A 72,089-nucleotide genomic window follows, 5' to 3' on the forward strand; every position below is an offset into this window, starting at 1 on the left:
TAATTTCTAACCAAAATGGGGCTTGAAACAATACTTTAAGTTCCGCTAAAATGAAAAATGAACCATCAAATAATTAAAATTGCAAATCTAGAGCTAAGCCTTTAAAATCAAAAATAACCGACTTTAAAATTTTATAAAAAGTTTAAATCTCAATTAAATGCAAACTTTTACAGGAGGAGCAAAAATTACAGCAATAATTTCAACAATTGAGAAATATTTTCGCAAATTCTGCATATTTTATGATCTACGTTATGATAATTCCCCCGAGCAATAAAGAAACTCCAGACAGATTTTGAGATGAGTCTTAGCAATTTTCTTAATTGTCGATAAATTTGAGAAAGCCAAAGATCAGGAGCTAATGTACGTTGGCCTTGCTGATAAATGGGAAAACAGATGATTATTGCCCAAAATTGGCGATCGCGCCAAGTCCCCAGTTATCAAAATATCTTCATAACTTCTAACAAAAAGAAACCGCAAACCAGTGCACCGTAACAGCTGGGATAAAAAAGGAAATCATATATTTGTAATATACGCTTTTACATTTATAACTGTCTAAATTAGAACATAACCTTTGATTTAACTTTTGAAAAAGTAATGATATCCCAACAAAACATATATGTGAAAAAGAAGCCAAGTTCGGTTGAAATGAGGTGCGGGAAAGACGGTGTCACCGACAAAAAAAGTTCAGATCTAAACAGTTACCAAGTTCCATAGCAGTTTGTCATAGAAGTTGGATTTTCCCATGTTCTTCAATTTATTTAGAAAACAATTTTTTACTTTCTTTGATATTGGATTTAAAACTTGGCAAGTTTGGAAAAAAGAAAAAAAAATAGTGATGACTAAAACTTGCCGCAAGTTTAAAATCCATTATCAAAGCAAGTAAAAAATTGTTTTCTAAATGAATTGAAGAACATGGGAAAATCCAACTTCTATGAGAAACTGCTATGGAACTTGGTAACTGTTTAGATCTGAACTTTTTTTGTCGGTGACACCGTCTTTCCCGCACCTCATTTCAACCGAACTTGGCTTCTTTTTCACATATATGTTTTGTTGGGATCCATCTTTCTCGATTTAATTTCTTGAAAGTATTTTAATATCTGTCGTCATTGTTTGGGAGGGAAATTTTGCATGATGGTTTTTTTACTTATTTATATAAGCTTGATTGTTGAATATACATCACGTGACATAATTTTTATTTTCAAGGTGGACCGGTCAAAGTCGGGCAACGAGGCTAGTATGCTAGTAAATTTCTTTTCGTGGTGAAAATTAAAGTTTTGTTGAAATGCACTTTGTGGGTAATTTATCAAAAAAAAAAAAAAATCCAGTCTTATAAGCGGCGTACCAAAGTATACAATTTAATTTCAGTTTCAAAATGGTTTAACACAAACGAACTCCTAGACCAGCATTTTTCAACCTTTTTTGATCCACGGACCGGCGAGTGCTTTTTGAAAAATTTCGCAGAGCGGTCAGGTTTTTAACTTTTTTTTTTTTTTTTTTTTTTTTTTGCACAAAAGAAAAAAAAAATACACTCGGGGACTGTCAAAAACTTGTGAAATATTTATTTTCGAGCCAATGAGGGTTTTCCCTTTCTTTTTTACAAAATAATACTAATAGTCATTATAAATAAACAAAACATGGTATTAAAGAACTTTCATAAAATATTTGAATGAAAAACTAAGTAAATATTGCAATAATTACAGATAAATAAACACGTGGGAAATCAGAAACTTTCGGAAATAAATCAGAGTTCCCTTAAAAAATGGAAATGTACGAGATCTAATTATTATTATGGTTCTTTAGTAAGGTTTTTTTTTTCAACGTAAACTACCAAAACTCTATGAAGATCGGTAAAATTTTTCTACGGACCAGTGCCGATCCGCCGGTCCACCGGTTGAGAATCGCTGTCCGAGATCGTTCATACTTTTCCCGAAAATGATAACAAAATGTGCATTGAACTCAGCTGAAGAGAATTTGTATTGAACGAAAATTTAACATACCCCATTTGATACAAAACTGCATTGAAGAAGGGGAAAAAAAAAAGAAGAAAAACTGAAAGAGTGAAAGTTGATGTCGTTGCAGTATAAAACCACACAGAATGGGGTCGTTTCCAAAATTTTAACAGTATTTTTTTCTGAAAGTACCTGCTTAAAAACATACGATCTATGTATTTTTAACATAATTTGTTTAAGTTTAATATTTTTAAAAAATTACTTAAATCGGTGCGCTTTTATTGTTTACATTTCTTGCCGATGACATCACAAATGATGAAATGCCATTCTGTGTTGCCATTCACAGAGCAAAATATTTAATTCGCATCTTTACTCACGTGTATTGGCAACGATATGGTTGATAGCAAGCATAAAGCGCAATTTTAATTCGCTTCTTGATTATCATAACGTGGAAACGCTGTACAAAGATGCGCCAAAGAGCATCAGTTGTGACGTCATCAAGACCACGCATTGTTTGAAATAAGGCCCCTATCTATACGAGCCGGCGCATCAGCTTAAGATCAGCCATTTTGGATCGGAGCGCGTGTTTGAGTGGCTGTCTTTACCGGCCAGTTATTGGTGATTGTTCACTGCGAGCGATTATTAGCTGCACACACACACACGTGAATTGTTTATTAAATAAAATATTATTTATTGCAAATTTGGCGAAACACGAAACTCTGCTGCGGTAACCCTAGCTCCGCAACAATGAAAAATCTGATCCAAAATGGCTAAACTTAAGCTGATGCGTCGGCCTATCTATATAGCTGCTCTAGTTTGAAAAATCGGACAGTGTAAAAAATTGATTAAAAACTAATTGTTGGGAAAATAAAAGAATTTTCTGGGTTCATGGTTTTTTTTTATTGTTATTATTATTATTATTATTCTATCAATTTCAGTGACTAAAAGTACTACTTTTGACTGAAGGAAATAACCCCATTGCTGTAGAAGATAAACTTCTTCACTTTTAAAGAAATGTCTAATGAGAGAAATTAATATCACCATTGTAGGCAAATCACTCTGATTCTTATATTCATGCAATAAAAATTTTTATAGTGAAATAAGGTCTGGAATATGCAACAAATGGGTGTTTATATGATGCATGTACATTGTTTCAGCTAGCAATATTTTTAAACTAGTATGTTGTGGCCATCACGAAACTTTCTTCTATATTTTTCTTTTTTTTTTTTTTTTTTTTTTCTGATCCCTCCCCATGCTTGACGAGGAAGCAATATTCCCAACAAAAACAAAATTACACATGCAAAAACTTGACTACCATCCCAATGTCTGAATTATTGCAAAAGCAAAGCAAAGAGCGAAAATTGAAAGTTATTTTAAAAGCCTTGCTTGAATTAATTACAAATATTTTATTTGTTAACAAACATAAGATGGCAACAGTTAAAAATTTTAAATCATTGAGATAATATTTCCGATCATTTCCATTAAATTAAAATCACGAGAAATACGCAGACGACAATCTATTACGATTTATCTTTTTACTTTCTTCTATCCTTATATATTATTTCTGTAGCCTGTTTTTGGTTTCTACGCCAAATTTCCCTCAATTCTTGATCGATTTCTTTTATTTACGGCTAATTTTATAGCTTATGGTGCTGGCTACTGACGAAAAATAGACCCAAGGTCTAAAAATTTTCTTTTAGCCGAAAAACCTGTTTTAAAGAACCAGAATAAGGTTTTCGTCAAACTTATAACTTTAATTTGCGCTAGGACCGCCAGAGCTGAGTAGCTTGATCGGCAGAGCGTTCTCTTCGTAACCAGGAGATTACGTGTTCGGGCCCACGTCCGGACAATCTGCAACAAAAAAATTAGAGAAATATCGCGCATTACATGAACACTGAATTAAATGAATAACATCTATGAGGGAATGGAATAAATGAGAAGGAAATGCTCCTTGCTGATATGAAAACATTCCGTGATTTTGTGCTAAATTACTTCGGAATTGTACGTTTTTTTTTTTCTTTTTTAAAGCTTTGGCTCTGGTAAGAAAATTAAAGCATAATGTAAGCGAAAATATAAGTAACAGGTTTAAGATTTCAGACTACAATATAGAATTATTTTTTGTTCAGAAAAAAATAATAAATCGTATATTGAAATATATATTCTTCTAATGAGTTTTTGACTCTTTGTACAAATAAAAAAATTACTACCTCAATTTGAAGGGTAAAAAATATTTTTTTTCTTCTTTTTGCAAAAAAAAAAAAAGAATAGCTTATCACATTTTTACTACATTCGAAAAGCTACGCTTAAAATAGAGCATACTTCAATTTATTTTGTATTTTAACCGTGCTGTTAAATGATGAACGCGTGCTGCCATCTAAGTTATAACGGTTCAAGCAGCCTGCGGTAACGAATTGTAAAAATTTTCAAAAATAAAAACATTTCTCTTCAATATCTTATCTTATAAATTATTCCCTTCTCATTTTAAAACTTATCAGGCTGACTAATGACGAAAAATAGACTTACGGTCGAAAAATCAAGTTTTCGAAAACGCACCTTGCTGTTTGAAAACCTTGATGCAGCCTGTGGTTCTTATGCATTTTTTTTTTTTTTTTTTTTTTTTTTTTTGCAAAGTTCTAATGCAGTTTTCCAATTTTTTACGTCGCTTTCGGCAAAAAAAAAAATAGCCTGTGTGTGTGTGTGTGTTCATATTTTAATCTTTATATATTATTTCTGTAGCCTGTTTTTGGTTTCTACGCCAGATTTTCCTCAATTCTTGATCGATTTCTTTCATTTACAGCTTATTTTAAAGCTTATGGCGCTGGCTACTGACGATAAATAGACCCACGTTCTAAAAATTGTTTTTTTTTTCATCCGAAAAACCTGTTTTAAAGAACCAGAATGAGGTTTTCGGTTAAACTTATAACCTTAACTTGCACTATAACCGACAGAGCTGAATAGCTTGATCGGCAGAGCGTTTTCCTCGTAACCTGGAGAATGAGTGTTCAGGCCAACGTCCGGACAATCTGCATCAAAAAATTGGAGAATTATCGCGCATTGCATGAACACGTAAGTCAATAACAAGTATGAGGGAATAGAATAAATGAGAAGGAAACGCTCCTTGCTGTTATGAAAACTTGATGTGACTTTGTGCCAAATTACTTCGGAATTGTACGTTTTTTTTTTTCTTTTTTAAAGCTTTGGCTCTGGTAAGAAAATTAAAGCATAATGTAAGCGAAAATATAAGTAACAGGTTTAAGATTTCAGACTACAATATAGAATTATTTTTTGTTCAGAAAAAAATAATAAATCGTATATTGAAATATATATTCTTCTAATGAGTTTTTGACTCTTTGTACAAATAAAAAAAATACTACCTCAATTTGAAGGGTAAAATATATATTTTTTCTTCTTTTTGCAAAAAAAAAAAAAAATAGCTTATCACATTTTTACTACATTCGAAAAGCTACGCTTAAAATAGAGCATACTTCAATTTATTTTGTATTTTAACCGTGCTGTTAAATGATGAACGCGTGCTGCCATCTAAGTTATAACGGTTCAAGCAGCCTGCGGTAACGAATTGTAAAAATTTTCAAAAATAAAAACATTTCTCTTCAATATCTTATCTTATAAATTATTCCCTTCTCATTTTAAAACTTATCAGGCTGACTAATGACGAAAAATAGACTTACTGTCGAAAAATCAAGTTTTCGAAAACGCACCTTGCTGTTTGAAAACCTTGATGCAGCCTGTAGTTCTTATGCATTTTTTTTTTTTTTTTTTTTTTTTTTTTTTGTTTGTTTGCAAAGTTCTAATGCAGTTTTCCAATTTTTTACGTCGCTTTCGGCAAAAAAAGCCTGTGTGTGTGTGTTCATATTTTAATAAAGCTTAAAAGCACTGGAATTAGTTGTTTGGGTAAATTGATAAGTTTTTTTCGGTAGAGCGTTCGACTATAAACTATCTGAACTTCGGGCAAGCTTGGGCTGTCCAAAATAATATCAAATGTATATTAGTATTACGCATTACATGTACTCATAACATGCAAACGTAATAAAATAAATGCAGTGGGAATGCTACTTGGTGTTTCTACACCTTTATGCAAGCTACAGTTATTATTCAGATAAGTTGACTGTTAATCGAAGGGTGATCTTCCCTTTTTTTAAGCTCTGACTACATCCAGATCACTCAGCATAATATAAGCATAAAAAGTATTAGATTTACCTATAGGAAATCCTTTTTGTGCAGAAAAACATTTTCATTGTATGCTGAAATGTAGATGTTTCTAATAGCAGTGTTCAACCTTTTGTACAAATGAAAAAATACTGCGCCAAATTAAAACTACGAGTTTCACCCAGTAAACCTTTAATTTTTTATTCGCGCAAATACGATATAAAGCATGAAAATTATTATCAACTTCATTAGCAAGAAATCATTTTCTACTCCTCTGCTTTCTGCTGAAAAAAAAAAAAAACATTTTGTCTACGTTCGAAAAATTACACTTAAAAAACGGACTCAGTTCAACTGCGCTTACTTTTTTTTCGTTTCTTCTTCATAATGTTCTTCCTTTGAAATTTTTAAAAAGCGAAATGCCTAATGGAACGATTCGAAGCATAGTGCGGAGTTCCGCACGGGTCTACTAGTATCTAATATATAGAAGAAAGTATTGGATTCGTGCAAATTTTCGAATTTCGAATTTTGACGGATTCGAACGTTTTGAGGTGTGCTGAGTCCATTTCGACCATTTTTGGAAAATGTCTGTCTGTCTGTGTGTGTGTGTGTATGTATGTATGTGTGTATGTATGTGTGTCACGTCTGTGTGTGACCAGTTTTTTGTGGCCGCTCTACAACAAAAACTACCGCATGAAATCGAACGAAATTTAGTACACATATGTGCCCCTATGTGAACTTGTGCCCATTAGTTTTTGGCGCGAATTCCTCCAAGGGGGGTGGAGCAATGGGACGTTTTTCGAGTTACGCGTGCTTGCTATTCCTCAGGAAGTTACTGGCGGAATCAAACAAAATTTGGTCCATATGTTGGTATTAACAGGAACAGGTGCTGATTCAATTTTGGTGTCAATAACTCAAACGGGGGTTGAGCTGTAGAACGTTTTTTGTCGTCAATTGTGACTGCTGTATCTCAAGAAATAATGAACGGAATGAAAGAAACATTTATCGGCAAGTAGCCCTTAGTGGGTATAAGAACTGATTTTATTTTTGTGTCAACAGCTAAAAGGGGGGTAGCGCAATCACCCGTTCTTTTTTTCCATTTTGAGTGCCCTATCTCAAGAAGTAATGCTACGTTCTGGTTGAAATTTGGAATATATGTGAATCCATATGTAAACAGGCTTTGGTTCTATTTTGACGCCGATCGCTCCAAGAGGTGTTGATTTTTTTTTTTTTTTTTTGCTAATAAAAATAGTTTTATTAATGCAACAATAAGAAAGATAAATCGTAATAGATTGTCGTCTGCGTATTTCTCGTGATTTTAATTGTATGGAAATGATAGGAAATATTATCTATGATTTAAAATTTTGAACTGTTGCCATCTTATGTTTGTTAACAAATAAAATATTTGTAATTCATTCAAGCAAGGCTTTTAAAATAACTTTCAATTTTCGCTCTTTGTTTTGTTTTTACAATAATTCAGACATTGGGATGGTCGTCAAGTTTTTGCATGTGTCATTTTGTTTTTGTTGGGAATATTGCTTCCTCGTCAAGCATGGGGAGGGATCAGAAAAAAAAAAAAGAAAAATATAGAAGAAAGTTTCGTGATGGCCACAACATACCAGTTTATTGTTGCATTAATAAAGCTATTTTTATTCAAAAAAAAAAAAATCAACACCTCTTGGAGCGATTGGCGTCAAAATTGAACCAAAGCCGGTTTACATATGGATTCACATATATTCCAAATTTCAACCAGAACGTAGCATTACTTCTTGAGATAGGGCACTCACAATGGAAAAAAAGAACGGGCGATTGCGCTACCCCCTTTTTAGCTGTTGACACCAAAATAAAATCAGCTCTTATACCCACTAAGGACTACTTGCCGATAAATTTTTCTTTCATTCTGTTCATTATTTCTTGAGATACAGCAGTCACAATTGACGACAAAAACCGTTCTATAGCTCAACCCCCGTTTGAGTTATTGACACCAAAATTGAATCAGCACCTGTTCCTGTTAATGGCAACATATGGACCAAATTTTGTTTGATTCCGCCAATTACTTCCTGAGGAATAGCAAGCACGCGTAACTCAAAAAACGTCCCATTGCTCCACCCCCCCTGGAGGAATTCGCGCCAAAAATCAATGGGCACAAGTTCACATAGGGGCACATATGTGTACCAAATTTCGTTCGATTTCATGCGGTAGTTTTTGCTGTAGAGCGGCTAGAAAAAACTGGTCACACACAGACGTGACACACACACACACATACATACACACACACAGACAGACAGACATTTTCCAAAAAATGTCGAAATGGACTCAACACACCTCAAAACGTTCGAATCCGTCAAAATTCGAAATTCAAAAATTTGCACGAATCCAATACTTTCTTCTATATATTAGATATAGAAGAAAGTAAAAATGAAATGAAAATAAATAACAAAGAAACTTAGAATACCTAAACTTAGGTAAATGAAAAACACTAACAAAAGTAAAGAAGTAAAGTACATCGAAAAGAGAAAAAGTTTGGGTTTTTATCAGTATTGGGAAGATTATACAGTGCTGGCCAAATTATTAAACTAAGACTGCTTTAAAAGCAAATTCTTTATTGATTACATAACTATAGACACATTAACGAACAGTGAAATAATTATCTAATATTTAGTGTGCATTCCCTTGTCCTTGATGAGCATTTTAAGTCTTTTTAGCATACTTTTCACAAGGGTTTACACCATTTCTTAAGTTTTTAAAAAAGGAGGTAAAAAATTGTTTATACTCACTATTATATATACTCACATACACATGCTCACTAATTACCTAAAACTAACTTTAAATTTAACATAACACACTAATAAAAAGAACTAGTGAACTGTTTAAGCTGATTGAGGTTATGATCCTGGTAGGTAGATGAATAAAGAACATAAACAAAGCAGACACTGCTGCCACCTGCAAACATTAAATTATGCTAAAGTAACGTAATAATCAGTGTACAGTATGTACTGTACTTTAACAGTAAAATAAATAGCGTTTTAGTATAAATAGTGTACAAAAAAAACCTCTTTAGTCTAATAATTTGGTCAGCACTGTACATTTAGATATAAAGTATAGAAAAATAACGGTGATGTACTGCAAGTCTTTATATGAGTTTTGATTCACTTATTTTTGTTCATTTTCGGTTGTGAAAATTGATGCACTCCCGTTAATTCGCTCGTTTTGTGATAAAATTGCAAAGCAATTTCGTCAGATTATAAAGTTATGAAATAATGTTTTCTTTTTTCTTCTTCTTCTTCTTTTGCTGTGCATCTACAGAAAAGTATTATATAAGTAAAATCAACGGCATTGAATTGTGTCGGAAATTGTCGATTTTGTTGCCCTCAAGAGCCGCAGAAAGCGTTTCTACCTCTTCCCCTCAATTGAATTTACTCTTTCTTTTTTTAAGAAATGGGCCAATTTCCAATGGGGGTTTCCAATTTAATTTAGAAATATGTTTTATCTCTTACGTGTGTGTTTGGGTCTTTTCAAATGTTCTAAGTTCTTATTTTTGTACAGCTATTTGCTTAAGTTAAAATGTTCTGTTTTCTGAATTTTCTGTCTTACTTTTGTTTGTAATCAAAAGGTATTAAAATCATTTTTCGATATATTTTGTCAATATTTTCTAACTTTTATTTGTAAACAAAATTCGCAAGACTTTTATGAAGATGCTAGCTGCTTCGCCCGGCTTTGCACGGTGCACCTCGAAAGTAACAGTTGTCTAGTGACGCGTGTTCAACAATCAGGCTTGAACAAAAAAAATCAGTAAAATTTTGCGGCAGACGGCGGGAAAATAACCAAAAAAGTAAACATTTTAAATCCCCCGATTGCAGGAAAAGCCTCAAAACAAAAACCAAAAGTTTATTTGTTTATATTCGAGAAAAAAAATGGCAACAGATCTTTCATTTAACGATTTTCTTCACGCTACAACTACAAATTTTAATAAAAGCATTGTTACGGAAAGTTGAGATGCACTGAATAATAATTTGAATGGAGGAAAGTCTTCGAAAAATAGGGATTTTATTTTGAAATCTAAGAGTCATAATTAATAGTTTTTAATTGATATCTCCGCTAATTATTATCGGAGGATTATGTTAAATAGCCAAACATGAAGACAGGAAGATTACGAATCCATCGATACCTGGCTCGATGGTCAGTTCATTGGCGTTCGGGAGAAGTTACTTGGACATACATACTGTAACGGATTCGGTGCGACTTCCAATTTTCTTGAAAAGACGACACAGTTCTTGATTAAACACACAGGAAATTTATTTACACTATGTACAGGAAAGATCGTCAACAACTGCTAAATTAATCATCAGCAATTAAGCAAATATCACACAACACCGTAAACTCAAGGGTTACACACGTATTTACTTCCAAATACGAAAAACAACACAGCGAAATGCCTCGCAATAAACAGAGCTAATACACTCTCAGTACAAATTCTCAATCGAAACTAGATTTTTATCCTGCGTAACGGCTTATATACACACCGAAAAGAGAGCTCTCAAATATTCCACAAGATTCGAAATGCTTCTCGAAAATCGTAGACCGTTATTTTATTTCTCTTCCTTCGCAAATTTTATCAATGAAAAATATGGGATCGTATACTTCAGCCGAATATATAGGGGCTGTATATTCATTACGGGAAACTATTTACAGGTTATGTTACTACAATAATTACTATTTACAGAATTTGTAACAATACATAGATACATACGCTCAGTTTTTAATTATATAAGATTTTTCCTCTAACCGCCCTTCCAAATCAAATAATTTAAGCTGTGTAACATGATCTAGGAACTGCAGGGGGAGAAAGATTTACATTCAACAACGTTATATATATTTTTTAATTATTACCTAACATTACCTATTTCAAAAAACTCTAAAAATCACTCAGTAGACAGATTCCACATTAACATGTGATCGGCACTTAACAGTTATAAATGTAATATTCAGAAATATAGAAAACCCAAAAGGCTTAGGTATTAAAAATTGCCAATGCAATAAATAAAGGAATTTAAAATTTAAAAAAAAGAGTTTAAATTTAGGTATCTCCTCAACTAATACTTGGCACAGTGCTACAAGATCTAGGAATTTCAAGAGAGCAGAGTATAATTAACACCGTTGCGTAATTTCTTAAATTATATCATCTAAAATTACCTATTACAAAAAAAATCCAAAAACTCTCAACAGACAGCTACCTCATCGACTCATGTTCTGAAATACATTGTTTTTAAAGTGTTGTCAAAGAATATTTAAATCGAGAACGCTGATGACTAAACTATTAAAGCCTGGCACGGTAATTAATTTAATGAAAAAAAAAATATTCTATCGAGAAAGCTAATTATGCATATCACAAGAAATTAGCCGCCATTGAATTCCGCAGGATTAAGAAATTCAAAAGGACTTTAAAAGTTTAATTAGCAACAGAAATAGTTATGTCATGAATGTCCTTTGAACTCAAAGTAACGAAGCTTATTATTAGGACGTCCTCATTAAATTATTATACTCGGCAAACTTCACGGTATTCACGAACAGTGATAGTTAGTTTTCGGTAATTGAAGTTGAATAATATGTTACATTTGAGGTTCACACTCAACTTTTGTTGCTGATGAAAAGTATGTTTTTGAAGCCTTGTTTTTAATAATATAAAAACAATACATTTTTGTTATTCTGATGCGTCCTCTGGTATTTAGGAATGCTAAAATTAAAAGAATAGTAAAATTCAAATAAATACCAATGTTTCTCCCCCCCCCCGAGCATTTGTAGTTTTATTTTTCAGTTCTATTTAAAATTTTCGCTAGCATCTTTACTAATAATGAAGCTGAATGGCCGGATGTCTGGACATCTGTGACGCGCATAGCGCTTAGACCGTTCGGTCGATTTTCATGAAATTTGGCACAAAATTAATTAGTAGCATGGGGATGTGCACCTCGAAGCGATTTTTTGAAAATTCAATTTTGTTCTTTTTCTATTCCAATTTTAAGAAAATTTTACCGAGCAAATTATCATAACATGGACGAACAAATTACCACAACGTGGAATAATAAATTACGAAATCATCATAACGCGGAACCGTACCGTGGGTGAGCAAATTAACATAGCAGATTTACGAGAAACTCATCATCCATTATTTGTATATGTACTGGCCAACCGAGTGACTTTTTGATTTTTTACTACGGACAAAGCCGTGCGGGTACCGCTAGTAAAAAATAAAAGCATGCTACTAATCAAATCAATTCAAACTTTCTGAATAAGTTAATGAATTATGTATAATATATTTAACATAGGTTACAATTTGAAATAATAGTATTTATAAATGTCTAAACTTTTAAATACCACTAAAAATGAGATAAATAAATTGAAAAGTTAATTCTAATAATGTCCAAAGATTTTTAATCATTTATTTTTAAGTAATTATGATACTGTTGCATCTCAACTATAGAAGAGATGCGCATGTGGCGCCATCGCAGTTGTTAAAAGGCTCGCACATTTTGCTTCAGCAGTCGCTACCTGAAGAGCCGGTGCAGGTGCACCGATATTTGTTTACACATTATGTTTTATTTACTTAATAAAAGTGTTCTACCCAAGTTTTATTAATTTAGCTTTTTAGACATACAGTCCACTATGAATTAACCAAGTGAACCTTACATGAAATACACCGCCAACTCAGTCATTTCCAGCCGAGGACTGCAGTTTCGTGCTAATTAGCACTCATCAGCTCAGCATAGGAAAGTGACTGAGCTGGAGATGGAAAACCTCTTGAGGAAGCCAAGAGAGCCATAGGAAAGTGAATATACCGTGCCTTGCCATCAATTTTCGAGTTGAACCGAACCATTGGTTCGGTCACTCGGCTGGTCTGTGCTAATTCTACAGTAGCTACCAGTTTGTTTGGCCCTTTTGGCTTCCTCAAGAGGTTTTCCATCTCCAGCTCAGTCACTTTCCTATGCTGGGCTGATGAGTGCTAATTAGCACGAAACTGCAGTCCTTGGCTCGAAATGACTGAGTTGCGGTGTATTTCCTGTATTTCTGCTTTAGCCCTGGCTAATGGGCGGTAAGTTACTGAAAACAAGTGAACCTTACCAGATACTTACAAAAAAAATTGAAAAATACTATTAGTTCTAAGTTATGAGAAAGTAACATATAGCTGTAATGTATAGTAAATATCATAAAAATGAACTTTGGATCCAGATAATAATTTATTGGGATATTTACTTTTGCTTTTTGCTTGAAAGTTGTTGAATATTTTGATGAAACTTTGTAAAAGAAGTTTTAATTGATTCTCTGACTGAGCAACCGTAACTTGGGTCCTCAAACAAGTTTTTTTTTCATGAAAAAAACTTTAACAGGAATAAATGCTTAAAAGCATTTTTCCAGCTGTCGACGAATTCTTTTTTTAGTGTCAAAATGGATTTGAATGCAGGTTTTACACCTTAAGTGGAAATTATTATGATGTAATTTTAAATTCCTTTTTTTTTCCTTTAATGACCAGTTTTGATTTTATTGCTGATGATATTTTAAAACTTAATGAGATTATGTTCAAAATTCTAAAGAATGTTTCAACATAGTTAAAAAATATGAACCATTTAACTATTAGATTATTAACCAGTCTCTTCCAAGTAATTTACCATTTTTCTTTTTTCAGAATGAAAAGATTTTTACATACAATGCTGGCTTTACCTCAATAATTTCTCACAGAACTTCTTAAACCTGCTTTCTATATTTTATGACAATGTTCCTTGCTCAAAATATTGTTCCATTTCAATAGAAGTTCGATTTCAATAGAATAGAAGTTACTTTGTCTATCAATGGACCTCTATCCAAAAGTAACTTTATTTTAGAGGCAAGGAATAAATGTTTCTCATAAAATATCTGAATTCGCTTCTGTTGGATGCTTTATACTTTGGGCTTCGGTGCTGTAGATTCGTTTTTTTTTGTTTTTTTTAGATTTGTTTTACAAAATTTTTTGGATTCGACTCCATTTTGAAATATTTTTCAGCCATAGAACTGAGTTTTCAAAATTAAAGTATCGGAAGTATTTCACTCAAGTTTTCTCTTGTTATCCTTCTAGTTTTAAATAACTGCTGAAATGGGGGTGTTTCCTTCTGTCAAAAGTACTATTTTAGTAGCATTTAAGCCACTGAAATTGATAGATTTAGCAGAAAAAATAACATACTACCAAATGTTATTTTTTCTGCATCATATTTGAGTGAAAAAAAAAAGTGTATGCAATACTTCCTTTATTATGCAAAAGGAAATAATTAAGTACCTTTTTGCTTTATGTGTGTTCCGACCGCGAGATTCCTTTTAATATAAATTGTGGCCCTCCGGTAAAAAGTGGTTGGCCATCACTGATTTATAAGACGCAATGACTTATCAATTTCTTCTTACCATGCATTAATGATATCTTCATCAAACGAGCACAAAAAAATGCTTACGTACTTGAAGCCATTCTCTGTTGAATTATTCTTCCTTCACTGTCAGCAGAAAACTAAAATATAAGTTGTTAAAGTTTCCATATAAATCTGAATTTACAGTTTATTTATCAATGTGAGAAAGCAGAGACGTTTCGAACAATAGCTATATTTATTCATGAAAACCTAAATCTGTGTGTTAATAATCAACGCAGTTTATTGACCTCATTTTAGCTCAATAATGCAAGTTGCAGAACTGAAGGAAATCTTAGATATATCTTAATTCATCGGACAACCGGAAGTCACTCAGTACGATTATATCGATTACCATGGTAGGGTTTGTGGGGCGAAAAGAAATGGTTAAGATTACTGAATCTTTTCAAAGTGAACAAATTGGAAATTTGTTTTGAAAATTACAGCACATATATAAAGAACATTGTATATTTTATAATAAAACTTGCGTCGAAATAGTATTTTTTATTTTTGGCAGTAAATTTGAGTCTTCAAAAAAAGTGGAAAATTTTTACTTTTTTTTCTGGTGCAATGTGAAAAATAAAAAATTTTTCTAATGAAATATTTTCTATTCGATTATAAAACATATTTTTGATCATAAGAATCAGTAAATAAAAGGTTGAATTAATATAAATGAAAAACATAACGAATAATTAAATAAATAAATCAATTAATATATGAATAACAATAAATGAGAGAGTAAAAGAATGAATGAATAAGAAAATAAGTGAATGAATGAGTAAATAAGTGAATTACTAAATGATGGAATGTAAATGAATAATTAATAAATGAAAACGTAAGTGAGAAAAAAATGATTGAGTGAGTAACTGAAACAAACTTTTTCACTTTGCCCCATCCACTTTGCCCCGTATGTACTTGACTAGTTGTACAATTTATTTAAAATACAAATAAGTTTAATATTAACTAAATTAATACTGCATTGAATATCAGGAGGTCTCAATTAATATTTCAAATGTTAATAACAATGACTTTATTATTTTATAGTAACAAAAATAATTTTTGACTCACAACAAAATATTGCAGTATGAGTAGCATTTTTTAAAAAATTGCCTGTATTACCAAATACTTTAACCTTCGGCGGTATTTTTTTTTCCTGACTGGAATAGACTACATATGGTACTATATAGTTAAAATAATACCAGATAGGTGGAGCTAAAAGCAGAGAAAATATTTCACCATTTCACTTTGCTCCATGATCCCCTATATCCAATGATCTAGCTTTTGTGTACGTTATTTTGTTTGAAATGAGTTAAACTAGTAATGAGTACTACAATATCATGTCCTACATTAAAGTACAGTAAACTCAAGAGTATTGGCGGTCGGATTATCATACGGGTCTTTTCACATTTTTTTTTCTTAACGGTCATTAAATGTTTTTTAAACTAATGATTGTGTTATTGTGTGCTTTTAGCTTTTATATAATTTTTTTACATTATTAGATGCAATGTAGCAATATTTTTAGCTATGATTTTAATGTATGTGGGAATATTATTAATATTTTATAGCTATTGTGCACACTAGTAACGTTTTTTATCTATTATTCAGATTATCCGAGGTTTTTGCCTATCCGCAGTTACCGTGCCACCCTATTCCGTGGATAATCCGGAGTTTACCATAGTTTTAGTTTGAGACTATTAGTCAAGTCATCTGGTAGTTTTACCTGGAAAGTTTTCCGGGAGTTTTGAAAATTGGTAATTTTATAGATTTTGATGTGCTCTTTTCGAATTTCCACTTTGCCACCTAGTATCTTTGCCGCTCGCGCCGCCATATTGAAAAAATGGCGTCTAAAAGCGGTATTTTGATGATATCTCCGTTCTGACTTATTTTACGATCAAAACATATTTTACAAAATTAAACTAGAGAAAATTTCCTACAATTTATGTCACAACAATTTTTTCGTGAAATAAATAGCTTCGGCGTACGAGCGCCGCAAAGTATTATTTAACACGCGTTATCGCAGAATAAGTCGCTCCACACTACTTTGAGGTTTAGTTATCATAACACATCGAGGAAAGGCAGAGTTTAATTAATAAGCATATAGTACAAACACAAATTCAATCGATTTACAAGTTAATTTACTAACTGCATAAAAACTCACAATCTAAAAATTAAAATTCTTTTTGTGGTAGAAATGAGCGAGAGGAAAAAGGCAATACGGAAACCAAATTCCATTTCAGTTATTTCTTCCTATCTGCACTAAAACACCGAAATAGACTCTTCCAACCAGGCGCCACGTGGATTCCCCCCCCCCTCTCTCCCTTTCCGAAATTTCTACCGGTAGACCTCAATAAAATATTTTAGTCTGCGTCATCAGTATACTTGTTACGAAAAAATTATTGAAAAAATGACGTCTAAGAGCGGTATTTTGACGATATCTTCTTTCTGACTATTTTACGACAAAAAAAAATCATGTACAAAATTAATTTAGGCATTATATATATTAATTTACATACAAAATTAAACAAGAAAAATTTCCTACAATTTATATCATGAAGTTTTTTTTTTTAATATTGTGGTCAAACAAGCCACAGAAGATGCAGACACTTTAATAATCAATACTGCGATAAGTGTTTCTTCAGGATTCGATTCCGTAATTGTTGTAGACGAAGATGTAGATCTTCTTATTCTTTTGACAGCTCTATCTAAGCGATCAAACATATCAAGTCGACTCCCGCTACAACGCGATCCGACTTACACGAAATGGCTATAACGCGATTTTTTCCCCGGTAACGAATTTCATTCCTAACGCGAATTCTTCACCCGCAACACGAAAATTTTCCGAAGGGAATCGCGGTTTATTTCGTGAATGGAAACTTCATCCCTTTGGCATCACTGAGAGTGGAAGTTCCCACACCGTACTAGTCTAAACATCGCTTATACAAATAACTCTATACTCCTCATTTTCCATTTATTTTTTTCATTCTATATGGGAAAGTTAATGAAATATAAGACACCTAAGACTGCTGTTTCATTTAAAGTTTGTGAAGATAGAAGGAAAAAGAGAAAGTTTCTACAACTATAGTGCATTTGTTTTTCTTTGTTACGTACCGTAGTGGTTTATTTTACGTCTTCCTTTCCCATTGATCATTGATTTTATGCATCGTAGCAGTTTTTTATGTTAAATAAAACTTTTTTTTTAAATACAATAAATAAAAATTTAATTTTTTATTTAAGAAACAGTAATGTATAGTTAAGAAATGGTTTTTAACAGTTTGAGGTGGTGTTTATAAGTGTCTCTTTAATTGTATGGGTATGTTTATAAAAGTTTTTACACATACCCTTTTCCACAACGCGAAATTTCAACTTACGCGAAGGGTCTTGGAACGCATCCCTCGCGTAAGTCGGGACTCGACTGTATATACTCAAACCAGGAAAAGGAAAAATTTCGCAACAAATGTATACAACTGACAGCATCATAGATAAGACAGCAGCAGATCATATTTTATTCTTGCATGCCTTTAGTAGCTGTGATACAACGTGTGCCCTTTTCAATCAAGGAAAAACGAAATTTATTAACGTACTACGAAAAACTCCAAATTTAAGTGAGTCTATTAAAGCGTTTAAAAATCCAAATGTTGATCCAGAGATCATTGCTAAAGCTGGAGAAGACTTCCTTCTTGACTTATACGGTTTCAGTGAAGTGAAAAGTAAAAAAAGCAAGAAAAACATGACTTTGAACGCCTACAGATATGAGTGCTTTGTAAAATTCGCATATAAAAGTAAATTTAATATTTCGTCGCTACCTCCAACAGAAGCAGCAGCAAGACAACATTCTTTTCGATCTTATCACCAGATTCAGCAGTGGTGTAGGAATGAAAAAAAACCCAGAGCATTGGGGGTGGAATCGAAATAAGAATGGGTAAATTCCTGTAATGACGCTTGACCCTCCAGCTCCGCAAACCTTATTAAGACTTATTTCTTGCAAATGCAAAAAAGGATGTCAAAAAGCCTGTGGATGCAGAAAAGCCGGATTAAAATGCTCCGTTATGTGTACTAATCGTACAGGTGGTAATTGTGAGAATTCGCAAAGTTTATCACATGATAGCGATGAAGAGGAAGAAACGGAGACGGTTTTCGAGCAAACGAATGATGGAATAGAAAACGAAGAAGCTCATGATGAATTTGATGATCCCATCGCAGATGATGTCGAAGAAATTGCATGACGTCTCAATCGATACTGAAGACGGTGAACCAGTAACTCTTGGTCGATCAAAAATATCTACGTGAAAATGCTGTTAAATAACACTTTTCGGCGCTCGTACGCATAAATTGTTTATTTTGCAAAAAAAAAAAAAACTTTGTGACATAAATTGTAGGAAATTTTTCTTGTTTAATTTTGTATGTAAATTAATATATGCAATGCCGAAATTAATTCTGTATATGATTTTTTTGTCGTAAAATAAGTCAGAAAGGAGATATCGTCAAAATACCGCTTTTAGACGCCATTTTTTCAATAATTTTTTCGTAACAAGTATACTGATGACGCAGACTAAAATATTTTATTGAGTTCTACCGGTAGAAATTTCGGAAAGGGAAAGAGGAGGGAATCCACGTGGCGCCTGGTTGGAAGAGTCTATTTCTGTGTTTTAGTGCAGATAGGAAGAAATAACTGAAATGGAATTTGGTTTCCGTATTGCCCTTTTCCTCTCGCTCATTTCTACCACAAAAAGAATTTTAATTTGTGGATTGTGAGTTTTTATGCAGTTAGTAAATTAACTTGTAAATCGATTGAATTTGTGTTTGAACTATATGCTTATTAATTAAACTCTGCGTTTCCTCGATGTGTTATGATAACTAAACCTCAAAGTAGTGTGGAACGATTTATTCTGCGATAACACGTGTTAAATAATACTTTGCGGCGCTCGTACGCCGAAGCTATTTATTTTACGAAAAAAGTGTTGTGACATAAATTGTAGGAAATTTTCTCTAGTTTAATTTTGTAAAATATGTTTTTATCGTGAAATAAGTCAGAACGGAGATATCATGCAAATACCGCTTTTAGACGCCATTTTTTCAATATGGCGGCGCGAGCGGCAAAGATACGAGGTGGCAAAGTAGAAATTCGAAAAGAGCAAATCAAAATCTATAAAATTACCAATTTTCAAAACTCCCGGAAAACTTTCCAGCTAACCCCTTTTTTTCCGACCAAATGACTGGACCATATGTGCTAAGCCGTGCTAAGTGCAAAAGTGGTACCATCTGCAGCTGAGTTTAAAATGAGAAATTCCTGTTTAAAGTTGTGTATCTCCATGTATTTGATTTAGATGAAACTTTTTCAGAATTTTTTTCATAAAACTTACCATCGACAAATGACCATAAAACATGTATTACGGTAAAATCTGGGACAAAGAATCACCTGGTGACTGTAACTCAATTTTGACAAAAAGTGCCAATAAGACTTTTGCGGTTATCATGGCGGTATAATGTTTTATTCCTTTTGACTCATTTCCTAGCAAAGATCATAAACCAGATTTTAGCAAATTTTTAACGCACATGTGAATTTTGTTTGCAGTGTTATATCGAAGCTAGTGTTAATGTCGATATTTTTACCGTCTATGTGAAATTGTTGAAAGTTTGTCAGCAGTTTTACATCCAAACTAGCGTTAATGTCGATATTATCGCTGAATTATGTAAGCGGAATTAAAAAATCTGTGAAAATAAATTTACGTTACAACGTTATAAATAAAAATTTAAGAAAAATTCCACACATGTAATCCGGGCTTCAAGAAACCCCGAACATTTTCAAAAAAACACTGCAAAAGGTGTGCGCTTATGGATGTAAAGTCATCCAACAAAATTCAAGATCATCTTCTACCGAAAGACTTGAAATCTGTAAGTTCAATTTTTTTTTTTTTTTTTTTTTTTTTGCAATGAAAAAGAGATTTCTTAAACCTTTTTCCTTAAACACGAGTAGTACAGTATTTTGCAAATTTGTACATTTTTAATGATGTTAACTTGTCGCTTTTAACTCAAAAGCTTTTATTTCTCATCTATTTCGTAAGCAAAATTCTGAATTTTCGGAAAATGCAAAGGCCAAAAAAAAGCAGTAATATTTTCCTAAAAAAAAACAAAACAAATATTTTGATCTTCAGACAATAAGAAGTTTCCGCACAACGATAATCTTAAATGAAAAAAAAAAAAAATTTTAAACTTAAATTTTATTCCTTATTTATTTCTTGATTTTTCCACCAAAAAAAAAGTTACTTTAACTCACACTGGAATTGTATTACGAATACAACTTCTACAATTATTGAACATAAAATTAAAGTTCTTTTTATCACAAACTAAATTAGACGTCAATACATGCAAGTTTGCCGTAAACGGAACTTTCATATTGTGTAGTTTGCAGGCCATGATTCTAAATTTTCATGTTATACACACCTACAAGTGTATCTCCCTATCATCATCAGTTTGCTTCAGAACAAAAAAAAGGCCAAGATGTTGTTAATAATGTGTATGACACAGGCTCAAAAATTATTTTTTCATTGCAAAAATTTTTATGTACTACTTTTATCTTATGTAGATAAAAAAATTTTTGCACCTTTAATTTATTTTTGGTCCGAGTTTCCTTCTTTCCTGCATTAGCATAGCTTACATCGTCACGAAAAAAAAAGTAAAATTTCTTTGTATTTGTACTTGATTACTTTTGCTTTTAATATAGTAATAAGTTTATAAGTTTTTTGCATTTCAATCAAATGGGGCGAGAAATAAAACTGTTAAATTAAAAAATAAATCAATATAAATAATAAATATTTTTAAAAAATATAATCTTTATTCATTACTTTTGGTTTTGGACAAATTTGCTACCTAAATTCCATAAAAGAGTTGATTGTACATAGTTTTCTCATGAGTGTTACTTATTTGTAATGAGTGTTACTCATAAAAAAGTAACACTCATGACAAAAATTTACTTTGCTAAGTTTATTCTATAATAATAATCAAAACATAAGTAAGTTTTTAGGCTTAATAAATAATCTGTCAGTGTTCTCATTATGTATTAAAAATAATGTCTCCATACCCAATAATTAGTCATTAAAAATAAGGTAACACTCATGATTATTAATAAAAATACTCACCTCTCTTCGCTTTGTTTTATTCCAATATTTCTTAAATCAATCGCAGAATCCAACAAAGCAGATTTACTGTGTTACACTTGCTTAGGGAAATAATAATGAACACTAAAAGCTTGCAGATGGTAATTTCATCTATTTTTAAATAATTAAAGCAAAATGAGGTAACAAACTTTTAGGACGGGCTTTAAAAATTCAATATTAACACTTTAAAATACTTTTTTTTTTTTTTTTGCTTTTTAAATATGAATATATGCTACACGATTCGATTCATAGTATTAAGCATTTATTTATTCGCATGAATAATATAAACTGTTTCTTGAAAAAGGACTTAAATACGTATAATTGGTCTTCGGACCGCAGAAAAATAAGTTTTCATGTCAATATATCTTTTTTTAAAGTATTAATATACATAACATCGTTTCAATTTTTAATAATCATGTTGAAAATAGTTCAATAAGCAAGAATAAGAACATATTTTCTGCTTAAATACATATAAAAATAATTAACAGATCTAAAACAGTCAGGACAGTGATTTGGCAAAATTTTTGAAAATGACCCATATAAAAATGAAAGTTGGTTTGCTCGACTTTTGTAGTAATTTGCATAAAAAATGTTCCTATCACCTGGGGAGAAAAAAATGGTTGATATGGAATATTTAACTTTTTCGCAAACCTTTTGTTTTACTATGTACTGTGTTCTCAGCATGCTTAATGAATACTTAAACATGCATATCTCTTTCTAAATTAATAAGATTAGATTTTTTTTCTCAAACATTTTCATAAGGATTCAACGTAATTCAGTCTCTCAAAAAAAGCCGTCTAAGTAGCTAATTAATTATCCCATCCGAAGACTGCTTCGCTTTGTTATTAAAATTATTTAATAACTTCTTTCTTATGAACCATGTTGTCATGAATGCATGATGAAACAACTTGGCGTTAATGTAATATAATTCGCGAAAATTATGTGGGCACATATTTACACTTGTCAGCTTTAGATCCTCAACGCAATTATTTCCGCGTAGTTAATTCGTTTACAGAAAAGCGAAGCTATTTCGCAATATGTATTTTAAACACTTTCCTTTGAAAAAGGTATGTTAAAAGCGTTACTGATCTACTTCAATCGGATTGACGCAACACCAATTCATATTAAGTAAGTTAGGCATTTTTTGTTAGAAATAATAACATCAACAGTAGTTACAGGTTCAAAAAAATGATTTCATTTTTCTACTCAATTCTATCGACTATTATTTTATCTTTTTTGTAAGTTATTTAATTTTCAAAATGATTTATAATGTTTTTTAAGACAATGGTATATTAGTGCACTAATTTTTATATTAGTGTGTATATTCTCAATCCATTTGCACGAATGTGACATTTTAATGCAGCGTTCATTTGCACTTTATTCCTGATGTTTAAAATTTTTGCCTTTAGATAAGGCACTGAAAGCCAAAGAGATATAGGTGGACATTTTAAAATTATGAGTAAAACGCGTTTAAAGCTGTGGTACTAGGTAGGCTTTCATTATTTTTTTTTTCTAAATCATGCTAAATCATGTCAGCACCTACCAGGGCTACTAGTACCAAATTTTGCCCCAAGACAGATAAGAGGTTCGTCTACCATTTGTGCTGATTATTTTGCTGCCAAATTTTTAATTTTGGCACTTACATCCTTTTGCTTCGCACTGCCAGAATTGTGATGCTTTCCAATTTAAGGAACCATTATGTATCGCAATAAAAAGTAGGTAATCAACTTTCTGGGGAAAAAATGCCGTAACACGCGTAAGTCACTTTTTTTTTCTTCTAAATACAGAAGAACTGGAGTGGCCTTTTTGTGCAATGGAATTTAACAATCAGTACCAAAGACTTTTTTACACGAAAAAGTTCCACTTCTTGCATTCCGAGATTCATACAAAAGATGATGGCATTATCAGTCGAGCGCGATTTGCTCGAGAAATAAAAACAAGGTGTACGAAAATGCTAATTCTTGCACTGCGGATGGTCAGAGTTCTCGCCGGAAGCAGTATAATGACTTACGAGGAGTCTATTTCGGAACCTTCTTGCGTATTTTGACAGCAATGTCAAATTGTCGATTGATGTCTTGTAATCGACTCTTTGATATTACCTTAGGAGCGACCATGCATATATATATACATAAATATATATAGAGAGAGAGAGATTAAAGGAACCACATTTCGTTTCCCAAGCTATTTTGGGCCTGAGTACTAAATATTTCAATCCATTATTTCAAAACAGTATATATATCACCACACAAATCCTATGTATGGTATTTGAGCATAACTACAATAAAACAATTTGTTTTCCGTTAAAAAAAGTTGTTGGAAAATGCACTTTTGCCAACATTAGAAAAGTTATCCTATTTTCGTCTCTCCCCTTGTAACGGCGGAAATAATAGTTTTAAAAAACGGAACTAGTAAAAAAACACATATAAAAAAAAGTTTTATTAATACACGTCACTAAAACGTGAAGTAAAAACATCGCAACTTCTACAAAATATTTAGTTACATTTTTTAACTTTCCATACAGGAATAAGATTTTTATTTTCTTTTTCATTGATGCACATTGAACGTAGTGCAACCATATATGGTTTTTTTTTTTTTTCAAAAAAACATTGTGTTTTCAATATTTTGATGAACAGTTATTTGTACTTGACTTTAAACATTCGCAATTCAATTATAAGTTCCCAAAATAGTAACGGTTACATGAATTAAATTTCACAACGAAAATATATATGCGTAATTCTTTTTAATCAAATTTAAAAGTTAGGGAATTATTTGAAAGTTAAACTTGACAAGTTGTCAAGGAACATGTTGGGAAATTTGGCATTGTTATATATTGCATCATTAAAATAAATTACCTTTAGTTCATTGCTCTTTGGACATTTCAAAATTTTACTCTAGTTTAATTTTATTAGGAAGCCTTTCGTTTTAAAATATTTAACAGCATCTCATTCAAAATGAATATGACGCTTTCAAACGTGAATGTTTACCTCGTTGTTCTGTTTCAAGTAATTAACTTGCGTGCGTCATGTCATATTTTATTCTTATTTACCTTCAGTTTGAAAATGGAGATAATGATCATTAATGAGGTAAAATATTATTAGCAGGATACGAAATTGGGGAAGCGGTTTTTTAGCGACTCAATACAATTTTTGAAACTGCAATATTTTGACGAAGTTATGCAGGAATTTCAACACGGCAGATGTAATTGTTAAATTAGGAAAAAGGAAATTTGTTAAAATAAAACAAGATGAGGAAATTGCCATTCGTAATTTCAAACAAACTTAGAAAATATTAAACTCATTTATCTTTCACCGTCGCAATGCATAAACTTCAGAAAAATAACATGGTTTTTACAAAAACCAATAAGCCATTCCCATATAACAATTAATTTTCCAATATAACTGACATAATTAACCTTTTGCGTTTCCGGGTACGCCTTTTGAGTTTTCCGTTTATTTTAAGAACCCCTTGATAGGAGAGCAGGAAAAATGTGATATCAAAACTTCATCCCAATCAAATTTATAAAAAGTACTATCGCATCTTTATTTTATCACAGTACATACATTTCAATAGTATTAAAATTTACAAACATTTTAATTATACAGGGTGTTCCATTTTAACCGGCAAGACCTGTATTTTCGCAACCGTTGGTCCTAGATGTATACTTTCAATTGCAAAAATGTTCAAAATCAGATGCAGAACTAAGATAGCGAAAGTTTGAAGTAAAAATAAAAATTAGTCAAAAAATACAAATTTGAACTTTTTATACGGGCCCCAGGTCCCCCAACTTATGTATAGGGAAATAATCTCCATTAGAAACTATTACTGACACAAAAAACTTGACATGTGTGCGACTAAAACTCAAGGAGACATTCCATTTCAAAGTGTTAAGGAACCATACAGAGGATGAGATTCAAACTTATCGCCCTTTCAGAAAAATGACAGGTTGTCGAAGTAAAAAAACAAAATATTTATATTTTTCATTGCTGTTCAAAGATAAATGCAAAAGTTATGCTATGTTGCGCAAAAACACATTACAAAGCCACAATCAATTTGAAAAACCACGCTCTATGCACACATATAATTATAAACTCTTGTTAACGGGGTTTCCACCCCTTTTCCTCCAAAAGGTGTTATTGACAGCGAGTGAAGAGTGGTATAAGTCACAAACCGCTGCATTTTACGTCCCGGTGAATATTGGTCATACTAATTTCAAAATTTTCATGTTGGGATTATTTTTCAATGGAGATTATTTCCCTAAATATAAGTTAGGGGATCTGGAGCCCGTATAAAACTTTAAATTTTGTATTTTTTGACTCATTTTAATTTTTACTGCAAACTTTCAATATCTTAACTCTGCATCTGGTTTTGAACATTTTTGCAATTGGAAGTATACATCTAGTACTGACGGTTGCGAAAATAAAGGTCTTGCAGGTTTAAACGGAACAACGGAACACCCTGTATAAAAACTCGCGTCACTCGCTTTATGAGATAAGGACAAAATAAAAGATAATTATGCACCAATCGAACATAGTTTTTTTTTTTATAATAAATTTTTTTTATCACTGTAAGACTTTATAAGCATCCCGCAAAACAGATTTTTTTTTCTCTTCGATTTTGTTACCTCGTTCACATAATTCAAGTTTTCAGTAATCCAAGTAATCAAGTTTTCAGTAATCCGATTTCAGTATCGGGCCCGGTAATTCGAATTGTCGAGACTTGGCAACATTTAGATCTTGGAGGAATCCAAAATGTCGCCCGTATTGAAAACACGGTAAACTCATTTCTAGAAAAAGTTTCCTTTGCTCAAAAACTTTTAGGCATGCTTTCTGGAACGCTAAATAACACTTTTCAATTTTTCTACCGGGTTTTTTTCGTTTTTCATGTAGGTTATTAATCGTAGAAAAAATATGTTAGAACAATTTTATTTCGCATTATTGGAAAATTTGTCGGTACTTTCCCCAATGAAATATCGAAAATGCGATAAAAGAAGATTCCTGTCTTGAGGTTTTAGTAAATGTTTTTTTTTTTTTCTAAACAAGCTTCAATGCTTTTTATTTTATTTTATATGAAAAATAAATAAATGTACTAGCTGATCGGAATTCATAACATTGGAATTGTTTCTGACGCAAGTGTTAAATTGTTTTTCCTTTAAATTCGATTCTACCGTTGTCAGAAAAAAAATTAAAAAAGAAATGTGTAAACCACTCTTGAATGAAATTTTCATGCTTTTACGCGCGTTGAAAATTGCGTAAGAACTGCATTTATTTTATTCATTTGTTTGTTTATTCATACAATGTGATTTTATATTGGTTGTATTTTTATTGTTTATCAGATTTAAATTATTTTGTCCATGATTGAGTGCTTATATATTAAAACAACTATTCATGAGTGCTTAGTTTCCAACGGACGAAGTGCAAGAATCTGCCTTCAAAATTCCCTCCCATTTTTATGTATTCTGAATTCTGTCTGCTATATAAACGCACAAATAGAGTTGAAAAGAAGTATTAGAGCTGAGTTTTCATGGTTCTGAGCCCGCCTTTCATGAATGCTGTTAATTTTTCAATAAAACCTTGACAAGCGTCATTTAATAAAACATGAGGTCTAGTTGCAATGTGCCGACAGCCCATTATCTCATCCAGAGACTGCAGTTTCGTCCTTGTTTGGATTCATCAGTCTGGAATAGGGAATAACCGAGCTGGCGGCAGGTGTCATCTCATTGTAGCTGAGAGTGCAAACAAACTGGTGGATAAAGTAAGTTTATCTCACCAGCAAGGTTTCGCATACATGGTGCGGTTCGACTTGTAAATTGAAGACAAAGCTTAGGTATTTAGCAGTAAGTTACCACTACTAAGCCAGAGCTGAGGCAGAACTACATGCAAATTTGCCCCACAGTGTATATGGACTCTCGCTGGTGATATGAATTTACTTTAGCTACCAGTGTTTTGGCACTCTCAGTCTGAACGAGATCACATTTGTCTCCAGCTCGGGTATTCCCAATTCCAGACTGACGAGTCCAAACAAGGACTAAACTGCAGTCTCAGGATGGAATAACCGGGTTGTCGGTATATTGTACAGGGACTGGTTACTGAATAGGACATTTAGGCCGTGGCCTAGGGTCGCCAATATTTCAGGGCCCCAAAATGGCAGAAATCACTTTAGTCTATGGCTAAAATTGTTTCAGCCAAGAACTTAAGTTATAAAATTTAAATACAAGGGGCTCCGAAAAAGTGTTTGGCCTAGAGCCCCTCGATATCTTAATTGGATCTTGTATATTGAATGTAGTTCTGCCTTAACCCAGGTTTAGGTGCGGGTTTGACTGCTTAATAAGGGCTAGTGTTGGAACAAGGTTTCAGGGATTATTTAATTATTAGAAATATTTCACTGCTGTTAGTCTGGTTGCAAGGCAGTGGTCGTTGTCAGGTAAAATTTGTATTTTTGCTTTAATTTATTCGTGTTAATGTTTTTCAACTTTCCAGGTGAACTTTTAGTGGCAATGGTGTGTCGTTCTCAATGTGTAAAATTGCTGGAGTTGTGGCAGTTAGAGTCTGTGCTGGTTCTTGCAACGTTGGAAGTTTCAGTAAGTTTAAATAAAATGTTGTTCTTGTTTGCGGTTGTTTATAGTATTTTGCTCTTAAGTTTTACTAAGGCATCGTGTAGATGTCCAAAATCTGAAACGTGGAGGTCTAACACCAAATGTTCAAAGACCGTGTATAACGAGACAACATTTCTCAGAATAGCAACTCGCACAACAGTTTCGGCGCATGCGCAGTTATCTGTTGTTCGAATAACAAGTCAAACAACTGTTGTCTGAGTAATACAGTACGACGGCCGTGTATAAACAGACAACAGTTGTCAGAATAGCAACTCGCACAACAGTTTCGGCGCATGCGCAGTTATGTGTTGTTCGAATAACAAGTCAGACAACTGTTGTCTGAATATACAATACGATGTTTTTTCAAACGCGTCGAAATTGACGCCGTTCTTGCAACAAATATTAACTTTCTTTGTGCATAAAAAGATATGTACAGTTTCGAAATAGTAGTTTTAATTAAGCAAAAGGAATTATTTGAAATATTATACTCCCGAAGTTTAATGATAACTAGCTGTCACAAAATCAATATTGATTCACACTGTAAAATGCACTTGTTTCTTGTTATTTAGCGGATGACACACCAGTAGAGTTGAGACGCAGAAGCGCCTTATGTTCTTTGTTTCACCATTTGCTGCACATTTCATATTTGCATTTTGATATTTTTTCCCCACCGTGCTATATAATGTATTTGCTGATTATTTGGTTATGTCAACATTAAAAATATTACGACGCTGGTCCTGTATTTTATCTTCTCAAAAATAACCTTACTGTAAAAATCTACCTCCAAGAAAAGCTTAAACTCTTACCCGCAAAGAACCCATTCATCGAAACCCAAAAGCCCTGGGCTGTAAAAAGTTACGTTATCTAGTTCAGCCGCCAAGAATATTGATACCTATTTGACCTGACAAACTAGCATCCTCCCTGTTTTCCCTTGCATCACACCTGCTTCCAATAGAACCTCCTCCCCCGTCAATTTCTCACAGGTTTTGATATATCCTTCATTGCAATGCTGTTAGTCAGGAAGTTTTTTGATTAAAAAACAATTCCCTCTTTTTTCAAAGTCTTTCCTCCTGTGAAAATTTCAACGAAATCAGTCCCGTAGTTTTCAAGTTTATCCCGGCCTTCCAATTTGGAGTCTGTCTTTTATTTACTTAAAGGTGACCTATTTCATATAATGGCAGACGCAAAAAAATATTTTAATCACAAAACGAAAATAAAGTTATTTCATTGCTTCTAATTGCGTAAGAAAAAACTAACATCTTCTAAGTGTAAAGACCTGTTTTTATCGGTACCACTAAATAACAAAGGTTTTCTCAGTAATGAAATGAGCAAAGTTGTTCTGCTCCTCTCTATTAAGCAACCAAACGCAGATATAACAAATAAGCGGAAGTTTTAATCTTCAGTTTTGAGAAAACTTAACAAACGGGGAAAACTTTTTCGTTAGACGATAAAAAAACAACTTAATTTAACAAGTGAATTGTGAGATTAAATTTGAAAAAAAATATGTCATTTGTAAATTGTTTTTCAAAAATTAATTTTTAATTTTCTCTTTCAAATACAAAAACGTTTGTATTTTGTTTTGCAATAATAAAAAAAACGTGAAGGGTTTTTTTTCTGTGTAAATATAAAAATTTGAAATTCATACAATTTTCAGATTTGTGCCATAGCGAAATTCTAAGTGGGCTCTTGTACAAAATACAAATAAAACCATGAACACTTTTTATTTAACTTGCCCTAAACGCATCTGTGCAGGCCGTTAAGGGATGTATGAAACTGATGACCCTTTACATATTTCAAACGTATTTCAAACACAGAGAAAGGTAATGTGTTTTTTTTTTTTTTCGTTGAAAGAAGTCACTACTAGATCTAAATATTGACAATATGCATATAATTCTCAGTAAAGTATTCACTCCATCTTGTGGGGAAAGTGCGATCCGGAGGATTTTCGCCCGGAAAACTCAAATTTGTAGTCTCAAAAATGCATTTTAGCCTTATATTTTTCAAAAACTTGCCATTCCTCTTTGGGTGTCACCCCCAGACGGATGGGGGTGGGACGAAATGGACCGCCCCTCCCCTCCCTCCCCAGTGACGCCACTGATGAAAGTATCCTTTTTTGAAGACCTGAAACATTTTGGTGCTACAGAACTTCGAGAAAAGGATTCTAACTCGAGTTAACAGTTCTCGTATGTAAGGCATCAACACCTACGTATTAATATCAACTCAAATTTCAAAGCAACTTTGCAAGTACTCTTTATTTTATAAAGTCTCTCGGGAAAAGTTTTATTTAATGAAATTGTAACAGCAACCTCATGCTTTAATTGCAGACATCTACTGAAAAATACATTATCCAGAGCAAATGCAATGGAATTTTTTAAAAACGTACGCACAATTTTAAACATTTCCTTATTCTTTCACGAAAAGATGATGCGTGAGAAGATCTCCTCACTTGATTTTCGCAACGGAAATTAAAAAACAGCCGTGAAAAGTTTCAGGAAATCAGGGGAAATAATCGATCGTGTTTCTATGGTGTTCCTCTTTAGGCCATTTCATCACTTCAAGGAAGAAAAGTAACATTTCAATGCTACTTAGTTTCTTAGCGATGTAAGGATTTCCCTTCAGGAATTCATCTCGTAAATGCTATATTTGCTGTATTTTAATTTCAGACTTTTCGCATTCAATATTAGGTTTCATGTTTACGCAAATTGTTTATTTTAATCCTACGCTACCGTAAAAATTAAAAGTGAGATAAGGAAAATAAAAGGATTTTGGGTCATTTTTCTTGTATATATCTGTACCTCAGAGCGAGAAGGACGTAAGTCACACTATTGTAATTTCACAGGAGAGCGGAAAAACTTTTTTTCTGACTCATGCAAATTATGGGACGCTCTCTCTTCTAACCCTGGTAAAAAAAAATGAAAACGATTTTTTTTAAGAGTGACGCTCGCATGCTTTAATGCGGAGTAGGCTTCTACATACAATGTCCTAACAAATGGAAAATCGCAATTTTTGAAATTACGTCAGTCTGGCTCTAAAGTACAGATATATCAACACCAATACTGCCGTGTCCAGGTAAAGGGAAGTAACTGCAAACATTTCAGTTTTTTTTTTTTTTTTTTTTGCATTTTTGTCATTTATTAAACGTTATCTTTATTGTACGAACTCGCGTATTTGCTTTCCACTGGAAAAAAGACGCGAAAAAAACGTCTAATTCCAACATTTTCCTACTGTTAGTATTGAATTCACCTCACATTTCTTCAAATATCTTAAAAACTCATTTCTGCAGATACTGCCGTTTACCTGCACACGGCAGAATAGTTGAAAGCCACTAGATTTCTGAAATGAAAATTAAAAATTGAAACATTTATATGATGGGTATGTCACCGAAACATTCTCGTTGCAGTCAGCATTTTATCATTTTGTAGTCGTAACTAATCGCGAAAAAAAAAATAAAACAAATACTGCCTGACCACGGATTGTATGGAAAGGCAAACATGCGTTTTACAGGCGGAAATGGACGCATCTATTAGTTTTCAGGGATGTCAGATTTTGCAGATGTATGTTAGCCTTTAAATAAAAGAGAGTCTCATTCAAATGAGCGGAACACGCGCATTAAATTTTCATTTTACCTCCTCATTCAGATGGACACGTCTTAACTGGACGTTTGAAAATTCCATACAAACCGTGGTCAATAGTATTGCATATTTCCCCTGAAACTTATTATGAATTACTACGTTATACAGTTATTGATTTGTCATGCATTGTGAAATCGTACATTTTAAGGATGTAAAAGAATTTCAGGAAGTTTCGGAAATTTTATTCCGGATTTTTGTTTTACCGTGCATATCCTTAACCACTGTTTGGTCTACACTGCTTTGCAGAGTTTGTTGTCCGTACCAATAGTTTTCCTGTAAAGTATTGGTCGGAAAGCTACTGTAAACCGGTGGCTTCAGAGACAATTAAAGTAGGTTATGTTAAGTACAAACGCTGTAACTAAAATCTAGTATCCTCATTTATATAATAGCGAATGATCGAGTAACACTCCTGGCGTCAATGAAACTCGCACCACGGCATGATAATTTGATAATATTTTTTGGTAATGTTTGACATGTAGGGAAATGCTTTATTTCGACAAGGCTGAACTTGGTCTTGTAACTTAACTGTTTTACTGGTAAGGCTCATTTTAGGAGAAGGAAGAAATTAAAAAGGGGACAGCAATAAACGCTACCTACTAGAGGTTAGTCTCCTGGAGTTAGGGTTAAAATTTCAACTATCAAAATATCACCAAACAGGCAATTGCTTCGTTCAAATGGAGAAGCAATTTTCACCCGTAATACCTTGACGGGCGATTTTCTACTAAATTAATAATTTCAATACTAGAAACCAAAGGCGCCCATGTAGGGGGGAAAGAGGGGGCTTGAGCCCCCCCCCTTAGAATTTAGTTCCTTGCTTTTAGTACTTTTTTCTTTGCAAAAAAGTAAAAATATTTCTTCTCCAGTCATTAATGAATAAGAAATTTAAAGTGTCAAATTTTAATGACTCTAATCAGTCTTGAAATCTGCTTCCATGGGGAAAATTTCCTGCTAAACCATGGTTAAAATATCTGCGCCCGCCCCCCCCCCCCTCAATTTTGCATATAGGCGCCTATGCTAGAAACATTTTTAACTAGTTTTAAAATTATCTAATTTATTTGAACACAAAATTATTTTTTAAAAGTATGCTCAATTTTGGACTCAATATGACCAAAAGACGAAATGCCTAATCAGTAAAAGCTTCTCTGAAATTAAGCCTTTCCTTCCCTTCTATCATCGAATGACGCGAGAGGTGAAACCAGACATTCGTTATTTCGAAGAAAGAGGTACATTGAACGTTAGTTAGTGAGCTTGTTCTAATGCACCACTCATTATGCATTATGTAGATCAAAGACTCTGACAAAAGCCTGATAATAAATCCCTTTTGCACCCTGAGAGTACAGGGTTATCGATTGCACTCGCGTTTGAAAAGTAATGCTCCCTAATTAGCTTGTTTCTCTGACGGATATTAAGTATGCGTTCACAGGTCAGAAGTTTTGCAACAGATCATTTTATGATTGATTCAGATGGCGAAATCATGAAAGCAGAACAAAAGATGAGTGATGAACGTGTAATCGTATCTTCCTTTTGAAATTTTAAAATGGTTTTTGAGTAATCACGACTTGCTTATTATCCTCACTCAGAAAATGAAGTTTTCAAAAATTAGTACATTCATGCTTTCAGATTTTCTTGAAACCTTTTGTTTCAAATCTGAGTGCCCATGTTTTCAAATAGTGCGCTGAATTATTTCATGCTCAAAAATGAGTACATAATACTCAGTTTTGAAGTTATTACACATTAAAAATGAGCACAAATACCTCAAAAATGAGCGCACATGTTGATTTGAGTACTAGTCTGTTCTCGAACTCCGCGACTAGCAGCTGCGAACGGTTCCAATTGAAAAAGGGGTGATGGTTTAAGGAAGCGCACTTCCCGATGCATTCAGTTTTTGCTTGCTCTTTACTTCCTTCTTGCTATCACCCCTGTTTTGATAAAATCATAAGAGACCTGACGCATGCGCAAATTCGAGTAGGGTTTCGCGTTAAAATATCGGACAGTAAATGAGTATTGGAAGGTTTCAAATTTGAATACCACGCAGTCGGAGCCATTTTGAGTCGCTATATGTTCAAATTTGAGAACTTTTTCGTCATTTTTGAAATTGTTGTTTTTAGTATACTCACTTGACCAAATTTGATGCTGCTTTGATTTTTTAGATTGCCATTGTGGCGAAGCTTGTTCACTTCCCTAATTTGCTCTTCAACTTTTTGTGACCATTTTGTTCACGCCAGTAAGTTAATGATTTGTGTTTAATTACGAGTATTTTTGTAGCTTATTTTCCAGAAGATTTTTCTTTTCATAAATTTTATAAATTTCTAATTTTTACTTATTTATGTTTGAGCATCCTTTGGTGCACTTGTTACACATTTAAATAAATTTTCAAAGGAGCTATATAGTTCAAATAAACGATGAAAGGGTAAAAGAGATGAATGATCCTCTGACCAGTGGATCATTTAAAAGAACGACATATTGCCCATGCCTACACTAATCAAAGCTGTACGAGTATATTACATTCCCGGTGCAGAAACAAAAGAAAATTCTCTTTGCTACTAAAGGGTGTTTTTTTTAGAGGCATAGAACTTTAACTTAGCAACACTGCTTGATATGTGACCCATTTTGATAGCTGTCACTTGTTTTGTGTTTAGTTTGATTTGCCATTTCATCATGAATAGACAGCAAGACGGTGTAACATGTCACACAGCAGGCGTCACATTTGATTTATTGAAAGAAACGTTCGGTGAACGGATAATTTCACGTAATGAACCCGTGAATTGTCCTATAAGATCATGCGATTTAACACCGCTGGACTATTTTTGTGGGGCTATGTGAAGTCTCTGGTCTACATCGGTAAGCCACAGACGATTGACGTCTTGGAAGAGAACATTCGCTACGTTATCACCGACAAACGCCCTCCAATTGCTGAAAAAAAGTGAGAAGATTGGACTTTCTTTGAGTCGGCCGGAGTGGCCATATGCCGGATATCATATTTATATAAAAATGGCAAAGAATCATCTTCCGAATGAAACGAAATTCATGGTAATTAATACCATTTAACTGTGTTTAATTTGAACCTAAAGTTCTATGCTTCTAAAAAAAACACCCTTTATGTAACAGATGGAAAAATAAATCAAAAACCTTGCCATTTCTAAAATTATAACTTTTAGCGGAACAACAAATCCGCATAGTCAAATTAAGGAGATAACTGTATCGTTAAACATATTTATTTATTTACGCGTCGTTACGATTTTGTTCACCTCACTAATTTCTCTCAAAGAAGGCGCAATAAATTTTAAATCCGATTGCTTAAATTTATCTATCGTTAATATCTTCATGTCAGCAAAGCATTAAAGAAAGTCATTTTCGTCTTCATTTGAATAACTCGGATGAACCAGAAAACGCGGAAATCTTAATATCTTATCAGATACTAAGTTTCGAAAAAAAGCTTTTTTAATGGATGACTTTCATATTTTAATCTTCAAATTAATTAAATGAAAGTATGAAGTAATTTTGCTAATGATTTTCTCTACTTCAAAGAATAAACTAAATCTGTAATACAAATGTTTGTCTTGTTCTCCAGGAATTTACGCGTCACTAGAAAAAAATGCAACAGTTAACTTCCGGGTTCCGAAAATAATAAAGCTACTTAAAATTCTGTTTAGCTGACGCAAAATTTTATTGATTTATCTCGCGAATAAGAAAAGTATACACTTATACTGTAAACATGCAACACTTTTTTTTCTAACCCGTTGAATATAAATGTTCAATTAGCTGTAGCTTAAATTAAAGCATTTTTAAATCTTTTGTGTCTTTCAATAAATTGATTGAAAAAAACAAAAGTTTTGTGCGAAATTTTTGATTTCAAAAGGAAATATTTCACTATATTTTTTATGTTGAGCTAAAAATACTTTTGCTGCGTCTTACAATAACTTTTTATCTAATGTAATGCTTTTGTAACTTATTAATTTAAGAATGAATTAATTATATATATATATTAATGAACTATAAACATGTCTAATAGATTACATTTTAAAGATAGTATTTTTTTTTTACAAAACATGCTAAAATTTATGGAACATATAAGACGATTAGAGTATTTTTAGTAAGTTTTCTGTTCATTCAAAAATGCAAAATGTTTCAAAAAATGTTGTGCAGTGTAAAGACTTTTAATACACTAAAAAAAATCCGGAACGGCACTAATTACTTCCGGCTAACGTTCCGGGATGTCAACACCAGTTTCCTGTGAAAAACAAGTTTTCTGGCGAAAAATTTTCCAGAATTATAAACAAGTTCCATGAATACCAAATTTAATCTGTGGTGAAAAACATTTTTTTCTACCAGAGTAAAAAATATATTAGACTTCTTTGTAAGGTGTTTCCCCTTCAGCTTAGTGACGGTATCTCCGAATTGACTGAGCCTAAATCAAGTGTGAAACACAGTATCCGGATATTGTAACTTTGACGGAATTGCTTGCAATTCTGCCTTAGCTTTAACCATATTTGCTTCAGGAACTTTCGTAGTAAATTAAGAAAGTGCCAAGCTATTATTATATACATAAATGAGTTTCCTATGAAGGTTCCTGAGTTATTCCAGAAACATGACTGGCTTTGATTGGGATGGTTTCTCAATTTTTTAGAAAGATTCTCGGTTTCAGAAACATTACTAACTTTTCACTGGAAATTTTCCTGGTTTTTCTAGATATGTTACTGGCAGAATTTTGACCCATTAGCCGCCTATTATTTTCCAGGAGCGTTTAGGTTTTTTTTTTACAGTGTAATTTGTGCTTTATTTAAATACTAGCAAAAATACCCGGCGTTGCCTGGGTCAGTAATAATTATAAGAAACACTCGCTACTTTCTTTCGTTTTCTGTTTTAACTGAAAGAACTCAAAACACACCGCTTTGACGTGATTAAAAATCGAGCTTCTTCCTTACCCATAAAAGTAAAATAGCAATAAGTATGAAGAACCAACGAATATTCATTTGGAAACGAAAGCACGAATTTAAGCATATAAAAATTTGAAGAATTTCCAAAAAATGAGCTATCAAAAACAAAGACCACTAAAAAAAACTGTGCGCTGGCTTCATTTAATTAAATAGTACACACACACACACACACACAAAGAAAAAAAAAGATATCTACTATGTTTCCCTCAGGGTGCGAAAAGTAGAGTTTCCAAATGTTTAAATGACTTTAAACTCATGTTTGCTCCGGAAAAACCTTGATTCAAAATTGTCATTATGATTACTTTTAATATTGCTGTTGTTAGGCAACGAATTTTTGTAACAATTTGTTTTATATTTAATCACATACAGTAAAGAAATTACATAGCGAGGCCCTGCTATACTAAGAAATTGAAGCCGAAAGTTGCACCGCTGTATCCCAAGATCCTTAGCTTCTTGCTAAATATTTTAAGATACATCTTGATTCAAAACATTCCATTACTGAATCTCAATTGGTTGTTAATTTAAACGTAGATATTGCTGCAAGTTTATGAAACACGTTTTCGAAATTCCTTTAAAACATGAATTAAAAGGCAAACCAATCCGCCAGCTACTTTTACAGCGGTACCTTTACAGCGGTCTCTTTGCGAGATTGGTGAAAACTATACTCGTGAAGCGATCACGTTATCATAACCCGCCTATCATTGCAACGCTGTATCCCATAATTCCGACTTCAATTTTATCTCCTTTTTAACATAGACGGGGCCTCTCTATGTATATTTCCTTACTCTATGTTTAATCATAACATGGGAAAATTACTGTTAGGCAACGAATTTTCGAAACAATGGGTTTAATCTTTAATCATTTGATGTGGAAATTACATGACATTTACTGTTTTCGATCACGACGTTCTTAAACTACGTTTTTTAACAATAAATTATAGCCTAAGTTGTTCCCCGATTATGTAGCTATCTATGGTGAAAAAATGGTTAAAATCCCTCCAGTAGTTTTGAAGTTTACCCCAGACATCCGGACAGAGATTAGCCCTTTATGTATAAAGATGAGGATGCAATTCCTAAGAAAGCAATAAATGTCATGCTTGCTCCAGAGAGGCCTTGTTTCAAAATTTACATTATGATTACTTTTAATATTGCTGTTGTTAGGCAACGAATTTTCAAAACAATGGGTTTAACTTTTATCATTTGATGTGGAAATTACATGACATTTACTGTTTTCGACCACGACGTTTTTAGACTAAGTTTTTTAGTGATAAATTATAGCCAAAGTTGTTTCCCGATTATGTATCTATCTATGGTGAAAAAATGGTTAAAATCCCCCCAAAAGTTTTGAAGTTTACCCCGGACATCCGGACAGAGATTAGCCCTTTATGTATAAAGATACTACTGGACAAAAGTATTTCAAGCTTGAAAAGTCTAGTATTTTTTTCAAGCATAAGATCCTCCCCCCCCCCCTTTTTTTAAATTATTGTTACTACACTTTTCTTAAATTTGAATTAATACTTTTTGATATCAAAATGTTGAATTTGTTTAAAAACAAAATATGGCTGTGTTATTGAAAGCAAGCAATTATCTAGTTTTATGAAAAAAATATTTAAAAAATTAATGTTCAGATTATCAGAATTTGAAACCCATTCTGGGTTCTCTTAAATTAAATTAAATAAGGATATAATTTCAAGTCAATCCGAACAGAAAAGAATAATAAGTGAGTGCAACTGAACCGAAAAACATTTCGGGAGACCGGGTCTAGTAGGTACTGTGTTAAGTTTGTACAAGAGCATTTAAGTGCAAGAACTGAGAATCTTACGAGGAACTAATAGACATTGGCTGGTTAAATTTACGTTCGTAGGAGAACCTTTTTACTTCCCTTTACAAAAAAAGAAGTATTGTATTCGCGAAAAAAAAAATCACTCAAAAATCGACCTTAATTTCCATTTTACTCAGCCCGGAATAAATGTTGAGGGGGTTTTTTTTCCCCCGACTCGACCACGCGTGGATAAGTGCCTAAGAACGTATAGACACGCGAAATATCCATTTTGACGATTCTGCAGTTAATTACAACGAGTTTTCTCGTGACGTCTGTGTGTACGTATGTGCGGATGTGCGTATGTATGTCGCATAACTCAAGAACGGTATTTGGTACGTAGACTCCTAGTGGGGTCTAGTTGTGCACCTCCCCTTTTGGTTGCATTCGGACGTTTCTAAAGGGGTCTTTTGCCCTTTGGGGGGGGAATCATTGTTAATTTCGATGTAAACTCAAGTGGAGTTATAAATTGGCAGAAACTTAGCGATATATATATAAATCGCCAGTATTTTGGTCGCCAAGTTTTGTCGCCAACTTGGCAAAAAAAAATTCGTGCTTTTTTTTTTTTTTTTTTTTTTTTTTTTTTTAAATCTGGTTTTAATTTGGCCACTGTTGGTGATATTTAGAGAGTAAACTATTGAATCACATTAAAAATGCCAATCGTGGGGAAATGACATTAAATTGGAGTAAAAGGAAGTCATGTGATGGTTCGTTTTTTTTTTTTTTAAATTAATGGCGTTGCTCGAGTAAAGTTGATACATCGCGCTTGGGTTAAGTTGATACGTGTAATAAGAAGTTAAGTATTTTGTAACTTAATTCCTTAGTGTTTTTTTCCCCCAGAAATGCCTAGAAATGACCAAAAAAACCCCAATAGAAAGGTGATTCCTTTCGAAAAAATTGAAGGAGCATATTACGGAGAAGACATCTATACTTATGCTTCTGTTAGCTATAAATCAGATTTTCTTTTATCATCTAACTCAAATTAATACTTCAAACATTTTATGGGACTCTCTTTGAAAACCAACTCCTAAAAACTTCCTTTCAATGCTTATTACATGAGCATAACAGTTTATTCATTTGTGTATCAACTTGACCCAACGTGGTCAAGTTGATACATTTCGAAAAAATTTAAAGACTTTTTTTAGTATAAAAAATTATGTCCACTAAGATTTTGTAATCATTGATTTATAGGAAAAATTAATGAATATAAACTATAAATAATATAGAAAACGTAATCTCCTATGAATTTGGGCCACCTCTCGTTTGATTATAGTAGCCTCTCTTGTAGGCATGATATCCACACGTTACTTCAGGGTGCCAAACTTCACTTATATGCGTAGTTTTCTTAAACTCATTGTATACATTTGCACTTATAAATTTCAGTTTGATTTCAGAAATACTATTTTTGGTATGGTATTTTCTTAATAGTATCATTTATAACTCTTTACTAAATAAATCTAATACTCTAGGAAATTCCTAATTATAACATTGATTTCGTCGTTTCGTGTTTGAAGTTCACCTTTTCCATAATGACATTTTCACTTATTAGGCTTGCGTTCTTTTGCTATGCTACAGGCTGATCGGGAATTGATTTGTGTCAGCATTACAAATCAAGACTCAGCGGAGAAATCACATGCAGCCCATTGCTCTTACTGTGACATTAAAAATCATTGGCTTGTTTTTAATTGGGCTGCGTATTGGCTCCACACCATTTCCAGACCGAGTGCACTTCCCACTGACAGACAACCATTCTTACATGTGGCACAACTATTGACGGACGCCATTACCACGATAATTTCGCCCTTTTGTCCCACGAGATGGAGGCACCTGCGCTCTCACGATGCAAAACTGCACTAGGAGTTAAACTTAGTTTATGGTGCCCATATCAAATAGACACTCAAAAGGCGGATAACGTCGCATAATCAAACGACATTAAAACCGACAGTTTTCTGCAAATTGAAAATGCACCGACTAGAGCCGAATTTAAACCTGATAAACCTTGCGCATAAAAGAAGCCAACGCTTAACCACAACACCACTCTGTCGACAGTTTAGAAAAATTGCTGAGTCTGAATTCATTTATGTTGTAACAGATCACCAGAATCTTTTACTATTAATGCAATTTCCAAGTATCTCTTGCATTTTATATTGGGGTTGCGTTATAGGCACTCTGTTCCTTTATTTTGATTCCATTATCGGCAAATGCCAATATCACTACTATTTGGACGCTCAGCTCCCCCACCAAACGGAAACACTTGGGCTCTATTCGATGTGAAACTACACTAGGAATTTAATTTTGCCTAAAGCACTCGAAAAAAAACGAGTACTTGAGGTATTTTATAATCATACGAAGTGGACACTGTTAATTTTCTGTACTTTAAAAATCAACGGACTGGAATCAGGATCGAACCTGCGTCTTTGGGCGTAAGAGACCAGCGTCTCATCACTACACCACTGTCAAAATTTCCAGATATCGTATCACGTACACCCACTGAGTGAAGCTTCTACAGGAAAATGATCAGCAAGAAGAATGCGACCTGTTAGAAGAATCTTTGCAGATATAATGCGAGGGTGGGGAGGGGGTGATTGTCGAAGACGGACAATATCTGAAATTCAAAACTTGAATTTCATTCTTCAAAGTTATTTGGATAGGAAGGTAACTCTGCAATAATTTGAAATCGAAGAATTTAAATTAAATTCCGTAACGATAAGCATAAGGCGAGTAACAGTTTCGAGAGCAACAAATATTTAAATTTTGAAGTTACTTCTGTTCTCAGTAAAGCATATCGATTTATTTGCTCCGCTCTGCTCTGTTGGTCGAGGATTAATTTAAATTCAGTTACAATTTACATATTCAAGAGAGTCCGGAAAATGAGAAGCTATGTATTGTGCTTCGATCAGACTTTACGTCGGCTGTTTCCGGGTCTGAAGTTTTCGAATAGTTTGAACTTGCATTCTAAATAACATGGCAATAAATTAAACCTTCATAATGCCGTAGAAGCTGTTTTAAAATAAGTTATTTTTCGAATCGATATTTTCGAGCATTTTGAAGTAAGTGACTGCAGAACTACAGGATATGCAGAAAACTAATAGGCTTGATTAAGAAACCATTAATGCAGTTGTAGAACCAAAGACTTAGATTTTAAGAAATGATTATTCAATATAATTAATGATAACAATTTCAGAGTCTCTTAACACTATAATATTTATATCAATTATATTTAGTATATTCTTTATTGGAAGGATTATTAGTTCGATTTTGATGACTTTTAAACTGAATGATAATGTTTTCAGAAATAGGGCAAAGTTCCAAATTTCGTTTTTAAAAATTATAATTCTATTATATACTTGTAAACACATTATTACTGACAATTTTCAAAGGTGTTAATACAAGTTTAACATATCTAAGGTTTTTTTTAAGCGCGTATGCATTTAGTGTACATAGGAACCCTGATATGAAATTAACGTACAGTTATCAGTTTCATAGATTGGGTAAAAGCACCGAATATGGGGTACCTTTTGTTTTTGCCATTGGCTAATGGCATGTTTAAGAAAAAAGTAATGTAATTAGGAAAAAACTAGATTAATAGTTCTGAAACTTGGATCACAATGCGCTTTTGTTATTAGACTTTGCCAATAGGCTTTTGTCGGATGTCTTTTCATCCATAAGCTCATTTTTTTGCATTGAAAAAGACGTTCTTTGTAACGCCGAATTACGTGTCTGCAATAATCTGCAATTCGTGCTTTTTGACAATGTTATTTCTTATTTCACTTTGTAGTGCAAAGGTATTTATTTCACTGAAGTATTTTACGCATTGAATCAAAGAACTACATAATTAATTTTTCTTAGACAAAGAGAAAACTTCACTTTTAAGCAATTACGAATTAATATTTAGAAAAAAAGAATTGTATTTTATTTATTGAATTAAAAAAATCAACAACATAATTGCATAACACTCAACAAGTCAATTGCTGCTAAATTCAAAATATGCATGTTCAAATAAATAGAATTATTGTTGTAATAACATATTGAGCTAAAAATATAATATTATTTAACATTAAATGTGTTTAAAAGACATCAGATTAGAACATTTTTCCATGTTCCTAAACATATCTAAATCCTCATGGGTAATAATCCTAAATCCCCATACGAAATGAGCAAATCAGCTGTGGCTGACATGTCATAGATTTCAATGAAAGTTTTTATTTAGGTAAACCATGCATATCTATGAGGGAATGCAAAGTATGGAAGTTTAAAAACTGTTTCTTGCTTCGTTATTGAAATTAGAAGTTGATGCTTACGCTAAGCCTAAATTTTCAGAGGAGGTCATGGTAGCCAGTTTGTGACTCAATAACTCCGTAAGTTATAAACATAATAAACATAAACTTAAAAAATAAATTTTTCCACGTTCTATAAACAGATATCTATTAGGAAAGAGAAAAGTCAAATTTATTAGGAGCTTTTTTTGAATCTGGGATATTAACAAAGATTGAAAACTTGCCAATTTACTTCAGATTTCAAATTACTCTTCTAGCTCTTTTAATGAAAACATAAGAACAAAAATGATTCAGATGAAAAAAACTATCTATAACTAACTATCTATAACTGCTTTTTTTTTTTTTTTTTTTTTGAGCAATCACGATTGCTTATTGCTTTCATTTGACTGTTTTTGGCGTGCTATCATTTTATTTTCCCACCGCCACCCTCCGCACCATCACAGCCGACCGGGTCCTCACGATGCTGCTCCTATAGCGAAAGCCGTCTCCAGGTTGCATCCATATTCTACACACGTGCGCATACATACACAACTACACACACACACACGCATACATACAGAAACACATGCTCACACAAACACGTACACACACACATACACACATACTCACACACATACACACAACTACCCACACATTCATGCCTGCACACAGACACAAACACATATGCCTACACACACATACACATACCCCCCCCCACACACACATTCATACACACAACTACCCACACACTTATGCCAGCACACAGACACAAACACACATGCCTACACATACATACACATACCCATTACACACAAACACACACGCCTACATACACGCACTCGTGATTGCAAAAACATAATTTGAATTCAAAATGACAAAATTCAAATTAATTTTTTTTTCTTTTTTTTCTTTGAGCAATCACGATTGCTTATTGTTCTCACTTGACTGTTTTGATGTCCTTTGATTTTATTTTCTCACCGCCACCCTCTGCAGCATCACCGTCGACCTCGTCCTCACGATGCTGCTCCTATAGCGAAAGCCGTCTCCAGGTTGCATCCATGTCCTACACACAAGCGCATAGATACACAACTACACACACACACGCGCGCACACACACACACACACAAACACATACATACAGAAACACATACACACAACTACCCACACATTCATGCCAGCACACAGACACAAACACATTATGCCTACACAGACATACACATACTCCCCCCCACACACACACTTTCATATACACAACTACCCACACACTTATGTCAGCACACAGACACAAACACACATGCCTACACACATACACATACCCCCTACACACAAACACACATACCCCCTACACACAAACACACATACCCCCCACACATAAACACACACGCCTACATACACACACTCGTAATTGCGAAAAACATAATTTGAATTCAAAATGTCAAAATTCCCTTTTTTTTTTTTTTTTTGAAATTTTTGATGATGAAATCGTACTTTAAAAAATCAAAAATTTCCGAAAGTTTCAGTTTTTCCTATATTTCAGATGCTTGTTTGAACATGAGGGAATGCCCTTAATTTACTCATTTTTTTACCTAACATATTGAAGTGTCTTTTATATAATACTAAATTTTAATCATTGGAATCAGCGTATTTTTGTTACTAGAGTAACTTGAACTAAGGTAAAATTTCATCAGTTACTGCTGTTTATTGTAAAGTTTCTAGAAAACTTATCTTGTCAGCATGACTAAAAGAACATGCTGAGTTTAAAGATTAAGACAGAGGACCATCTCGTCTAATTCTCAATAGCATTTGAGATTGGGCTCTGAGTGTGAGGAAATCACACTCAGGGGGGTGAAAGAGGTTGTTTTATCCATGAATAAGTATATTTGACGAAATACACCCATTTATATTTCAACCGTTCTGCTGCGACGTTCTTTTAAACAAAAGGATTCCTTTGGTAGCGGTACTCGTCTGTTTTAGTTATAGTTTTTCTTTCCAGAATAAAAATTGCCCGTTAAACAACATCTGTCACAATGAATCTAATTTTCAATGGAAAGCAGATGGCTTTTCTTTCCACTATTAATGGCAAAAGTGATTATTAGGGCATTCATGAAACTATCAGTCAGAACAAGTTTGCATACGACATGCAATAATCCAGTAAAAACTACAAGATATTTTCTCCTTCTGTCTGCTACAAGCACAAATATTAGGGGTTTTTGTGTGTGTGTGTGTCATCAGTAAAAATTATCAATCTTGAAAGTTAGGTTCAATAATAATTTAATGACATCGTTTCACCTCCATGAACAATTGAACACCTAAATTCCTTGTCTCACATTTATCTCAGTCATCAGTGAAAGGAGTATACGTCTGAAGAAAAAGAGTTTAGAAATCAGGCCTAAATCCAATGTCAATAATTTCATTTTTATATAGCAACTATTTGTGGCTAGGTAATGTTTTTCTACACATTGATCTTATGCATCTATAATTTTTCAGATAAGAGATTTTCTGATTAAGTTAGTGAATCTACATGGACCGTTACTGCATTACACATGACCTATTAAAGATGATGCTTGTCTGGAACTTCTTGAAATACATTAATGAAAGTATTATTTATATCTTCAACTGGATTTTCATTTTCTTACAAAAAATGAGTCACAAATTTTTAGCCAGTTTGAATAAACTTTTAGAGAGCAAAAAAAAAAATCTTTTGGTACATTTGTTGAAGTTATTATTATTGTTATTACTGCTTGTATAAGATATAAATTTTATCCACTATTTTTTATATAAATTTCACACTATACCAGTACATTTTTTTTAATTGAAATGAATGTTAGATGTACTTGCTTTTGCATCAGTTAGTCATTTATCTAGTTCTTTGAATTTTCGTAATTTCACATAAATTACAAAGAAAATGCTATTGTTCTGAATTTCTTTTTTAAGCTTGGAAATCAAAAACCAGTTTCGAATTTCTTCAAGCAAGTAATAGAAATACTATTCTATATTCCTGCAAAATTTGAAAGTTGTCGAAAGTTTCCCTCATTTAAATTTTTGCACCTATGTGAAGGGGAAAATCACCATTTTACAAAATGTCACTAAGTTCAAAACTGATTTTGAAGACAAAAGGAGTTAAAATAAAACTTCAAAAGTAAGGTATTTCTTAGGTATGATACTTAGTATATTATTGGATGTTAATTTCAGTAAAGCTAATACATTCCTTAAAGATTGAGATTAAAAAATAAAATGCTTAATTATGAAAAAACTGAAATATTTCCAGTTTTTGAAACCCGGTTAAAAGTTAAATAGGAGAACTTTGAAGAAATTTCTGATACTAGATGAATTGTCCTATTCCATAGATTATAACAACAAATAACTTTTATGTTTTCATTAAATATGTAATAAACTACAAGTCTTCAGAAATGCAACATTTAGCATTCATGAGAATGCGGTTCAATTTTTCCGATTTTCAATCACATGTAAGTATTAAAATAGAAAATATTAAGCGAAAATAGTTTAGATATGTTTATATAGGCATAAAAGAAGCCTGTGTACCAAATTTCATAAAAATCTGTTACCATGCAGCCACCACTTTTTTGTCCTGTTTGCTCATTTCGTATGGAATGACACATATATGATAGCCAATGATCGAGTAACCCGCGAATTTCAGCAATGAAACTCGCCCCACGGCATGATAATTCAATAATATGTTTTGGTAATGTTTAACATGCAGGTAAAGATTTTATTGTGACAAGGCTGAACTCGACCCAGTAACTTAACTGTTTTACTGGTAAGATTGTGTCATTTCAGTGAATAAAGAAACGAATGAATGGTCAACATTGAACGCTACCTACTGGAGTTTAGGGTTAATCCACTGGAATTAGGGTTACAATATCAACTATCAAAATATCTACAAAGAGGCAATGGCTTCGTGCAAATGTAGAAGAATAGAAGCAATTTTTACCTTTCATACTTTGACGGGCGACTTTCTAGTTATCATCTATGCATATGTTGTACCTTGGGACAAGTCCTAAGGTACAACATGTTTGGCTGTCCCAAAGTGCAATCATCACATGGTTACATGGTTTAAATAGAACCAAAATGGTCGTCAATCTTGATGCACTATGATTAGTTTCTCATATCCAAAGTATTCAAATACTTCTCTTTTATCACAAAATAAAATTCAGTTGACTAATTTTACAAAAACAAAGACCGAAAATATGTATAAAATTTTCTTTCTCTCGCCAAATCATCATTTATGTTATATATATATATATATATATATATATATATATATATATATATATATATAGTTAAAAGTGTTCCAAGGTACAATGCTCTCCCCTGCACAAAATACTTCATTTTCAAATATTAAATATTAAATGCTCCTTAATATTTTTAAAAACAGTGTGATGATTGTAAAAATATCAAACACAGCCTTGAGATGAAGAAAGTTAATTACTGCGATCCTTTTTTACGAGTAGAAAGTTTCGTGTAGTAATTATCGTTGTAGATGAGCCATATGCACATAAACTGTTTATGGCATTATTGGCTAGAAAACGTATGATGTTACATGCACTTATGCTTATGCGATAAATTCAGTTTATTAGGTTTTATATACGGGATTTTTTTGCTGCAATCAATCATTTATATATGTGTGTCAAATACTGTTTTATTTGTAAATGGCGATTAGATTTTGAAGCACAAAATAAATTCCTCCCATTCTTTCTTTCTTAAACATGCTCAGTAATCTCTTGAAACTCAATTTATGTTTAAGAAACATTTTGCATGGGTTGCACTTTGTTGCTCTTACTTTATACTAGACGTTAAATCCCGGTTATCACAAATTTGCCATTTCAACTGCGCTTGCGCGCGGACTTAGCTTTTTGAGCTTTCTGTTTTAAGATTTCGTGTTGCTTGTTTATATTTAGGATGAGCGAGAGTCCCACCAAATAAATGAATGCGATTAGAATATTTTCACAGCGATTTCATGATATATTATATGAAACACCGAATATGAATAACTGATAATCTTAAGAAAAAAATGACACTTCAATATTTATTGGTTTGGAAATATTTATTTAACATAAATGTAAAACACGTTGTGTACTTCAAAAATGATTGCAATATTAGTACAGAAATCCGTCTTTTGCGGATATTTTACGTTAGCCGTAAACAACTTAGTGTTATAAATTTTTATTTAGGTTGAGAGTTCGGCTTTGTATTAGAAGTGATGCTGCAATTCTAGTACGCTCTTCTGAGGTTAAAAATTTGGTCCTGAAAAGGGACAGAAAAATCAGACACCCTATCCATTAATAATTAAGACGCAAAATTAAATCTTTACCGAGGCCTAAAAACTAAATCAGAGAAAACTTTGTGATTTCTAATTTTTATCTGTTGCTATCTTATATTTATTATCAAATTTAAAATGTTGGTAATTAAATTGAGCAAGATTTTTGAAATCAGTCACAGTCCGCGCGCAAGCGCAGTTGAAATGGCAAATTTGTGATAACCGGGATTTAACGTCGAGTTTACTTTATTTGTTACAATGGAACAGTTTTTATTGGGTTTTGAATATTTTATCTGTTCAATTAAATTTTAATTTTAAATCCTGGGTCAAAATGGTAGGATTTTTAACTTTCATACTGAAAGTAAATTTTGAGACGTCAAGATTTGTTTAGATTGACACAACATGGCTTGAAAGATAGCTCTTGTTTGTCTAAATCAGCGTTTCTTAATTTCTTTGATATAATTGAAACTTTTTTCAATCTTCAATATTTTTCGAGACTATTTCCCTGAACTAACTATTTCCCTGAAATACTGCAGTTCAAATGCAACGTCCTTGAAATGATTTATCTGTAATTAAAAAAAGAAAACATTACCTATATATAATGTTTATTCACACCAAAAAGTTGGTTTAAAAAAGCCTTTTTTTTCAATAAACTTAAATAACTGCATTTAAACATTTTTTTTTAAGTCAAAACCTTAATGAGGTAACTGATACATATTTTTACTATCTCAGAGACCTTCTCAATAGGCTATATGGATGTGTGTGAAGGTTGAATTTTCATGTCAGGTTCAGCAATAAGTCGAGCGGTTTTTTTTTTTTTTTTTTTTTTTTTTTTTTTTTTTTTTTTCCCTGTCGACGAGTTGGGTCGAGTTCGACGAGAATGAACTGAAAATGAGAGGAACCACGTCATCTTTAGCGACAAATCCACATTCAGTTTGGGCCGTGAGGACAAACGTGTCCGTGTAGCGGTCAATTGTTGAGTGCCATAATAATGCCGTTGCTTTTCAGTAGCATAATCCCCCAGGTGTGATGCTATGAGGCACCATGGCACACGGTATACGTTTGCTCCTAATACTGATTCACAATACCATTACAGCTCAGCACTAGATTCGTAACCTTAAGTTACATGTGTTTCCACACATGGTAGGGCTCCTAGGAGCCATTTTTCAACGTGGCGATGATTGTGGGACAGGATGACACTACCTGTGACACAGCAATGGTGTCACATTCTACTTCTCCACGTTATTACCGTCTCTGACCTGCTTCGTCACCTGCTTTGTTGAAGATCGAGCCTTTCCGGAGTCACTTTGGACGGCTCGTTGGACAGCCTACCAGTTTGATCGAATTCGAGGAACGTTTGCAGTTACTGAAACGAGATGACGCAGCATGTCGTACGGGATTCGTACATTCTCTCGTACATTCAGAACATTTATTACTCAACAAGGCACTAAAACCTCCATTCATTTATAATTTTTCCAGCAATACAGGATCATTCGGCTTTTATTTCGTAACTAGAAAGTCGCCCGTCAAGGTATGACGGGTGAAAATAGCTTCTCTTCTTCTACATTTTAACGAAGCCATTGCCTTTTTGGTGATATTTTAATAGTTGAAATTTTAACTCTAAATCCAATGGATGAGCCCTGAACTCCAGTAGATATCGTTCATAGTTGACCGCCTTTTCGTTTATTCATTCCCCTGAAATGGCAGTCTTACCAGTAAAACAGTTAAGTTACCAGATCGAGTTCAGCCTTGTCACAATAAAGCTTTTCCCAGCATGTTAAACGTTACCAAAACACATCATCGAATTATCATGCCGTGGCACGAGTTGCATTGTTGAAGCACGTGGGTTACTCGATCATCGGCTATTATTTATATGAGGATCACTTTCTCGTGTCCATGTTGTATTTATGTATGCAAAATTTCGTTCCACTCTGGCAACTCTTTCTTGGTACGCAAATTTTTAAAGCAAAGAGTGTATATACGCAGTTAAATTTTCACGAACCCAATACTTTCTTCTATATCTTTCAGATGTAGAAGAAATTAAAATTAAACGAAAAAGTAATATGTGGCCTTAAATGTTTCATAATTAAGTTTTAACTTCATTGACTTAACGATCACTGTAAAAGTACATGAGTTTGATAAACATGACCCTACTTGTAATTAAAATTTTAATTGAACCTGAACGCAATTAACCTTTTGCATTTAAAAAAATCTCGAGCTTGTACAAACTGAAATAAACACCCATGCCTTAGTTACTTAGCTTATACAAAAAAAACCTAAAACATTAAGATAAGCATTAAGAATATTACTTCGAAAAGCAATAAATGTCCATTCCCAAAAGACTAAAACATCAAATTATCTTAAAATAAAATCTTAATTCATTCTGACTTCATTACGTCGAGAAAACGAAGACATTAGGGTAAATATCAATATTTACTCGTCTAAATCGATCTTCATAGCTCGAACAATAAATGAATTTTAATGGTCACATTTGAGCTCAAACAATGATGGCTGAATGCCTCGAGGAATTTTTCGCTGCATCTAGATTCATTAAACAACCGGAAGTCAATGAATTCTATCGATTGTCTTGGGTGTCGCTGATGACATTTCTCTTGACTAGGTCATTTCTCGCTGAATGAATATTTTATTCTATTGCTAATATGATTTCAAATATTTATTCGTTTTTGTACAATAGTAATTACAATATTTACTATTAGAAAAAAAACACATTTTATCAGTTTTATAGAAATGTAATGATAAATTTAATACTATAGATGTGTAAATAAAAATTTAGAAACTTAATACTATGGAAAATACAGATTCCGACTTTGACTTTTTTTTAGTTTTTATTATACTTGTTCGACTTGGATCGGAAAAGTTTTTTAATTGTTGCCAAAAGCAAAAATGAATAATAATAATATTGGAGCTAATCGTCCATAAATTTAGCCAATTAATGTCAAGCCTGAACTTAAGCTAGGACAGATTTGTGCTCTTAAAATGAATCCCGTGTATTTATTTTACAACAAAAGTTTCTGGAACTGTGGCAGCCAACAACTTTAGCAGTAAGCTTCTCAAGGTCTTGCTTCTGACAGTATTGAGAATATTATTACAACACACTACGTCTCTTGAACAAAAAAAAAGGGGGGGAGCGTTTTAGCGTATCGTTTTTAGTAGTCTGTGAGGTTTCGGGTTTTTTTTTTTTTTTTTTTTAATTTTAATAGTAAGATTATTTTTACTTAATTCTGATTTACTTGGAAGAATTTACATCTTAAATGAGAAAAAGTTCATCCGGAGCAAAAGTCAGAGTCGAACTCACTATCTCAACAGTACCAACCCACTCTTGTTCAGACCACTCGGTATTTAAGGTTCAATTGCAGATAACTCCATCGTCATTTACACACGTATCATCGCTTCCGTTTTGTGTCGGAAAGAGTTTCCTATTTGTTATGCGACTTGTGTGATGGAAAAAAAAAAGGTCAGGTCTGATTTCACAACATGAACTGTTTTCATATAAGGTTACAACTGTGGTGATAAGATTTTTTTTTTTTTTGAATAATTGGTTTTTGAAGCCTTTCTTGATTTAAGTATTCAGTTCAGAAATCTTTTCAATTTTTCTTTAAGCATTGTTTATTTGGGCGTGCAGTTGTCTACGCTACTTATAAAAAACAATAACTTAATAATGCTAATGGATAACAAACATAAGTAAACGAAATACACAAACTTTGATTTATCAGTTGCGAGTCGGTTTTACACTATTGCAACTTCAAGAAAAATAAGCATAAAATGTTTAGCATAAATGATAGGTAATTGAGTTGATGCATATTTCAGAAAGAAAGTTTTGAGTTAATGCACATCACATGCTCGTCGAACACAGAACTGCTCTTTTCAATCCACTTTTCGTAAATTACATTACTTTTAAAAATATGATAACTATTATTATGAATTGAATAATCCCTGAAAAATGTTAATACGAAAAATATTTCGCTGAAAGAAAGTCGACAATGAAGTTAGTCGGACTAGGTAAAATTTTTAAAATGTTCCCATATTAATTCATTACATATACTAATACTGTCGATATTTATAATAGTTTAGTCATATTTTTCTAATATTTTGAATGGTATTATTTCCATCGTTTCTAAAAAAAATGTGTGTTAGAAACGCTAATTTCATATAATGAAGCATACTGTACGCATTATACTCCGTCGTTATTAATATATTATTTCTTTAACTCATAGCACTTATGAAAGTTTTTCTGCCATTCAGTGCATTGTAATGCCTTTTTTTTTTTTTTTTTTCAATTGTCACAAAAGAGAGTTGTATAAAACGTATAATTGTATAAATACCTCATCCATCGACAATATTGTCTAAACGTTAAAATGATTTAATAATGCTTTCACGGATCAAAAAAGAATGAATACATATATTTGAAATGAGGCGCCGGCGGTTTTAAAATAACATGCCTCGCAAAAATTCTGCGAGTGCATTTGCAGCTGTCAACTTTAGAGATAATTGAATAATTTCGTTGACATAATTTCTTCATTAAAAAGCGAAGGTTTTTTGTGAAAAGTATTCGAACTGATTCTATGTATCTGAATTGTTTCGACTACATCAGTAAAACAGATACTGCCTTTGTCGCAGTATGAAAAGTTCAGTACAGCACCAGGGAAATGTTTTATATTTTATTTAAAATTCAATAGAGATATTATTAATTAATAGCGATAAGCTGAATTGAGTAAACATTATGTAAACTCAAACCACAAAGTAAGAACTTTAAACATTAAAGTAAAACATAATACATGGTTAGTATAAAAGAATATCCGGGTTTTTAAATTTTACATTTTACAAACTATTGCACTTAGCACTATAAATGATACATAAAAATAATAAAATAAACTATGAAAGTTTTTTTTCACTGACAAATGCTCGATGTGTACGTGTTTCGTAACGCGACACACATCTATAACATATATTTTAGAGTGTTTCACCGTCAATTTTTCGTAATGCTACACATATGCAATCTTTCAGTTCTTGTAACGTTGTAGGCAATGGTGGTGTATAAACACTGTGTTTGACAAAACCTCATAAAAAAAATCACACGGGGTTAGGTTTGGGGATCTAGCTGGCCAACGTATAAAGGGTAAGTCATCATCACCCACACGGCCAATCCAGCGTTGTGGATCGTCAGAGGCTCCGTAAAATCGGGGGGTAAAAACACCCCCCCCCCCACCCCACCCCCAGAGGTATTGGCTTTTAACATTGTTGCCAATCCTAATACAGTAATTAATACGAGTGTAAGAACTGTTGTTACCAAAAAAAACCCTCCAGAAGGAATTTCTTGCTGCTTTAGTGCGGAGCGTGTGCGTTTAAGTAGTTACGTACGTTATAAAATACTTTGACGGATTATTTTTATTTTTATGTATAATTTACAATGGTAAGTGTAATCTTTACTAATAATAAAGCTGAAAGTCTCTCTGTCCAGATCTCTGTCTGTCAGGATCTCTCTGTGTCCGGATTTCTGTCTGTCTGTCAGGATCTCTGTAACACGTTTTAGGAGGAAAAAAAGTGATTCATTTTGTTATAACAATTGGATTTCGTCCAATTATTGTTTTCTTTACTAATAATAAAGCTGAAAGTCTCTCTGTCCGGATCTCTGTCTGTCAGGATCTCTGTGACGCGTATAGCGCCTACACCGTTCGGCCGATTTTCATGAAATTTAGCACAGAATTAACTTGTAGCATGGGGTGTGCACCTCGAAGCGATTTTTTGAAAATTCGATGTGGTTCTTTTTCTATTCCAATTTTAAGAACAAAATTATCATAAGATGAACGAGTAAATTACGAAATTATTATAACGTGGAACCGTAACATGGGCACAAGCCAATTGGCGAGATACGAAATTATCATAACGTGGAACCGTAACATGGGTACAAGCCAATTGGCGAGAAAATTCACCATACATTAATTGTAAATATACAGACGAACCAAAAGACCTTTCAATTTTTATATTAGGGGCAAAACTGTGCGGTTACCTCTAGTAATTTATAAAACATAAATTTTTAAAACCAGGTATTCTTTTATGCTAACCCTGTACTATCCCAAAACCTGTTAAATATAACACTTCTATGCCAAAGAATCCATAAATATCATTCTTGTGACAACTATATCATTAAATACTATTCAGAATAATCATAAATAAAATAATCTGAAACTGAACTGGCGAAACTAATTTTTAAAAGCTTATACAGTTCATAACTTCTTTCATTTGGCATTAAATGTCTCGTTTATTTTAACTGCCTCAAATATTGACGACTACATAAATAAAATTCCACAATCAAATTCAGGAAGCAGCCCTTTCCGAAGATGATGAACTTCAAGTTCGGAACCCATTCCTCAGACGTAAATTTGACAATATAGCAGGGAATGCTTTTGAGAATTCAATTTTAGTGACGGCAAAAAAAAATTCCATGTCATTTTACGAGAACAAATGAGTTTACACGAGTTCAATGCTCTTTTAATATTTCAGGGTTTTGTAGAATACTTTTATGCAGCAAAGTGTTTTATTTCAGACGTCTAAATTGGAGCTTATAAATAATTAACTGTAGTTATTCAAATAGTAACTACAATTACTTATATAATTAGGATTCAATTTAGAGTCAATAAAATTCAGCATATTAGAAGGAGCAGAATCGAGAGATGGAGCCCTAAGAATCAGAAAATTAATTTCACTGTTTATCATCCATTAATTGATCTTTGCAAATTTTTGAATAAAATGGTACGACATACTTGCTAATATGGTAAACGTTTTGAAATGGAGGCATTTTCTAGAATAGCAATGATAATAGTTTTCGAACTTAACTTCTTAAAAAACATTCCTTTTGGGATAATTCTTGTTTTCTTAATTTTAATTGATGTTATAAACATTTTTATGACAACTATCATTTGGGTTCTTTTGTAAAAATAAGTGAAATGGTTAAGATGAATGAGCTTTATCAAAATGAACAAATTGGAAATATATTTTGAAAATTACAGTACATAAAAAAAATGACATTGAAAGAGTATTTTTAACTTTTGGCAGTAAATTTGCACCTTCAAAAAAAAGGGGAAACCTTTCCTTTTTTTTCCCTGGGGCAAAGTAAAAATTTAATATTTTTCTAATGAAATATTTTCTATTCAGTTATAGAAAATATTTTTGATGAAATGAACCAGTAAATAAAAAGTTTAAAAAGTAAATCAAAAGATACTGAAGCAATAAACTGAAAATCAAATTAATTAATATATGAAGAAAAATAAATGAACAAGTAAAAGAGTGCATGAATAAGAAAACAAGTGAATGAATGAATAAATCAGTGAATTACTATATGGATGGTAAATGAATGTGTTAATAACTGAATGCGTAAGTGATTTAGTAAATGAATCATCTAGTAAACAAAATAAACTATTTCACTTTGACCCATACACTTTGCCCCGCATGTACTTGAATGAGCGTATAAAATATTTAAAATAGAAATGAGCTTAATATTAACTAAATAAATATTTCTCAGAGTATTAGGAGGCCTCAATTAATACTTAAAATGCTAAAAACAGAACTTTATCATCTTATAATAACAAAAATAATTTTAGACTTGCAATAAAATATTACAAAATGACAATCAATTTTTGAAAATTGCCTGTATTATCATACGCTTTAATCTTCGGTGTTATTTTTTTACTGACGGGAATAGATTACATGTGCTACCGTATAGTTAAAATATTACCAGATAGGTGGCGCTAAAAGCAGAGTAAATATTTCACCATTTCACTTTGCCCCACTATTTCACTTTACCCCAGATTCCCCTACTTTTATCATAACTATTATTTACGTTCTATTTTAAAAAGTGTAATAGTTAGTACAATTAAAAGATTATTTAATATTTCAGGATCCTCTTTCGAGTAAATTAAATTAAATTGTAAAGAATTATTTTTTCTTTTTAAAGTTTTGTAGAGCGTCAGATTCGAACCCTTTACGTCCACGTGAGGCGAAAGTAGGCTGCCAGCTGAGCTATTACTGCGCGGGTTCAAGAAAAAAACTAATGTTGTTAGAGCACACTTAACTTAGCAGTGTCGTAATGCTGTTATTAGACAGTGCACAGTTAGCAGTGTCGTAATGCTGTGATTAGACAGGGCACAGTTAGCAGTGTCGTAATGCTGTGATTAGACAGGGCACACTTAACTTAGCAGTGTCGTAATGCTGTGATTAGACAGGGCACACTTAACTTATCAGTGTCGTAATTCTGTGATTAGACTGCATAATCTTCACAAGGCTGTCAGATTAGGTTTGCCCCAAATACAGTATATAAACTGCGTTTGACATTTTAAAGTTTTTTCCTCCAAAGTAACAGGCTATTCAGTGCTATTACGTTGAAGGTTAAAAACCCTAAAAGAGTACTAAGCTTAGAGCCGGAATTAGTAAATGGAGGCGGCAAATCCAATCATTGACTTCGCAAAAGCTGAAACAAAGACCCCAAGTCACGTGACTCAACAACGACGAATGGTATGTGAAACTAGCGAAAGAAACTTGATTTCTTCCAATGCTTTGCTTAAAACTCTATCACGTGGCTTGGGATCTTTGCTTCACGAATGAAAGTCTTCACTCCCTCCATTTAACTCTTCTCAAAAGTACTAACTATTACACGGAATGTCATCCCCAAATTACCTTCCAAGGTCGTGCCCTCTCCACATGTCAATCACCTCTATTCCCGGTAAATTACTGCTTTCTGAAAATCTTTAGATCTCGGTCCTACAATTAAACCTCAACATACAAATAAAAAATACTTTTGCTACAAGACAAAAAGTTCCCCGTTGCTTCATTTATACTTTAAAAAGTTCCCTTTTTAGTCGGCCGAACTGTTTCGCATTGATCAAGATGAACAACAGCAGACAATGTAACATGAAAGATAAATGAATCATTACCTCCATCTAAAAGGTTACAATTTTGTTTTCAATGAAAAGACCTTTGACTTTTTTCGCCACCGATAATGCCACTTCAGGAGCTTCTTTGATAACAAAAGTGCTTTACGGATACCAGACGGTAATAGGGGGGAAAAAGAGAAAAGTTTCTTTTTATTTGCTCGTGACACGCGACTTCCTTGACATGAGAAAATAGCATCAATAGTTACTATTCGTGTGAAGTGACCGAAAGGTATTTCAACTACAATAATAGCGACAAAATGTTTCGATGGCGTATTTTCTTGCGTATATAAAATGTATTTTTATGCGTAAGTTCTCTTATGTATATAAAAAAATGACGTGATAGATCTGTTTGCCTAGAGCTATTTTAGTACATTTTTCTAGGACAATATTTCGATAACGTATTTTCTTGCGTATATAAAATGTATTTTTATGCGTAAGTTCTCTTAAGTATATAAAAAAAATGACGTGATAAATCTGTTTGCCTAGAGCTATTCTAGTACGTTTTTATATTTGATTAACACTCGCATGATCTCTTACAGTTCTCGCATATTCTATTTCAGTAAGAATGAAATAACAGCGTTAAATTTCACACATTGCAGATTGCAATAGACACGTGTTTCTGGGTTACAATGAACCCCCTTTTCAAAGAAAAATGAGTCTTTTGTCGAATGTCTTTTCATCCATAAGCTCACTTAATTTGTATTGAAAAAGAGGTACCTTGTTACTCCAAAACACGTTTCTCTTGTAATCTGCAATTTGTGTAATTTAACGTTGTTTTGTTTTCACTTTTCATGCACAAAGATATTTATTCAACTTCATTTTAGTATTTGAAAAATGATATTTTTTTTGGATATTTTCCTTATGAGTATTTTTTATTCTTCAACAGTTTATAAAGCTGATAACTTTCTCGAAAATAAATATCTATTATTTATTTTTAGGCGAATATATTCACTTGAAAATAAATATTCATGTCCTTGTAGCATGAACTAGTAAATAAATAATATGGAAAGTTTATTAACAGCATATAAACAGCGTTCATTATTTTCGTAATCGGACGCCGTTTTTTTCTTTTTTATTTTAATTGATCAAAGAAATCAGCGTCTTAACGTTTCTTTGAATAGTGAACAAGTACAGAAGAAAATAGATAATTAACCTGAAATTAGTGCAAAACAGTAATCGCATGAAAATAAAAATTCATTTCATCCTAACATGAACTAATGCAGAAATAATATAAAGAAATATATTAACAGCACATAAACAGTGCCCATTATTTAAAAATATTCACGCCTCGATATTTTTAGAAAATCTACGCTTGGGAAATCAAAAAACCTTGACAAGCCTTTTCTTTTCTTCCGTAGAGAGCTAAACATTGGACTTACTCTGAAAGAAGGACTATAAATCAATCAAAGTGACGTAGACTTTCCTCGGAAGAAAGAGGATTTTACTGAGAAGATTTAGGTAAGACGTCCATTCAAGAGATTTTCTTTAAGTTTACCTCCCTAATTGATGTAGATAAAGAAAGATTAAAAGGACTCAAACGGAACTACTATAAGCTATGCAATTATTAAGACTCTGTATCACAACTAACTTTTCCTTATTTTATGGATATGATATTCGTATTTATTGGGGACATAGTTTCAAAATATGTCAATGCCAAAATATATGCCGAAATTTTTGCTTTTATTTATTGTTTTTATTTATTAGAGTTCATATATTTTTGTTTAATGAAAACTGATGCACTAAACTTTAATCAAGATCTGAAAATTTTCCCGTAGCTATAGTACTAGAAGAAACTATACCATGAAAAATGAATACTTGTTCTGATTAATATAGGCTAGAAAATTCAAACTAAACGCCATAGATATTTTTACTATGTTACAAAAATCGGAAATGCCACTTTTTATTATTATCATTTTTTCAAAGTGTTTTTAAAATAAAACTTGAAGTTTCAAATCCCTGCAGTTATTAACAAGTTTCATGCGTGTAAGTGTAATTTATATTTTTACTGATAATGATACTAAAGTACACCTGTGTGTTGCGAAAGAGCTTAGTGGGTTGAAAGTCTATGTCCATCAATACGTTGTACTTTAAATTGATTTATATTTTTAAACTGGAATTTTTCTTAATATTTATGTGGAATATAGTCAGCTGAGCGAAGTAGCGGTTAAGCGTTAGCTTCGCACGCCATCAGTCATGGGTTCTGAATCCGCGTTTCAAGTTGGTGAATTTTCAAGATACAGCTCTCCTGGGGTGGTTCAAAAATACATGTAAAAAAAAAAAGTTTCTCCTAGATTACGGTTCACCCGTCAATATTTTTAAACTTGTATTTAGTAATATATTGGAAGAATGTTAGCTTCCTATTTCAACTGAAAGAGGGTACTCAACCCCCCCCCCCAAACTTTATACGTATGGGAAAGGGGGTTAGAAAAATACATTGAATTGAAAAAACAATGTTACATATTAGAATATACGCTATTAATATGCATATATATTGCAATAAAATAATTATTTACAAGGAAACAGCTGGGGAAATTAAATGTTTCTAAACTTGTGGCATTTTCTATACAACGGCTAATGTTAAATTAAGGGGTCATTGAAGCACTCTCTTAAAAATTTGAGTAGGAAGCTAAAACTTTTACAGCATAATACCAATACTATTAATAAGTCTGAAAAAATAGGGGGTGATCTGGTCTCTAGCTGAAAAAAAGTTTTTTGAACCACCCTAAGCTCTCTTCGTCAGCTACCATGCCGCATAATCACACGAAAGATTAAAGATGCCTTGCGTGTCTATTTGGCTCGGGCGTTCTCCTCTAAATTAAATTTCTAGTTCCATTTTAGATCGTGAGAGCCCGTTCGTCTCCTATCTGGTAAAAAAAAAAACTGAGCGTCAAAATTCTCTGTGTCATTGAGTTTCACATCCGAGTCTGAATGGAGGCACATATAAGACTGGATCAGTGTTGCCAGATTGGGGGAAATTTCCCCATTTTGGGGAAATCTGGTGCTCTCTGGAGAAATTTTGGGGAAATGGGTTTTGAGTGGAATTCTTTGGGGAATTTTTTTCCTTGGGGAAAACCTGGGGAAAAAAAACCTCGGGGGAAAAAAATTTTTTTTTTCGTATTTAAATTCGCGTTAAGAAGTATTGGGAACATTGTTTGTATCAAACAGCGTTGGATTAGCTTTGCTCAACTTTATGGAATTCGTATTTCGCATTATGTAGAATATTATGCTATGGAATTCGCATTAATGTTCTGCGTGAGTAACTAGTTGATACGTGAAACAGGTAAAAATAAGTGTGATGAAGAGTGTTCTTGGATAAATATATACAAAAATCATAGTTTAAATGTACATACAGAAGCAGAGTAGTAAATGCGAGTAGAAAAAAAATATTTGGTTATTTCTTATCTCTCGGTCAGGCGCTTGTATTTATGACTACTAGTGGCACTCGCACGGCTTTGCCCGTAGTAGAAAATTAAAAGGTCTTTTGGTCCCCCTGTATATTTACAAATAATGCATGATGAATTTCTCGCCAATTGGCTTGCCTACGTTACAGTTCCATGTTATGATAACTTGGTAATTTACTCATCCATCTTATGATAATTTTGCTCGTGAAAATGTTCTTAAAATTGGAATAGAAAAAGAACAAAATCAAATTTTCAAAAAATCGCTTAAAGGTGCACACCCCCATGCTACAAACTAATTCTTTGACAAATTTCATGAAAATCAGCCGAACGGTCTTGGCGCTATATGCGCGTTAGAGATCCTGACAGACAGAAAGAGATCCGGACAGAGAGATATCCAGACAGAGAGACTTTCAGCTTTATTATTAGTAAAGATAAAGAAAAATAAAGATAAAGAAGACAAAAAAAAAAGCGAAAATGAAGAAAAAAAAAGTTGGGGAATTTTATTAAAAAAATTTATCTATTTGGGGAAAAAAAATTTCAAGAGACAAAAATATTAGAGGAAGTCGATTCATTTTATGAAAATATTAGTGGAAAAATAATTTTTTGCATTTGGGGAATTTTGGTAGAAAACATCGCTTTTTGGGAAAAAGTTGGAAGGGAATTGGGGAAATCTGGATTTGACCATCTGGCAACACTGGACTGGATGCTTTATGGAGGAATCACTCGGGTCTGCGAGAGCCTATTAGTAGAGGGGCTATGGTAGAAAATATAGCCGAAAACTGCATTTTGTGATAAAATCATGAAACTTGGCATGCATGTAGACAATGTACTAACAAACATTTTTGGAAGGGGAGGCAATTCAAAATCCACCCCCAAACCCCCCCCCTGGCAGCCATTTTTGGTCAAAAATCCAAAACTACTTTTATTTTTTATTTTTTGAAAAATGCCCACTGTATCTTCTTTTGGGAGTTCTATTATGCTTACTAAAGCGTAAAAAGTCATCAAAATATCTCTAAACCTCCTAATTTTAAAATTAATTTTAAAAACTTGATTTTTTGAAACAAAACTTTAAGCAATCAAAGTTTTTAACATTTCTTGAGGGGTCGTTTGAGAAATGTTTTTTTATGCATTTTAAAGCACTGTGTTAAGGAAAATCAATTCATTTACAGTAGAACCCAATAATCCGAACCCCAGAAAGCCGAAACATCAGAAAATCCGAACCTATGTTTTAGAGTTTACGATTAAAAATTGATTACAAAACTAAGAATAAAACTAGAAATTAAAAACCATAAACAAAGCTGATAATTTTTCAAAACTTTAAACAAACATTTGAATTGTTGTTTAAGAATAAATACAGCACTTTGATTAGTTAAAACGAAATCAATTTTCATTATCGGTGAAAAAAAAAACTACAAACACTTGGAAATGAAGTACAAATTTTTGGAAGTTTCACTCACATTCTGCAGTTTTATCAGTCATGTGTGCACTTGAAATAAGGGTGAGTAGGCACGGACGTTATTTTTACAGAACTCCAATCTTTATTATTATTAAACGCTTTAAAACAAGTTTCAAGTTTTTTTCTCATTCGACGATTTGAGACGTTTGTTCTATGTTTTAAACCATATAAGAGGAAAAAATATTTAATTGCTACAATAAGAAGTTTAGTGCTATGTTAATAAAGCTAGCAATATTTTTACTATTAATAAAATTGTTATTTATTGAAATATAATTCACTGTTACAAAAACTACAACTAAATTGCAATACAAATCTGATTAAGTGATGCATACAATGATTATATAGAAGGCAATTTTAAACGTTTGAATTTACAAGTAATTTACACAAGTACATAACATTTTCCATTGCAGTATTTACACATAGGTGGTTAGATAAGTTCATTTTTGAAGCACCCACAAGTAAAATGACAGCAGGTTTTTTTACACTTGCATAACATAAATTCGCTTTCAGCAAGAACTTGGAAAGTTCGGGCAAACTCAAACAAATAAGAACGTGCTTTTCATCAGTTACTGTAAAACCGCAATCATAAATTGAAGTTAAGGCTAAATTTTTGGACATACTGCCCCACTGATGTCTACTTTGATAAGCACTAAATAACTTGCCTTAGGGCTTCAGCTGTGGGTGGTAAGTTATTCATTGATCATTGTTCGCTGGTGGAAAAACAGTTTTCAGCTTCATTTACGGACGGCAAGTTGCATGCAAACGAGTAGCAGCAAAGATTAATGAATCGCTAAGATATTTGAAATTTTTAATTAGATGTGCATTTTTTTTAGTTTAGGATAAATATATATGAAAATACACCAATAACATCAGGATAGTCTTTTCATCATTTCCACATCGTCACTTTTTTCCGACCTGCAAGAAAAGAGGTAACCATGAGAGTTCCGCTGAGAATGAGTGGAAATCTCTTAGAACAACTGATTTTTGCTGACCGAATTTGTACGCTAAGTCTTGGACTAATATAAGTCGAAAGTGTTTTCCAGCTCCAAAATCTTCTTTATCCCCTTTTTGTACAGCTGATGGAAGCATCGTTTTCAACAGTTCCAACGAATATGCTCATGTGTCCTCTTATTGCAGCATGCAAAACATGAACGAAGATCCAGAAATTAGCTTCTTCGTGATTTTATGGCACTAGAGATGTCTTATTCAATGAAAATCACCGTCACATCATTAAGAGCAAACATAAGATCATATAGCTAGTGCAATCATGGAAAACAATTCTCTTATCTGCGTTTAGTAGAAACTGAACCAGTTTTTAGAAAGCAAACCATTTTCTTTAAAATGATATGTTTCTCTTATTCTTTTTATATGTCTTACTTGTTGTATCCTGAAAAGAATGCAGATACTCCACCGAAAAATTTTCTGTCCTAGGTCGTGTTATGTGAATGATGAAAGAACCATCATAGACAATGGCGTCACAATGTATCTCCATTGTACTTATTTTAAAATTAGCATTCATCATTTGCATCTTCATCATCCCATCTTTACTCGTTTTCTTCTTCTCTCGAGTTGTTTTCATCAGTAGGAATACTATAATTTAACTCACTGAGCAGGAATGTTATTGACCAGACTTATTTCCCGTTCAAAGAGCTCCATTTATTGAAATCGATGGAGGGTGAGGTGAGGTTGATTTTCATAGAGGAGAAATTCAACTAGGTTGAAATTTACGGTATTGCAAATAATGAAAAGCTTTGAAACGAATCCGTATCAGATTTTAATCTTTTCAGTAAAAGAGCAGACTTACTGATTTTTCTGGAAAAATGAAATGCTAAAAAGTTATTGTTTTTCTACCCGTGAACATAAAGTGACTTTTGAGTCACAACTCTTTTCTCTATAAATTTGCTGCAGTTTCTTTTCCTCAACTTGCCTAATTTTCATCAGTTGCTCCACATATTCTTCGTTTACTGCTACATTCGTCTCCAATGAGAACAATTCTTTCGATGACTCTAAAAATGGATCTCATGTTTAGCTATTTCTCTTAAAGACCTTTATTGAAAACATGCTTTGGAAACTTAACATTTCTTCATTGCGCATATACAGCGTTTCTTTAAATCAGCAGAGGTAACTTTTTCAAACTGTGTAATTAAATCGATAATTTGAAGACCAGCCAACATTCATCTTCTTAACGCAGTTGGATCTGTGAAAGACCAATAGCCCCACCATCTCCATTCACTATCGCATTGTTTTGCGAAGCATGGTCCGATCCAATTACAGAAAACACGTTCATTGTCTTTTTTACAATAAACGTTCCTTTTTCAAAGGCTTTGTGTACGTCTGGAAGGTTTGTGGGTAAAAGAAAAAGATATTGAATAAAAACTGGTAACCATCCAGCAGAGTTGCCAAAGTATATGTATAGCGTACAGCTATAAAATGAAAAAAAAAACCACACATACACACTCACACAAAATCAACTCCTTCGAAATTTCAGTAAAGATACTAAAGTTGGTTGATATCTATGACCTAATAAACTTTAATTTTAAAAGCACCAGCTTTAATACGGTGCTCCAAAACTTGAATTTGTTTATATATATGTTTTTTTTTTATATATATAAAATGAGAAAAAGCTTACTGATGATCAATTGGGTGACGGAGAATTAACAACAGCAACAATAGTAATAATAATAATGAACAGAAATTTAAAATTCAACTTTAAATTTCTTTCTATTAGAATTATGTTGTCTTGAAATTAATTTCTCCCTTTTTTCTTCAAGTCCTTATTCTATTATACCCTTCGCAAATAGTTTCAATTATGTGTGCTCAGTCATTTAAAACGAGGAGCATCATGACCGGATAATTGGACAGTTCGGGCAATTAGAGTTCGGATAACTGGAACCCTACTTTGATATAACACTAATGTAATGTATCTTCAAATTCAGAAATCTGTAATTATGTTATGGGGGAAAAATCACTTCAGGGAACTCACAATTTAAAAATATCTATTTTTTAAATTGATATATAAAAAACACTTTTTGTGAAGTTATTTCTGTAATTAGACATTTTTTGGAGTTTTAAATAGTAACAAATGTAATAAACATCCATAGAATGACACAACCAATGATTAAAAAAATTATAATAACGAAAATTTAAAAAAAATCGCCTTTTTTGGTTTTGGACCAAAAATGGCCGCCAGGGGGGTTGGGGGGGGGATTTTGGAATGCCTCCCCTTCCTAAAATTTTTGTTTATACAATCTCTACAAGCATGCCAAGTTTCATAATTTTATCACTATTTGCAGTTTCTTCCCCCGTAGCCCCCCGACTATATGCCTCATGGCAATCCATGAAAAAGAAAAAGATAGTCAACTCTCGATATCTTGATAAAACTTTTTTCATTCTTATTAAAAGTTCCGGAAAGAACGTAAATGCGAAGTTTTAAAATTAGAACTGAACGAAGCTGGTTAGAAAAGGATTGGTTAGAACTAATTAACTTGTTGTTTAATAATTTAACGAAGCTGGTTAGAACTAATTGTCTGGATGCTGTAAAATAAATAAAGAACTTATTTTCTTTACTGATAATAAAGCTGACTGCCTGGATCTCTGTCCCGCTATCTGTTCGGATATCTGTCGGGATGTTTGTGATGCGCATAGCGTCTAGACCGTTCGGCTGATTTTCATGAAATTTGGCACAAAATTAGTTTGTAGCAAGAGGGTGGGCACCTCGAAGCGATTTTTCAAAAATTCGATTTTGTTCTTTTTCTATTCCAACTTTAAGAGCAGTTTACCGAGCAAATTATCATAACGTGGAACCATAACATGGGCAAGCAGATTAACATAGTAAATTGGCGAGAAAATCATCATGCATTATTTCTAAATATACAGGTAAACCGAACAAAACAAGCTCTGAAACAAAAATATAGAAGATAATTATACAATTTAGAATGCGGAGTTGCTTTTTTTTTTTTTTTTTTTTTTTTTCTTCTTTTGCAGTTCTTTTAAAAATGGCGATGAGAACTTACTCGTTCGATTTCTTGTTTCTACAAATGGAACGGAATTAAAATGGCCAAGAAATTTGCACTCATTATATCACGACTGATGATATTCAAGAATAGGTAATGCGAGTTATATCCATAAAAAAAAAATGATCATTAGGATGCGGTAATAAAGATAAAGATTTTATTGCCAATATCCGCTATATATATAATAAAGGTGGTACCAATATGTATCATAAATGTTATTTACAATGCATAACATTGTGTATTTTTTATTTCTTATCAATCTTAAATGATTTGAATTAGCAGTCAAGAACAAAAAAAGAAAAAAAAACAAGATTGATAAAGTTATCATCTATATTGTTTTTCTTGTTTTTTTTTTTTAAATATGCCCAATTTAAGTTTTGAATGAACGCAAACGATTCGTAACAATGGCGAGAAAAATTTGTCCTTTTAATAAATATCAAAACAACGATTTAGCTTATTCTCGTCGTCATTGCAATCTGAAAAATCAGAGCAACATCTACTTTGGCCAAGCGAGGATAATAAGCAATTCGTGGTTGCTTAAAAAAGTTTTTCCCTGACTTTATTTTTCTACGCATTTGCAGAAGCTTTATTCTAACCAGAAATATTCCTTGTAGCAGTGCATTAAAAACAAAAGAACTAAAAAATATGAGTTGACACCTGTGCAATGGAAATTACTTTAAGTTAAGCAAACTAAAAATTTTGTCCAAACACGCGGTTAATAAGATTGTTTACGGCTCTTCCAACGCCATCATCATCTAAAAAATGTAATGTCTTGCAGAAAAGCATGTTTCTAGAGAAAATTATTTAAAAAAAAAAAAACCTTTTCCCTTTCCTAAGAAGAGCAAAATTCAATTTATAAGCTCTGTCATTTAATATTTTGGACACTAAATTCAATTAGAAAAATTTTCAAAATGCAGGTTTTTAATGATAAGTAACTTTGTTAAGGGCTTTTAACTAATTAGTATATTCATAGCTATTTTTATTTTCATAGGTAGCTAGCTGTACAGGTTTTTAAGTAGTGAAAAAAAGTATTTGTTTTTTCATTTTTGAACTTAAAACCTAAATTAAATTTAATGAAATAAACTAAATCCTAAATTCATTGCTATTATTATTAATCAAGCAAAATGAAACTATTATTAAAATCATATTAAATACAATCATGCCAAAAAAAATAAGATTGAACTTTTAATAAAGTTTGAAATGAAATTCCGCGTTTGAATTACTTTCATTTCTCTGTAGGATCATTTTTTTCTTAAATGCCTTTAATGAAATATTTTCAGTTTCACCTTCGAAAACCATGTTATTGACCCGATTTTTAATGAATCACTTCCAAACTTTTTGACAGGTTTGAAGTTACTAAGTTCAAAGGTTTTACTCGTTTTATTTTCACCCAAAACCTATTTTCAAAAGCTTTTTGGGGGTAGGGTGAGAGGAGGAATCGAGAGACATATTTTTCCCCTCTCTCATGTCATTTTTCTCTTCGTAAACGTAGATTATATGCGATTAAAATATAAAACTTTTTGCAAGAATAAACATTAATAAAGTTTCATTGAATACATTTTTAATTGTAAAATGAAAATTCAGAAGCACACGTTCTTTTAAAGTCAATGAATTATCACCCAAGTATCACATATTTTAGAGCAGCAGTTCCCAACTCATGGGCCGTGGCCCACAAGTGGGCCGTGAACAGCGTGTTACTGGGCCGTGGACACTGATCGAGAACCTGAACCAAGATAAATCTTGGGATCTTAATTTCCGTTTTGTTGCGAAAATTCACTTATTAGATGCACCGTCACTCAAAAGCTCCCCCTTGTCTCATAGCCAATAAGAAACTTTTTGATTAAGATTTTTAATATTTCTTAGGAACTTTGTCCTATAATTGAAGAGATGAAATCTAATGAATCAATAATTCCTTTGAAGAAAATTGCCAAACAACTAGTATTAGCTTCAAGCTTCAAGTTAAAAATGCCCCTCCTTTGTTGAACGGGCATGACTAGTCAGTGAATTGAGTCACTTGAGGGGCTTATCAACAAATTTGAATGAGACTTTTCATTGCAATTTTTTAGAAAAATAATATAGAAATGCATTGAATGTTGCGCGTTATTTAAGACTATCCAGTTTCAGTCCAGATATCAACTCTCTCGGGAAAAGCAGCGAAAATATTCTCATGGAGCTTTAACTTTGATGACTTGTTTTTGAGTTTTCTTACAGCTATGTTAGCTAAGTGATTGCAATAAAGTTATTTTCTTTCTAAAAAAAATATTTCTAAAATTGTACTGTACAGTATGTCTATATATCAGTGGTGCAGCATGATGGGATAAAGGGATAAACATCTCCAGAACTTTTGTTTTTAATAAACTTTCAATCCTAACATGGTATATTATTTACAATTAAGGACAGTTATGAGCAGATACCCCCCTACCCGGCCCAGAAAGTCAATTTTGGCTGTGCAAGTTGCGTATAGTAGTTAGTGGGTCTTAATGGTTTTTTCTAGAAAATTGGTGGGCCGTGCAACTAAGAAGGTTGGGAATCGTTGTTTTGGAAGAATCTTGAAACATCGTCGAGGAAGTTGTTCAAGGGCCCTGCCATGAAAAAGTCAACCCTTTGTCCCGCACATGACGGTTCATATATACCATTAAAAAGTAATAATTTTAAAGGTTAAATACGAATTTTTTTACTCAAAAAATCATGTATAAGTTTGTAATTTGTTAAGCGGGAAAAAAATAATTCATTAATATTTTAAAGTGTTATTTTTAATGAAATATATGAGGCGTCACGTGCGGGACGCATCGACAATTTTCCGTGGAATGGCTCTCAAATGATTAAGGAATTAAGGAACATACTGGTACATTAATATTGGATTATCCCGTTTGTATATAAAGTTTTTGTTTTCTGCGTTCTAGGATGATGCATAATCTAAAACAAAAGTGATATGACCCACCAGCAAAAGTTTTCCTGAACCAACATCGAAAAATGACCCACTTGAAAATTTCACTGTGTAAAACAATAATTGGACGCAAACAAATAATGAGAACAAAAGTTATCAGTTTTTTCCCTCCTCCTAAAACGTGTATTGTCGAGTTGGAGATAAACGTTAGAGAGTAGGATCGTTTCCTTACATCAGCACAGTGCAGGCAGAGAAACAACATTTACAGAATTTTCATTTCTTAGAAATTAATGCTGCCATTACAAAAATTATTTAGCATTCAGTCGGTCGATTTTTTATTATTCGTGTTGCCCAACCGCTCCGCGCAAACCAATCGAGTTACACTGGTCGCAACTTTTGATCAACATGTCGCGACAGTATGAAGTGCCATCTATGAACGTTAACAACCTACAAGTGCGTCCTTGAATGGACACGAACATTTTAATTTTGTTGTTTAGGCCTTAATCGCCGACAGGCCTTAATACCCGACATCTACCTTACACATCCTAAAAGTGTAAAAGAGAATTTAAAAGCGTTCTTCAAAGAGTATGAGGTTTTCTGTCAGAATCTAGTCAGAATGTGGGCTGTATAAAATGAAGAGTTCTTCAACTTGTTTCTTTCTGGCTGATAACTACATGAAACTTTTTTTACTAAAATGACAAGGAATACACATCCTTAAAGAGTAAAAGAGAATTTAAAAGCGTTCTTCAAAGACTGAAGTTTCAATCGCTAAAATAAAGTTTCAATCTCCTCTTAATGTAATCTTATGTGTTCCTTACGTTTCTAATAAAGTGCACATAAATTTATAAAAGACTAGCGGTACCCACACGGCTTTGCCTGTAGTAGAAAATTAAAAGGTCATTTGGTTCGCCTGTATATTTACAAATGGATGACGAATTTCACGCCAATATGATATGTTCATTTGCTCGTTCATGTTATGGTAATTCGCTCGGTAAAATGTTCATAACATTGGAATAGAAAAAGAACATAATCGAATTTTCAAAAATCACTTCTAGGTGCTCACCCCTGTGCTACGAACTAATTTTGGGCCAAATTTCATGAAAATCTGCCGAACGGTCTAGGCTCACTATGAGAGTGACAGACATCCAGGCCCACAGACTTTCAGCTTTATTACTAGTAAAGAAAATAGGAAAGCTTTCTATAACTATTTTTGCAGTTTTCTAAAAGTAAACTAATTGAATAAAAAAATCTAAAATTATTTCATTCACAAAAACCCTTAATAGTCTTATTCAACTACACACAAAAAATTCTTTTGTGTGTTTGTCTCGATGAGCTACTACGCTTCAATAACTGAAGATAAAAGGGAAAAATTCAGGAAAGATAACAATTTCCGAAAAAAGAATTCTTTTCATAAACGACCTACCTTGTTACACTGATGCCGTCATTTTATGATTCAAGAGAATATTTATCTCCGACTATTTTTAGGAAGCTGGAAGTTGTTTTCAAAGCTAGGAATGCGCGATGATTTAGGCGACAACAGAAGATTGTATCAGTGGATAAAAACAAAATGGTTGGAAGAGCAGAGGAGAGGATCAATATAAACTCATCATATAAACAGGTCATCACAGCGCATGAAAAAAAAACTGATATGATCTTCTCAATCTAACAAAGAGTAAAATCGATGGTCCAGTACACTGTCGTTTGCAGGTAAACGGCAGTACCTGCAGACTTTTCGAGTTTTCGAGATATTTGAAAAAATGTGTCGGATTCAATATTGACCATAGGGAAATCTTGGAATTAGACATTGTTTTTTGCACCTTTTTTTCAGGAAAAACCAAATAAGCAAGTTTGTACAATAAAGCTTACATACAATAGATGAGAAAAATGCAAAAAAAAAAAAAAAAATTTGCAGTTACTGCCCTTTACCTGCACACGGAAGTACAAGCAATGAACCTTCTTTTAAGTTTCAATACTATGTTTTACTTGTATCATACAGAGTGTGATCCAAAAATTATCGAATTTTAGTCAAATAAATTACTGAACTTTAGTTAAAATAAAACCGATAAATTTTTGCTTTTTTTTTTTTTTTTTTTTCAAATTTTTAAAATCTTCTGCCCTATCTCAGATTCATAAACAGCAATAGTAGAATTTTGTTAAGCAAAACAACAATTGGACGAAATACAATTGTTATAACAAAATGAATCACTTTTTTTTTCCTCCTCCTAAAACGTACATTGCAGTTTTCGGGATCGGTAATGTTTCCTTACATCAACACAATGCAGGCTGAGAAACTACATTTACAGAATGTATGTTGTCGATAAATTGACGTGTTCTTACGCGTGCTAATATGCATCTTTAGGGTGTTCCAAAAAAATGAAAATCTGTTTTTTGAAGTTGCACACCCTCTTATATTTTTCCTTTCATGTCAAAACAATTGGGAAAAAAGATTCATATAATTTCAACAACGGTAGCCCATGCCAACTTGCGTCTGAAAGTGTGAACCAGCACTGTGTTATTTAGGTGTGCAAGAAAAGGCCTAATATCACTGGTAACAAAGATTCTGTCACATAAAATATTTTTTGTGTTTCTAGAGCAATTTTTGACGCTAATTTCAAATATTCAATCAAAATTTTTCCATCGCCCAGTTTTCGTGCAATTATAGGTTTTAAGTGATATTTTCCCGTATTTTCCTTTTTCATGTAATGATAAAACTAATATTTAACAATTAAAATCTTGACATAAACACTAGAAATGTGGAGATATATAGTCAGGTTTATTAGTAATGCAGTGGTAACATTGTGGTTCGTCTTAATGTGCACCCAATTTTGTGATATACTCTACCTGAATTGAATCATTTTCTGTATTTTTATATTTAAATGCAAACTAACAGAATTTATAGATTTTTACTCTTAAGAAAATGCTTTATCATACTGTAATAGTATTGACTCTATAATGGATATGTTCATATTTTAATGTCTAACAGATGAAACTTGGTATTAACTCTTTTGAAACTAGTTTAAAAGCAATACTACTGCTTGATTGAAACACGTAGCTTTCGGTATCACCAGCATATTCAGTCAAAATGAAGGAAACATATGGAGATTTGTAAGGTATTTTTAGATAAAATTTTCGGACAACAGATATCACGAACAATTATTTCTAGCCAAAAATTGAATTAAATAAA

This window comes from Uloborus diversus, chromosome 7 (genome assembly GCF_026930045.1).
Source record: "Uloborus diversus isolate 005 chromosome 7, Udiv.v.3.1, whole genome shotgun sequence".
NCBI classification, from domain to species: domain Eukaryota; kingdom Metazoa; phylum Arthropoda; class Arachnida; order Araneae; family Uloboridae; genus Uloborus; species Uloborus diversus.